This window comes from Panthera tigris, chromosome E1, assembly GCF_018350195.1.
Source record: "Panthera tigris isolate Pti1 chromosome E1, P.tigris_Pti1_mat1.1, whole genome shotgun sequence".
In the NCBI taxonomy this organism is placed as follows: domain Eukaryota; kingdom Metazoa; phylum Chordata; class Mammalia; order Carnivora; family Felidae; genus Panthera; species Panthera tigris.
In genome coordinates this window covers 2239738-2301477 of record NC_056673.1, presented here as the reverse complement: position 1 = coordinate 2301477, position 61740 = coordinate 2239738, and the positions used below count along the sequence as shown (strand labels likewise).

General features: G+C 62.0%; 8 protein-coding genes across 30 annotated transcripts; 2 read left to right on the top strand and 6 right to left on the bottom strand.

Annotated features, from left to right (window-relative positions):
* Positions 1-53: 53 nt before the first annotated feature.
* Positions 54-6825, bottom strand: TNK1 (tyrosine kinase non receptor 1). Of its 4 annotated transcripts, none has more exons than XM_042966981.1 (13): positions 6784-6825; positions 5281-5507; positions 5033-5103; positions 4724-4918; positions 4436-4591; positions 4060-4343; positions 3604-3877; positions 2400-2494; positions 1896-2060; positions 1597-1676; positions 994-1292; positions 817-912; positions 54-726 (listed from the first exon to the last, which is right to left on the bottom strand). In XM_042966981.1, the coding sequence occupies exons 2-13, from the start codon at positions 5441-5443 to the stop codon at positions 613-615; spliced, it is 1992 nt and encodes a 663-aa protein (XP_042822915.1). In that variant the 5' UTR covers positions 5444-5507; positions 6784-6825; the 3' UTR covers positions 54-612. The 4 variants fall into 4 exon arrangements, with proteins under 4 accessions (XP_042822915.1, XP_042822913.1, XP_042822914.1 ...); XM_042966979.1 differs by having other exon boundaries at positions 5281-5445; positions 6722-6813; XM_042966980.1 differs by having other exon boundaries at positions 6722-6810.
* A 10805-nt stretch (positions 6826-17630) lies between these two features.
* Positions 17631-19589, bottom strand: TMEM95 (transmembrane protein 95). 2 transcript variants are annotated; one of them, XM_042966778.1, is made up of 7 exons: positions 19326-19589; positions 19141-19197; positions 18856-18936; positions 18733-18753; positions 18513-18593; positions 18300-18387; positions 17631-18171 (listed from the first exon to the last, which is right to left on the bottom strand). In XM_042966778.1, the coding sequence occupies exons 1-7, from the start codon at positions 19531-19533 to the stop codon at positions 18138-18140; spliced, it is 570 nt and encodes a 189-aa protein (XP_042822712.1). In that variant the 5' UTR covers positions 19534-19589; the 3' UTR covers positions 17631-18137. The 2 variants fall into 2 exon arrangements, with proteins under 2 accessions (XP_042822712.1, XP_042822713.1); XM_042966779.1 differs by lacking the exon at positions 18513-18593.
* Positions 19590-19972: 383 nt separating this feature from the next.
* On the bottom strand, positions 19973-21992 carry KCTD11 (potassium channel tetramerization domain containing 11). Its single transcript, XM_007091623.3, has one exon. The coding sequence runs from the start codon at positions 21808-21810 to the stop codon at positions 21112-21114; it is 699 nt and encodes a 232-aa protein (XP_007091685.2). The 5' UTR covers positions 21811-21992; the 3' UTR covers positions 19973-21111.
* Positions 21993-23304: 1312 nt separating this feature from the next.
* On the bottom strand, positions 23305-35270 carry ACAP1 (ArfGAP with coiled-coil, ankyrin repeat and PH domains 1). 3 transcript variants are annotated; one of them, XM_042965779.1, is made up of 23 exons: positions 35253-35270; positions 35023-35084; positions 34406-34463; positions 30138-30257; positions 29893-29946; positions 29737-29795; positions 29289-29472; positions 29124-29168; positions 28914-29009; positions 28724-28798; positions 28524-28633; positions 27596-27647; positions 27404-27504; positions 26922-27045; positions 26611-26822; positions 25987-26056; positions 25739-25833; positions 25485-25654; positions 24875-25050; positions 24333-24442; positions 24140-24250; positions 23774-23823; positions 23305-23488 (listed from the first exon to the last, which is right to left on the bottom strand). In XM_042965779.1, the coding sequence occupies exons 2-23, from the start codon at positions 35073-35075 to the stop codon at positions 23388-23390; spliced, it is 2226 nt and encodes a 741-aa protein (XP_042821713.1). In that variant the 5' UTR covers positions 35076-35084; positions 35253-35270; the 3' UTR covers positions 23305-23387. The 3 variants fall into 3 exon arrangements, with proteins under 3 accessions (XP_042821713.1, XP_042821712.1, XP_042821714.1); XM_042965778.1 differs by lacking the exon at positions 35253-35270 and having other exon boundaries at positions 35023-35162; XM_042965780.1 differs by lacking the exon at positions 35253-35270 and having other exon boundaries at positions 24875-25047; positions 35023-35162.
* A 525-nt stretch (positions 35271-35795) lies between these two features.
* On the bottom strand, positions 35796-39412 carry LOC122233478. 11 transcript variants are annotated; one of them, XM_042965786.1, is made up of 10 exons: positions 39245-39412; positions 38596-38769; positions 38124-38231; positions 37917-37988; positions 37600-37688; positions 37248-37502; positions 36711-36917; positions 36477-36614; positions 36084-36236; positions 35796-35932 (listed from the first exon to the last, which is right to left on the bottom strand). In XM_042965786.1, the coding sequence occupies exons 2-10, from the start codon at positions 38619-38621 to the stop codon at positions 35874-35876; spliced, it is 1107 nt and encodes a 368-aa protein (XP_042821720.1). In that variant the 5' UTR covers positions 38622-38769; positions 39245-39412; the 3' UTR covers positions 35796-35873. The 11 variants fall into 11 exon arrangements, with proteins under 11 accessions (XP_042821720.1, XP_042821721.1, XP_042821723.1 ...); XM_042965787.1 differs by having other exon boundaries at positions 38596-38751; XM_042965789.1 differs by lacking the exon at positions 38596-38769 and having other exon boundaries at positions 38124-38235; positions 39245-39411.
* Positions 39413-40267: 855 nt separating this feature from the next.
* On the top strand, positions 40268-51976 carry NEURL4 (neuralized E3 ubiquitin protein ligase 4). 3 transcript variants are annotated; one of them, XM_042965776.1, is made up of 29 exons: positions 40268-40549; positions 41482-41926; positions 42162-42227; positions 42379-42677; positions 42845-42956; positions 43041-43129; positions 43920-43992; positions 44098-44362; positions 44622-44803; positions 45137-45222; positions 45344-45506; positions 45602-45800; positions 45891-45967; positions 46075-46153; positions 46459-46628; positions 46722-46853; positions 47245-47390; positions 47494-47718; positions 47814-47912; positions 47996-48175; positions 48370-48534; positions 49083-49241; positions 49645-49824; positions 49930-50017; positions 50103-50210; positions 50299-50443; positions 50604-50716; positions 50795-50960; positions 51338-51976. In XM_042965776.1, the coding sequence occupies exons 1-29, from the start codon at positions 40268-40270 to the stop codon at positions 51540-51542; spliced, it is 4698 nt and encodes a 1565-aa protein (XP_042821710.1). In that variant the 3' UTR covers positions 51543-51976. The 3 variants fall into 3 exon arrangements, with proteins under 3 accessions (XP_042821710.1, XP_042821709.1, XP_042821711.1); XM_042965775.1 differs by having other exon boundaries at positions 46459-46634; XM_042965777.1 differs by lacking the exon at positions 42162-42227.
* Positions 51977-52128: 152 nt separating this feature from the next.
* On the top strand, positions 52129-54784 carry GPS2 (G protein pathway suppressor 2). The gene is made up of 11 exons (XM_042966271.1): positions 52129-52228; positions 52389-52551; positions 52909-53018; positions 53097-53209; positions 53336-53415; positions 53507-53589; positions 53792-53945; positions 54029-54118; positions 54207-54286; positions 54383-54478; positions 54610-54784. Exons 2-11 carry the CDS (start codon positions 52458-52460, stop codon positions 54691-54693), a joined length of 984 nt encoding a protein of 327 aa, XP_042822205.1. The 5' UTR covers positions 52129-52228; positions 52389-52457; the 3' UTR covers positions 54694-54784.
* A 184-nt stretch (positions 54785-54968) lies between these two features.
* EIF5A (eukaryotic translation initiation factor 5A) lies at positions 54969-59740 on the bottom strand. Of its 5 annotated transcripts, none has more exons than XM_042966273.1 (6): positions 59558-59740; positions 57473-57658; positions 56259-56363; positions 55956-56087; positions 55792-55865; positions 54969-55632 (listed from the first exon to the last, which is right to left on the bottom strand). In XM_042966273.1, exons 2-5 carry the CDS (start codon positions 57635-57637, stop codon positions 55803-55805), a joined length of 465 nt encoding a protein of 154 aa, XP_042822207.1. In that variant the 5' UTR covers positions 57638-57658; positions 59558-59740; the 3' UTR covers positions 54969-55632; positions 55792-55802. The 5 variants fall into 5 exon arrangements, with proteins under 5 accessions (XP_042822207.1, XP_042822209.1, XP_042822208.1 ...); XM_042966275.1 differs by lacking the exon at positions 59558-59740 and adding an exon at positions 59237-59333; XM_042966274.1 differs by lacking the exon at positions 59558-59740 and adding an exon at positions 59194-59280.
* Positions 59741-61740: the final 2000 nt, after the last annotated feature.

Here is a 61740-nt window from a genome sequence, read left to right as displayed (position 1 = left end):
GAGGAGAAGGGAGTTGGTATGGGAAGACACGACGGGCAATAGGACGGCCGGGCTGGGTGGGGGCCGGCCCGTTTCACGATCCGTGCTGCCAAGATCCAGCGTCTCTGAGTTCAAGAGGGCGACTTCATCGTCCATTATGGCCCCGGACCAAGCCAAGGCAGTCTGGGCCACGTAGCCCAAGTCAGCGGGATCGCTTCCGTCGTCCGAGATGACTGCTCCCACAGAGACCCGTGTGGCAGCTGACGGCAGTTCGGGATGGCTGTTCCCGAGGCCCAGGATGGCCACTGGATCGCTCTCTGTAGCAAGTGGAAGCTTCCTGTGGGTGCGACGTGTGGCAGCTGTGTCCCTCCAAGTTCTCCTCGTGGTTGGCGATGTGGGAGGCAGAGCGGAGGAGATCCTTCTATGAACCAGCCGAGGGAGCGCGAGCCCTCAGAGGCCAAGGGGCAGGGCGGGAGGAGACGTTCAGCGGTGCCCGACCCCGGGCTCCTCCCGTACCTGGGTGATCTCCCCGGGTGGGAAGTTCTGCCCTGATGGGACCTGTCCGGGTTCTGCCTGGTCCCACGTGGCCAGGCCCTCGATCCAGGCTAGCATCCGCACCCAAGGGAGCGGAGCTCAGGGCCGGGCCAGGACGTAGCGGCTGGCGGCCGAGAGGTCCCACTGGTGATGCTCCAGGATGCGTCGGCAGTCGGCCCTGGACCGGCTGCTCAGATGAAAGAGCTGGTCCACCTGCGGAGGCAGGAGGCAGGAGGGAGGGCGGTGGCTGCCGCAGGGCAGGCGCGGGAGGGGTGGGAACCCGAGAGAAGGGTCTGGCTTTACCTTGAGATTCCGGATGGCAGAAACCACGTCTCCCCCGGTGGCCCTCAGCGCCGCCTGGCACTCCTGGTGGGTGACTCCGTGAACGCTCAGCTCCACCTACGGGGCACGAAGTCCGGCTTGGGCCACGGTCCCACCTGTAGCCCCTCGGGACGCTGGGACGCCTCAGGGAGTTCTCACCTCCATAACCCTCCTCTGCAACTCGGGGTCGGGCAAGAGGCCTCCGGAGGGAACGGTGGCTTTGCCGGCTCCAGGTTTTCCCGGGGGGTGGCTGGGGAGGGGTTCTCTTCTGGGCCACGGAGGCCGCTCCCTGGGGGGCTGGCTGGGCTGCGAAGGACTGGAGGCAAAGGGAGGGCAGGATGGCAGGCCAGGGGGTCCCCGGGTCACGGCTCCGGCATGGCGAAGTTCGGGGGGGCTGGAACCACCCCCTGTGGGGCGGGGGCCCAGGGACAGAACAGACTCCAGGCTCTTGGAAATGACTGCACAGTTGAGAAATAATCGACCTGAGAGGAGGCCCAGATGCTGGGCCCCGCCTTCTCCCCGTTGTGTCTGTGCCGTGCTCGTGGGGGGCCCTTGGTTAGGGGGACAGGAAGACAGGTGTGCGAAACAGACACCCCAGCCCAGGCAGCTGAGGCCCCAGAGAACAGAGAGGGCGGGTGCTGCAGGGGGAGACGCACGGCGCTAGAGAGGGCAGATGGGGGGCCGTCACGTCGCCGACACCAAGGTCAGGACTCAGAGCGGGGGCAGGATTGCGAGAAGCCGGGTCCCCGGCACCACACCCACCTCTCGCCCTCTGCAGGGGCACGTTCCTTCTCTGGCCCCGTGCCGGAGGCAAATCCCGAAGCTTGGCCTTCCCTCTGTCCCTGTTGGAGAGCAATCCGGTTCATTCTCCCCACCGGGCACATCAGTGTGCACCCCCCCACCGGAAACTCTGGGGGGGGCGCTCCCAGGCAGGCTGAGCCCCAGAGTGGAAGCCCCGGCTGGGAGGCAAGTCCAGCCTTCCCTCCAGCTGCCCCCCCCCCAAAACCCTCTTCCCAAGCTTCCCTTCCAGAGGCATTGCTGGGCTTGTGTCCCCCACTCACCCATCTGTGCTTCCCTGGTGCAGCTCGCCCCGGGCAGGGGACACTCTGTGGACCGGACGGGTGGCTGGCGAGCCCCCCGAGTCTGCCAGTGTCACTGCTGAGGCTGGGAAGCTGCCCACTTTGAATGTGCGGCCATTCTGGCCCTTCCAGGTCGTGGAGTCCGGGCTGTGGGAAGAGGCACTGTTAGAGGGGACGGAGGGGGAGGGGGAGGGGGGGCTGGGCTCCGGCCCACATTCAGCTCGCAAGCTGTGTGCCTGCAGCGGCAGCTGCCTGGAAGAAGGGAGGCTCTTTTCTCCCTAACACAAAAGGGCTCTACGGGCTTGGTGGCTCCAGTGGGAGCCACGACTTTAGTGGCGCTCCCGGGGCCCAGCGGGGAAGGGAGGAGGCAGAGGGTCAGGGTTCAGGGAGCTGGGCGGGGGGGGGGCAGCAGATTGGGACCAGGGTCAGGCAGGTCGGGTGGGAGTCCTCCTCCTTGGGGACGTTCGGGAGGCCCGAGGCTGTCACCTGCCCTCGATGATGGTGATGGGGTCACCAGTCTCCATCCTTAGGGCGCCTGGCTCTGTGACCTCCCTCACACAATGTGCCTCAGGAGGCCACGCCTGCAGAGACAGGAAGAAAGGGTGGCAGGGCTTGTGGCCTGAGTCAGAAGGGCAAGATCACGTGAGCAGGAGAGCGAAGGAGACTCCTGTTTACGTACCCACCCATCAAACCCATACCAGGTATGTTCTCTGTCCCGGGCCCAGGGGGGACTGTCCCTATCCCCCAGTAGGGGGTGGCAGATCTGGGTTCCACACCAAGCCGGACGTACCCCAGGGGCCAGGAAGCAACAAAGGCGGGGGGGGGGGGCTGTCTCTGCCCAGGAGAACCAAGGGAGGGTCCTCCCACGCACTGCTTTTACTCCACGCACCGCTCTGCCTCCCAGCGTCTCTGGAAATATTTTCCTTTTCTTCCCAGCCCCGCTGCCTTGACCCTGACCGCAGACATCCTTTCATTTCTGCTTCATGACCCCTGTCAGCCACCTGCTCTTCCCTTGTTCAGTCTCCTTCCTCTCATCCCTCCTTGCTCCAAGCCAGAGTGAGAAGAACATGCAAAGTGACTGGGAACTCCCCTGCTCAAAATCCCTCCATGGCTCCCAGGTGCCTTCAGGGTAAAGACAGAGTCTTCAACAACGCAGTGTACCGATTTAGGGGACGCCGCTCTTGGGTCGATTGACTGCTTCAAATCCCAACTCCTCCACTTAAACTGTCACTGCCTTAACTGCCTTAAGTGCCCCCATCTGTAAACTCCAGATAATAATGGCCTCACGGGGTTGTTGTGAGGATGAAGCGGGCCAACGTGCAAGAAGGAGACCTGTGAAGCACTTAGCCCGGTATCTCCCAGGGCCCAGGGCTGGCCCTGGTTACGTATCATTCCTCACATAGCCGTCCACGGGGCACCTGAGATGCTGGGGCCGCCTTAGCTGTATTTCCCAGTCGCACGCAGACCTTTCTTCCCTCTGCCTGTCAAACCTACTGCTCTCTGTTCTGTGCTCCGTCCCCCAGCCCTCAGCTGTCTCCCCAGGGCTCCGGGCCCCGCTGCAGGTAGACACTGAATCCGGGTTATCCAGAGCCGGTCCCCGACCCCAGCCCAGGAGTATCTGTCACTCCTGTGCGCGGAGCTCTGGGAGAAACCAGAGACTGGGTGCATCTGGGGAGGTGGGGGCTCCCACCTCTTGGAGCAGCCCCTCCAGGTGGGGAAAGCTGGGCCGGTCGGCCGGGTGGGGGGCCCAGCAGCGCAAGGCGAGGGCGTAGAGAGCCCTGGGGCAGAGGGGAGGCCGAGGCAGCCGGGCTCGGTCCTTCTCCAGCCGCTGCAGGATGAGGTACGGCGGGACGCCGGCCCAGGGCTCCTCGCCCCCAGAGAACATCTCCCACAGCGTCACCCCAAACATCCACACGTCAGACGCAGAAGAGAAGGCCCCGTGGCGCAGGCTCTCTGGGGCGCACCTGTGGAAATGCAGCTGAACGGGCCGCACGGGTCCCTCCCGGAGGAGCTGGGTGATCTTCTCGAGGACTTCCGGGGGCCCTCCCAGAATCCTCGTCCCAGCCTCCCCCGGAGGGAGCCGTCCACACCGCCCCCGCCCTCTAGAGCCCTCTAGTGCCCGGGGATCCCGGCTCCGCGCCCTCACCAGGCGTAGGGGATGGGGCGGGGTCCGCCCATGACGTAGCGGCCCCGGGCGCCGCGCAGCGGCCGCACCAGCCCGAAGTCGGCCACCTTGATCGTGCGCGGGGAGGCCAGCAGCAGGTTGCGCGTGGCGAGGTCTCGGTGCACCAGCCCCCGGGCCCCCAGATACGCCATGGCCCCCGCCAGCTGCCGCAGGAAGAGGCAGAGCAGGGCCACGGGCAGCGGGGGCGTGGGGGCCGGGGCGGCCAGGCGCGCGTGCAGGGAGCCCAGTGGCGCCAGCTCCATCACCTGCGGGAGCACGGCCCCGCGTGAGCAGAGGTCCGGCCCCAGGGGACCCTGCCGCCCACCTGCCCTGGGAGCCGCTGTCCGGGTCTGCTCACCATCTGCAGAGGCTGGCCCAGGACGAGGCCGTGCAGACGCAGCACGTGTGGGTGCTCCAGGTTCATCATGATGGACACCTCTCGAAGGAAGTCCCCCAGCTCGGTGCCCACGGGGCCTTCAGGACCCACGCGGAGGGACTTGACAGCCACTGGGACCTGGGAGGAGTGGGGGGGGGGGGAGGACGCTTAGGGAACAGCTACGGTGGGGGCCAGAGCACAGAGGGCACGCGGAAGAGACGGGCGGCCGGCCCCAGCAACCAGAATGCACTGGGTTCCCCGGGTACTCACACTCTGACCGCTGGGCAGTGTCCATAACCCTCGGTGCACCACTCCAAAGCAGCCAGAGCCCAGCAGCTCCCCTCTGCACACAGCACCATCCGGGATCAGACACTTGAGTCCCCCCTCGGGCTCAGGGAGGGACAACAGGGGGCTGTCTGAAGGGGGGGTGGTCTCCTTCTGCTCAGGTACAAAGCCCCCAAGGATCTGAAGCAGGGGTGGGAAATTAAGTGGGTGCCCTCCCCCCTGACACTCAACCCACCCCATTCCCGGGCCTAAGCTGGCCCTTTAAGTCCACGGCCCCCACCGGGAAATGCACACCTTGTAGACCCAGTTCTTAGACTTAAGCCCGGAACGGTGTCTCTTCAGGGCTTCGGCCAGTCTGCGCTGGGCTGGGGAAGGTCAGAATCAGAGGACTTGGTGGTACGTGGGGGTGGGGGTGGAGGTTGCAGAAGGATTTACAGGCAAAGAAGAGGGCTGGTGTGTCGGGAGGGGTGGGGGGCAGAGGGGGTTCGAAACTACGAGGCTGGGGACCAAGAGAGCAGGCCCTCTGCGCAGGGGCCCCTTACCGGGCCGGCCCATGCCGATGCCGTCCAGGTCCTCAGGCTTTACAAAGTCGAAATGCTCCGGCCGAGTAACATTAAGTTCCTCGAGGATGGGTCGGTAGAACTGGGCCAGCTGGATGTCCCGGAGCAGGCGCAGCAGCCACAGCGAGCTGGCCTCAGGGAGCATGTCTGGAGAAGGAACCCCTCAGGGTGATGCAGTCACCTCCAGACACATAGCCCAAGGAAGGCACCTGAGACCGAGACCCCGGAAACACGCTCGCCAGCCGCCTCCACCCTCCACCCATCAGAAACGCTCCGGGGGGGGGGGGGCCGAGGGAGGGACACACCCGCAGCAGCCAGGAATCCCGCGGCTCCCACAAACCCCAGGGAGAGCGCCCCCCATGCCTGAGATCCACTACCCTACCCCCCTCAGCAGTGAGAAACCCGCCCTCCTCACACCTGAGAGCTGAGCACCCTGGAGACCCCAGGCACGTTCCTCTGCTCACTCCTGAGCTGTGAAGGCACGCAGCCTGCGTATGCTCAGTGCACCCAGACCAGACGCCCAGGGACCAGGGACCTACCAGACATGCCCAGATATGCTAACCACACACACACAGGTACAATGCCTCCCACGCTCAAAACACTGCCACACGCACAGAGATCTACAACATGCTGCAGAGGGTGTCTGAGCCACCCAGGTAGGTGGCCTCGCGGATCTGAGACACTTCGGGACGCTGCCATGAAACGCAGCTCATACTGCCACATACCCTCCCTCCTGTGCCTACTTGTGACCCGGCAGCTCACCGCCTGGGAGATACGGCCGTCCACGTGTCCGAGACGTGAAGGTCCCCGTAAAGCCACAACCCACGGGGACGCCAGGGCACGCTGGGCGCGCAGGCCTGAATCATTCGGGCATCCCGCCCCTCCGCCCACAGAAGCCCAGGGTCACTGCCTTTCCTACACCGGAGGCGGCAACGCTTGAAATCGCGCTGGGCGTCTGTGATTGGCGGTCAGGTGCAGGCCCGCTGAGCTCGGGCGCTGCCTTCAGAGGCAGGTGCTGCCAGGTGCACAGTCCCTTCCACACCCACCTGAGCTCAGCTCCAGGTAGCGCCCGGCCCGCACCCCTGAGTCACTCAAGCCACCTTGAGCGTCACCAACCCAACTCCACCAATCTTTGCTCGCTAAGGCCCGGTGCTCCGGGCGCCCGCTGCCTGCACAGCGCTCTCCCTGACACACGCCGGGACCTCTCCGTCCCCCCACGCGAGGGAGACCTGGAGGAAGGGTTGAACGAGGAACTGGGCGCGAGGAGGGGCGGGGGGGGGACAGGCCACGACACTGAGAGACCCGGGACCACCTGCCAGGTGAGAGGGAGAAAGCACGGGAAGGGGGACCGGGGGAAACGAGGCCGCGGTGGGGGGAAGGAGAGGGGGAGGAGGGAAGGCGAACAGGGCACCCGCGGACGCACCCCAAGTGACGGCGGCTCCGCCAGCCCCTGCGCGGGGCGTCCCGGCTCCTCCGGACCCTCACCTGGAGAAAGCGGAAACGGCGGCTGCGGAGCCGCCCAGGCCGCCAGCGCTAAATCCCGGGGAGGGCGGGGCCGAGGCGGCGGGGCGGGGCCTGTGGGGCGGGGCCTGGGACCGAGGGGGCGGGGCCTGGCGCGGGTCCCGGAGAGAGGTGTTGATGGTGCAGGAAGTCAACCCCCAGCCTAGACAGAGTCTAAAATTGGAGGGATTGTCCGTTTCCCAGCTCTGAACCTGGGTCCAGTGTGCTGCCCCTGAAAGGGACCTTCTGGGGAGCATGTGGAAGGTCTTGTGTGGGTGCAGGGTGGGGAGAAGTTGGGAGTGGGCTCCTAAGCCCCATCCCATGGGACACCCCTCCCCATCACTGGCATTTAAGTGGCCTCATTCTGGCATAACCCTCCTTCCCCCCACGTAGCCTCTGCGCGCTGCTACCTGGACTGTGGCCACAGGAGAAAGTCTAGGACTTTGAAGAAGGGTCTGAAGAGGACCAGCCCTCTCCCTTTCCTCCAGGGGTCCAGGGAGGAAGTCACCAAGTCTTCGGAAGGATGTGGGAGCTGCCCCGAGAGTCCCGTGGAGGAAAAAAACCTACCCCATCTCGGTAAACACACAGGGTATTGTGGCACCGATGAGAAATTTTTTCCCAGTTCACAGACCTACCTGTTTCATGTTTTTGCCAATTCTCGTGCCCTCCAGCCAGGCCAGCTCATCACGCTGTAATTGCTTCCTCCACGTCTGTTGTTCCTGATGTGCCGTGGGCTCCGCGTGGTAGGGGCCGGGGCTGTCTTGTTCACCCTAGCGTTCTTAGCACCTGGGACAGTGTGGGCATATAACAGGTGCATATTGTTGGGGAAGACGTCTGCTCAGTCACCTTGTCATTCCTTTGCGGGTGATCTGCCTTCTTCTCCCTGCTTTCGAGATACCATTGGTGGGGCACCTGGGTGTCTCAGGGAGTTAAGCGTCCGACTCTTGGTTTGGGCTCCGGTCATGATCTCACAGCTCGTGAGTTCGAGCCCCACGTCAGGCTCCACACTGTGCAGAGCCTGCTTGGGGATTCTCTCTCTCTCCCTCTCTCTGCCCCTACCCTGCTTGTGCTCGCTCTCTCTCTCTCGAAATAAATAAATAAACTTTTTTTTTAAAAAGTGTCAACATTTCTAAAAAAAAAAAAAAAGAAAAAAAAAGAGCTATCGTTGGTATTTTGTAGTTCTTTACAAAGTATCCAGGAAGAGATTCTTTTTTAATTTATTCTCTTAGTATTTTGTATTTCCTGTATCTGTGAATTCATACCTTTCATCAGTTTGGAGAAATTCTCAGCTAGTATCTCCTCAAATATTCTTTTTCGTCCATTCTTTGGTCCTTTGGGGACTATGGCTAGAAGTATGCTAGACCCTTTAGGGGCGCCTGGGTGACTCTCGGGTAAGCGGCCACCTCTTGATTTCGGTTCAGGTCATGATCTCATAGTTTGTGAGTTCAAGCCCCATGCTGGGCTCCGTGCTGACAGCATGGAGTCTGCTTGGGATTCTCTCTCTCCCTCTCTCTCTCTCTCTCTCTCTGCCCCTCCTCCACTCGCTCTCTGTCTCTCTCTCTCTCTAAATAAATTTAAAAAAAAAGTATGCTAGACCTTTTCAACCCGTCCTCCATGTAATCTGCCTCCCTTCTGTATCTTTCAATCTTTGTGTCACTGTGTTGCCATCTAGATAATCTCCTTGGGTCCATCTTCCAGCTCATTGTTCTCTCTTTGCTTACATCTGATGTGCTCTTTAATCCGGACACGGAGGGTCTTTCGTTATTGTTATATTCGTGCGAACGTTACCGTACTTTGTATACTGACAGTCCTTTATTGAGGTATAACTCACATTCAGTAACATGCCCAGATTTAACCACGTGGCGCAATGCACGTCAGCCAATGTACAAAAAGACTCGGAACATTCCAACGATCCCAGAAACTTGCCTCGTGCCCGTTTTTTGTCAATTGCACTTCCCAGAGGCAACTACTATTCTGATTTCTAATAGAGCGAAGATCACTGTTGCTTGCTCCCAACCTTCTTATCAACGGAGTCACACACTGTTTATAATTGCACTTGGCTTCTTTGACTCAACGCGCTTTTGAGATTCGTCTTGATGTCGCCCAAGTTCTTGGTGGGAAACACGTGGCTCCGTGAGCTTCTTCGAGGAAGAGCGTGTAACGCCTGAGTTTTCTCTGAGTCCAGTGCCTTGGGGTCCTCTGGGAGTTGAACGTGTGCGTGAAGCGCGCTTGGGGGTATATGAAGGCAGGTGCAGCCAGAGAGGTTGGTGGGAGCCAGACCGGGCATCAGTTCACCCCCCTCAGCAAGCTTGCACCATGCCAGGTTTTGGGGACCCGAGTGGACAAGCAGCCACGGCCATGGCCCTGGTTGGATTTCCGCAACGCTTTGGAGAACGCTTTGGAGAACATGGTCAGGAGCTTGGGCCTCGCCTGAGGGCCCTGATGACCACTGAAAGGTTTGAACAGAGGAGTGACAGAACCAGCCTAGCGCAGGAAGGGGCTGGGCAAAGGTGAGGGAGAAGGAGCAGGGAGTTCAGGGAAGGGGCTCTTCCCATTGGTTCCGGAGACAGAGACTGGCCCTGCTTCGGCCTTGGCGACGGGATGGAGAGGCGGTGAAGAGAGGGGGCATTATTGACTGGACTCCGGGCCCAGGTCCTCTGCCCCAGCAGGAAACCAGACACAGAGGCTCAGCCCCACCTTCATCTTGGGCTTGGACAAAACCCAGGGAATCAGAGAGGCCTCTTTATTCCTCCCCTTGTCCCTATTCATCTCTTACTTTTGGAGTTAAGCTTCTGTCATCCCCACCTGTGTGGGGAAGCACTGTCCGACCACCCTCAGGGGCGCCCCTTCTAAGCCACGATGGGGGGTCCCGCTCACCCTTAAACCTGGAGGCCCAGATCTGGCATCACTCCCGCTTCGTCTGCTTTTCCCCAACCTCTGCCCTGCCCCGCGGGCTCTGTATCCGGGAAGGATGAGCACATTGGCACCACCGGCCAAGTCTTTCCCCACAGGCCAGGGAACCAGAAGGGGAAGCAGAGAGGCCTGCTGGGGTCCTCCCCATCTACGGCCTTGGGTTCGGGTCGGGGGTAGGGCCCATCGCTCTGCGGAAAACTCCCCTCTCCTTTGGGGAACCACGTTCGTTCCCCCTTAGCTCCCACTTTCCTGCCCTGATCTCTGAAGTCTCTGGGCTCTCCCCTGTCGCCTTACCCACGCCAACCTCTCAACGAGGGAAATCACCTCTCTTCAGAGCCTTTGTGTGGCTCTTGCCTCTGCTTGGAAGTCCTCCCACCCTTATCCCAATCTGGCTGAGCGCAGGAAGCCTGTCCCTCCCTGATCTGCTCCCTTCCCCCAAACCCCAAGATCCCTGCGCCTTCCCATCATCGCACTCGTTGTTCTTGTAGAATTTGCCGGTAACTTGTCTGTCTCCCTTGCTAGATTCCAAGCTCCAGGTAGAAAAGGACTTTACCTCGCCTGGGTCTTGCTGCGTCCCTCTTGCCCAGTCCTGTGCCTGGCTCGTACGATAAGCGCTCAGTAACCTTTGTTGAACAAGTGGGTGAGACAATGCCATCTGGGTAGGGTGAGGCCAAGGAGACTTTTTGACGCCAAGAGCTCCTTTGCTGGTAGTGATGGGGACAGGAGTGCCCAGACCTCACCGTAAGCATTCTCTGGTCAACCCGTCCCTGCTTCCTCACTGTTTGGGCCCCCAAGTTTGGCTCTCCCTAGACCCTTGGGTGAAACCCTCCCGTCCCATCACCCCATCCCCAGGTCCCATCCTTCCCAGGCTGCATTTGTCTTGCTAGTTTTTGGAGTCACCAGCCCACCACCCTGTACGCGTCTGTCGGTTGGCTTTCCGGAGTGGAAGCGGTCCTGAATCCACCCTGTGCCTTCCGGGCCACAGAGGAGCTGAAGGTCTGTCTTCAGGGTCATGGTAGCTTAGACCCCACCTTGGGAGCCTGACCACCTGAGTTGGCATCCTGTGACTCTGTCACTTACCCCCCTGTGAATCTGAGCAAGTCACTTCCCATTTCTGGGCCTCTGTGCCCTCCTCTTCGAGCTGCATCTGTTAGCAGTACGTACCTTCGGTGTCATTGGAGAATTAGCTGTGTCTACACAGCTGGGTGGTCGCCAGCCGGTAGCCAAGTGGCTGCCGATGAAACTCCTTCCCGGCACCAGCACTGTTGAATACGGTGCCTTCCCACAGTGACGAGGGCTCCTCTGTGTCATCAGAGGGATGTCGCAGAAAGGATGGTGTGTGACTTCCGAGTGAGCTCGTACGAGACCGCGAGGATTCTGCCCCACTCTCTTGGACCCCTCGCTCTGGGGGAACCGAGGCACCAGGTCACGAGGACGCTCAAGGAGCCCTGTGGAGGGGCTCCGCGAGTCAAAGGACCGAGGCCTCTTGCCAACAAGCCAACGCCAACCTGCCAGGCACGTGAGTGAGACATCTTGAGAGATGATCCTCCGGCCCCGGTCAAACCCTAGACTTCCGCAACCCTGATGGACGTCTTGAAGCACCCTCATGGGAAACCATGAGCCAGAACCACCCGGGGAAGCTTCTCCCGAATTTCTGACCCACAGAAACTATGAGATGATGTTTATTGCCTTAGACAATTAACCTTTGGCATCATTTGTTACACAGCTTTAGCTAACTGGCTGTGTCTGACACATCGTCTCCATACATTAGCCACCATTAACATTGACTTTGCAGGTAGGGGGGCGCCCAGGTGGCTCAAGAGTTAAGCAGCCGACTCTTGGTTTCCACTCGGGTCATGAACTCACAGTTCATGAGTTCAAGCCCTGCATCGGGCTCCGCACTGGTAGGAAGACTAAGGCTGAAGCTGGTGAGTGATGTTTCTCCTGCACGTAGCTAGATGGTGACACAGCCAGTTGTGTCGTGAGGCCCTTAGGTGCCCAGTCCCAGGCTCCTTTCTTCTGTCCCCACTGTCCTCGACTGCTGAGTAGTGATATCTAGTGGCCTAAACCAACCACTTGATCATGCTCCTGGGCTCTGAGAGTCTGGAACTCCAAGAGGACAAGGTGGGGACAAGTTCTCTGCCCTACTGGGTCTGGGGCCATCGTTGGAAAAACGCGAAGTCTGCAGGTGGCCTGACAGCTGGGGGCTGTATTATCGCTCCCGTGGTAGCAGAAGATATTGCTTTTGACTGAAACCCGCCCCCCCCGTCCGCCGCAGGGTGGACTCTCCCTGTAGCCTGCACATCGTCACAGCATGGTCACTGGGTTTCAGAGTGAATGTCCTCAGAGGCAGAGGGCGGAAGTTGCCAGTTTCTCAAGGCCTTGGCCCAGGGAGTGGCCCAGTTCACTTTGCCTCATTCGGTTGGTCAACCCGTCGTAGAGCCCACGTTCAAGGGAAGGCTACAGAGACCCTACCTCTTGATGGAGGAGGCATGTCAAAGGCTTTAGGGTCCGTGGTTTAAAACTGCCAGAGCCCTCGTGGCCCCTCTTATTTTGTGAGGGGCTCAGAAGAACCAGCCTTGCCCTGGCAGGCCGTCGGCCTTCCCTGCACAGAAAACACCAGCCCCGCCGGCGTCCTGTGTCACAAGTTCATGAAAAACTCATGTGCGGGGGGTGGGGGGGTGTCACCAAGGTTCAGAAGAGGAGGGATCAAGATGGCCAGAGATGCTTCCTGCTGTCACCGCGGGCCCGGTTCTGGGGAAGCAGAGACAAAACCTCAGGTAGCGGCTTTATAGGGTAGCGCATGGTCGAGAGGGAAGATTTTTAAGGAACCCCCCCCCCCCGCCACCTGACGTTGGCGCCCATGACAGATGTCTGGAGAAGGGACATTCTACTCTGCCTCAGGAGCTCCGAGAAGGCTTCTCAGAAGAGGTGATGTCGGAGCCAAAGGAGAAGGGCATCCCGGGTACAGGAACAAGCCTGGGCAGAGGCAAGGAGCCATGAGAAAACAAAGTGTTTGGGCAAGTGATTCAGCGGGGCTGCGGGGCGGGCAGAGCTGAGATAAAGCTCCGGGGACACATGGGGGCCAGATTCCAAAAAGGATTACGAAGGTGGACGGCTTACTGATGAGAAGCAGGCATGTGGCGGGGAGAGGAGGGGGATGTCCCTTCCTCCTGGCACCGCCATTAGCCCAGAGGGAGATCACGAGGAGGAGGCGGGGTCGGGGAGGAAGGTGGGTTTGGACTCGTGGACTCCGACAGGCTTGTGGGGCGTTCGGGTGGAGATTCCACTTAGAGCCAAGATCGGTGAGCTCTGGCACGAGGACCAAGTAAGACGTGGGGAGCTGCTGATGGAGAGTCTTGAAAGTCAGGGTCAAGGCCAGGCCTACTGTATTCCACAGGCAAGAAGGACTAGGGAAGGGCTGCTGCAGACCAGAGGGGGCCGTGGTGCCCGGGCGGTGGGCAGTCGTGGCTTCTCACCCCAGGCTGGGCAGTGACGCTGCCTGGCGCCCGACGCGTACTCGCTAAGCGTCCGTCAGGTGAACGGACGTGACTTGTTGTATGATCTTGGGCAGGTTGTAAGAACTTGGCATATGATCTTCGGGTCTTTTTCCTTGCTTCCTTCCTTCCTCCTTCCTTCGTCCTTCCTTCCTTCTTTCCTTCCTTCGTCCTTCCTTCCTTCCCCCTTCCTTCCTTCCTCCTTCCTTCCTTTGCCCTTCCTTCCTTCCTTCCTTCCTTCCTTCTTCCTTCCTTCCTTCCTTTCCCCTTCCTTCCTTCCTCCCTCCTTCCTTCCCCCTTCCTTCCTCCTTCCTTCCTTCCTTCCTTCTTCCTTCCTTCCTTCCTTCCTTCCCCCTTCCTTCCTTCCTCCCTCCTTCCTTCCCCCTTCCTTCCTCCTTCCTTCCTTCCTTCCTTCTTCCTTCCTTCCTTCCTTCCTTCCTTCCCCCTTCCTTCCTTCCTCCCTCCTTCCTTCCCCCTTCCTTCCTCCTTCCTTCCTTTGTCCTTCCTTCCTCCTTCTTTCCTTTGTCCTTCCTTCCTTCCTTCCTTCCTTCTTCCTTCCTTCCTTCCTTCCTTCTTCCTTCCTTCCCCCTTCCTTCCTTCCTCCCTCCTTCCTTCCCCCTTCCTTCCTCCTTCCTTCCTTTGTCCTTCCTTCCTTCCTTCCTTCTTCCTTCCTTCCTTCCTTCCTTCCCCCTTCCTTCCTTCCTCCCTCCTTCCTTCCCCCTTCCTTCCTCCTTCCTTCCTTCCTTCTTCCTTCCTTCCTTCCTTCCTTCCTTCCTTCCTTCCTTCCCCCTTCCTTCCTTCCTCCCTCCTTCCTTCCCCCTTCCTTCCTCCTTCCTTCCTTTGTCCTTCCTTCCTCCTTCTTTCCTTTGTCCTTCCTTCCTTCCTTCCTTCCTTCCTTCCTTCCTTCCTTCTTCCTTCCTCCCTTCCTTCTTCCTTCCTTCCTTCCTTCCTTCCTTCCTTCCTTCCCCCTTCCTTCCTTCCTCCCTCCTTCCTTCCCCCTTCCTTCCTCCTTCCTTCCTTTGTCCTTCCTTCCTTCCTTCCTTCTTCCTTCCTTCCTTCCTTCCTTCCTTCCTTCCTTCCTTCCTTCCCCCTTCCTTCCTTCCTCCCTCCTTCCTTCCCCCTTCCTTCCTCCTTCCTTCCTTTGTCCTTCCTTCCTTCTTCCTTCCTTCCTTCCTTCCTTCCTTCCTTCCCCCTTCCTTCCTTCCTCCCTCCTTCCTTCCCCCTTCCCCTTCCTTCCTTCCTTCCTTTGTCCTTCCTTCCTTCCTTCCTTCCTTCCTTCCTTCTTCCTTCCTTCCTTCCTTCCTTCCTTCCTTCCTTCCTTCCTTCCTTCCTCCTTCCTTCCCCCTTCCTTCCTTCCTTCCTTCCTTCCTTCCTTCCTTCCTCCTTCCTTCCTCCTTCCTTCCTTTGTCCTTCTTTCCTTCCTCTTTCCTTCCCTCCTTCCTTCCTCCCTCCCTCCTTCCTTCCTCCCTCCTTCCTTCCCCCTTCCTTCCTTCCTCCTTCCTTCCTTTGTCCTTCCTTCCTTCCTTCCTTCTTCCTTCCTTCCTTCCTTCCTTCCTCCTTCCTTCCTTCCTCCTTCCTTCCTTCCTTCCTCTTTCCTTCCCTCCTTCCTTCCTCCCTCCTTCCTTCCTCCCTCCTTCCTTCCTTCCTCCTTCCTTCGTCCTTCCTTCCTTCTTTCCTTCCTTCGTCCTTCCTTCCTTCCTTCCTTCCTTCCTTCCTCCTTTCTTCCTTTGTCCTTCCTTCCTTCCTTCCTTCCTTCCTCCCTCCTTCCTTCCTCCCTCCTTCCTTCCCCCTTCCTTCCTTCCTTCCTCCTTCCTTCCTTTGTCCTTCCTTCCTTCCTTCTTCCTTCCTTCCTTCCTTCCCCCTTCCTTCCTTCCTCCTTCCTTCCTTCCTCCTTCCTTCCTTCCTCCTTCCTTCCTTCCTCCTTCCTTCCTCCTTCCTTCCTTTGTCCTTCTTTCCTTCCTCTTTCCTTCCCTCCTTCCTTCCTCCCTCCCTCCTTCCTTCCTCCCTCCTTCCTTCCTTCCTTCCTCCTTCCTTCCTTCCTCCTTCCTTCCTTCCTCCTTCCTTCCTCCTTCCTTCCTTCCTCCTTCCTTCGTCTTTCCTTCCTTCCTTCCTTCCTTCCTTCCTTCCTTCCTTCCATCCTCTTTCCTTCCCTCCTTCCTTCCTTCCTCCTTCCTTCCTCCTTCCTTCCTTCCTTCCTTCCTTCCTTCCTTCCCCCTTCCTTCCTTCCTCCTTTCTTCCTTTGTCCTTCCTTCCTTCCTCCCTCCTTCCTTCCTCCCTCCTTCCTTCCCCCTTCCTTCCTTCCTCCTTCCTTCCTTTGTCCTTCCTTCCTTCCTTCTTCCTTCCTTCCTTCCTTCCTTCCTTCCTTCCTTCCCCCTTCCTTCCTTCCTCCCTCCTTCCTTCCCCCTTCCTTCCTTCCTCCTTCCTTCCTTTGTCCTTCCTTCCTTCCTTCCTTCTTCCTTCCTTCCTTCCTTCCCCCTTCCTTCCTTCCTCCCTCCTTCCTTCCCCCTTCCTTCCTTCCTCCTTCCTTCCTTCCTTTGTCCTTCCTTCCTTTGTCCTTCCTTCCTTCCTTCCTCTTTCCTTCCTTTGTCCTTCCTTCCTTCCTTCCTTCCTTCCCCCTTCCTTCCTTCCTCCCTCCTTCCTTCCTCCTTCCTTCCTTCCTCCTTCCTTCCTTCCTCCTTCCTTCGTCTTTCCTTCCTTCCTTCCTTCCTTCCTTCCTTCCTTCCTTCCTTCCTCTTTCCTTCCCTCCTTCCTTCCTTCCTCCTTCCTTCCTTCCTCCTTCCTTCCTTCCTTCCTTCCTTCCTTCCTTCCTTCCTTCCCCCTTCCTTCCTTCCTCCTTTCTTCCTTTGTCCTTCCTTCCTTCCTCCCTCCTTCCTTCCTCCCTCCTTCCTTCCCCCTTCCTTCCTTCCTCCTTCCTTCCTTTGTCCTTCCTTCCTTCCTTCCTTCTTCCTTCCTTCCTTCCTTCCTTCCCCCTTCCTTCCTTCCTCCCTCCTTCCTTCCCCCTTCCTTCCTTCCTTCCTTCCCCCTTCCTTCCTTCCTCCCTCCTTCCTTCCCCCTTCCTTCCTTCCTCCTTCCTTCCTTCCTTTGTCCTTCCTTCCTTTGTCCTTCCTTCCTTCCTTCCTCTTTCCTTCCTTTGTCCTTCCTTCCTTCCTTCCTTCCTTCCTTCCCCCTTCCTTCCTTCCTCCCTCCTTCCTTCCCCCTTCCTTCCTTCCTCCTTCCTTCCTTTGTCCTTCCTTCCTTCCTTCCTTCCCCCTTCCTTCCTTCCTCCTTCCTTCCTTCCTCCTTCCTTCCTTCCTCCTTCCTTCCTTCCTCCTTCCTTCGTCCTTCCTTCCTTCCTTCCTTCCTCCTTCCTTCGTCCTTCCTTCCTTCCTTCCTTCCTTCCTCCTTCCTTCCTTTGTCCTTCCTTCCTTCCTTCCTTCCTTCCTTCCTTCCTTCTTATTTCCTTCCCTCCTTCCTTCCTCCCTCCTTCCTTCCTTCCTCCTTCCTTTGTCCTTCCTTCCTTCCTTCCTCTTTCCTTCCCTCCTTCCTTCCTCCCTCCTTCCTTCCTTCCTTCATCCTTCCTTCCTTCTTTCCTTCCTTCATCCTTCCTTCCTTCCTTCCCCCTTCCTTCCTTCCTCCTTCCTTCCTTTGTCCTTCCTTCCTTCCTTCCTTCCTTCCTTCCTTCTTTCCTTCCCTCCTTCCTTCCTCCCTCCTTCCGTCCTCCCTCCTTCTTTTCTTCCCTCCTTTTGGTATAAAATGAAAGGATTGGACGAGAATGTGTAAAATAATATCGAACGTACTTTCCTAGAAGGAGTAGGCACCCTCCCCATCCCCAAGACCCTTATGGACACCCCAAAAACAATGGTTCTAGCCCTGGCTGGTTGGAAGTTAGATTCACTGAGGCCCCCCTTCACACCACTAAATTCACAATCTCTGGACCTAAGGCCCAGGTGACTTCGATGTGCAGCCGGATGAGAACCTTTGCCCTGGAGCCTCTAGATACCCAGTGTGAAAACCACCGGGCTAGGTGTGTGTCAGGATCCCTTCCAGGCCCAGCCCCTCCGACGGAGACTTGGGGTTGGCGACAGGCCTCTCTTTATGTTTCCTCGTCCATCTACCCAACCCCAAGCTCCTGATAGCCAGCGGACTAAGCGCCAGGGTCTCTGAACCACACACGACGGAGGTGTCGGGCAGATCAACTCTGTGTCGCAGAGGACGCCCACGTTCATCATAAGGTGCCGGCGGCATCATAAGGTGCTCGTGTGTACCCACTAAATGTCAGTAGCACATCCCCCGATCGAAGCAATAGAAAATGTCTCCAGATGTTGCCGAACGTCTCTTGGGGTGTGACATCCACCCCCCAGCCAGTTGAGAACTGTTGTGCTACACCCAGTCTCCCGTGCCCCCTCCGCCCAGTTGTAGACAGAGGCCAGGCCCGGGCGGAGGCCACTGAAAAGCAGGTTTACTTGATCTTGGCAGGAGGGAGGCCTCTGTGGGAGGCCAAGGCTTCACAATGTTAAATGGAGGGATAGCATGCCAGCAGGCTGACTGATGTGGTCGCCACTCTAAAGGGAGGGAGTTTTCCAGAACCCTCCTTCCCGGATTCCCAATCAGTCAGAGGAGGGCCAAGAGCAGCTTCTGGGGCAAACAGCCCCCGCTTTCCGAGAACAGGCAGAAGGGGGTGTGGGGGAGGCGGTGTGTGTGTGTGTGTGTGTGTAAGGGGTTCTTTCCTCCTATAGCCATTTTCCTGGAATCAGTGACTGCTTCTGGCTGATTAGTTGAGGGCCGGAGGGGAGGAACTTTCCAGCTGTGGGTGCCTGGGCCCCTGGAGGCCATCTGACACTGGGATCACGGAGGCGGCTGGGTTTAGGGTCTGGAAGGCTGAGCCTTTGGGATTGGAAGTGAGGGGCTGGCGGGTCCCTTCCAAAGGACGTGGGGGCTGGGAGGCTGTCTTCACATGTCACTTTTTGCTTTGAAATGTCTGGACCTGAGGGGACACAGAGAATGGGGGGCCTGAGAGGGGCAGGCAGCCGGGAGGAGAGGGCACAGGGACGGTGGTAGAAGGTGCTGGGGGGTCAAGGGTGGCGAGGCCACACCCGCCATCTGCCCACTCACTCCACCACGAGGCTCAGAACGCCCAGGAGCAGGACAGTTGTGAACACAGAGAGGAGCAGAATCCTGGCTTCCCGAAGATCGTGACTTCCTGCAGGGAACCCAGGAAGCAGTGAGTGATCCTGGGGACCTCGCTTGTCCTTGTGGCGGGGCGGGGCGGGGGGAGCCCGAGCTCAGAGATCTGAGCAGGGGTGAGGCGAGGGCGGGGAGCGGAACCTGGGAGGCAGCGCTTTAGAGGCCAGCAGTGCACGGCAAAGCTCTGGCAGGTGGAACAGTTGTACAGGACGGTGCTGCCCCCTGCAGGAGACAGCCGGGCCAGAGCTGGGGCGGGGGAGTCCCGGCTCCCACCTTCCAGAGTACCCCACTCCCTCTGGGACCACCGCCAGGCTCTCCTCGGGTCCCCCGTCCTCACCTACCCCTTCCCTTTTCTACTCACGGCAGGCGGGAGCACAGAAAGCTGAAACCAGAGACAAGGAGGGGTGGGGGGAGAGGAGACACTCAGCCACACACCCCTTCACCGGACAGCCCGGGTGTACCTGGTCCCTGCCCGCGTCAGTACCTTCCCTGGTGTATTCGGGAAACTTGACCTTTTGCAGCCATTGCCAATATAAAGGGAGTGAGGAGGGAGACCCTTTGATCTCTGGGGAGACAGAGGGCAGCTGTATTGCCCAGGGCCTCCCCAGGGCAGGCGCACCTCCCACGCTTCACCCAGCACCTCCCCGCTACACCTTCCCGTCGTCTCGACCTGCCTTGCACCCTTCCCTGCCTCCCCAGGCCCCTCCTCCCATCCCCCTCCCTGGTGCCCATCCAAGCCCCTAGGTCATGCCTTCGCCCTTGATCTCACCCATGACCCTCAGGACTCTGTGAGTCTTCTCTATGACTTTGTTCGTGGACACCTCATCTGTGGAGACAGGCAAGGACCTGTGACTCTTTCCTGACTTTCCCAGGGCTGGGGACTCAGGTGGTGGCCGAGGGGCTCAGCTGGGAAGCCACATGCTGCCGGGCCGGGCCCTGGATGTCTGATCCTACCTAAGGCAAAGGCCGGGAAGGTCCAGGAGGCCTCACAGGTCTCCCACCGAGCCTCCACCTGGTTGCAGAGTCGAGCCAGGCGGCCCGACAGGTCACGGTCTGAGAGGTGACAGAGGACACAGGCCTGGGCGGTTGCCAGGAAGACCCCACCTAGTGCCAGCATCCACATGAGGCCCGCTAGCGGGTGGCACAGGGAGGCTGGCCCCATGTAGGCTGGGAAGGCCTGGAATGCTTCGATCCTGGATCCAACCCTTTGCCCGGAGGTTCTAGACTGTTCCGGAACAGCCGGGGTTCGGGGTTCTAGAGCATTCTGGAACAGCACCACCGCTCCATCTCTGGCTAGGGCAAAGCAGGGGCCCAAGGAACTGGGGGCCAGAAGAAGACTGGGCAGAGAACGCAGGGCTTCTGCTGCAAAGGGGGCAGTGCCCCCCACCCCCACCCTGGCCCTCAGCAGCAGCCTTTACAAGTTTGAGGTTCCAAAAAGCAATTTTATTTTTCTTCTTGTAAGTTCGTGACCCGCGATAAACAGCGAGTGAGTCCGCGCCCCTCCCCCCCCCCCCCGCCTCCCGCCATGAAGAACTCGTGCGTGAGGATCCCATCCCTCGGGGACCCAGAAACCACATCCTCCCCCACCCAACCCTCCCGGCCTCCTCTGTTCATCTCCCCTCTGCCCTGGGCCGCCTTGGGCCTTCCCAGCTCTCTCCTAGCAACCTGCCCACGGTTGCCTTAGCAACCAAGAGTTCTACACAGGCCTCCAAGGGCCGGCGGGGCCCAGTGACTTCTCTTACCTTTCACCAGGAAGCCCCTGGCGACCCAGGCCTCCACAGGCCCCTCGTGCCTACGCGGGGAGGCGAACACACATGTGTGCACGCACACACACACCCCCCCTCGTGATTCAACTACTAATTCTCAATCTACTCACACCCATGTGGCAGACGTACCCAGCGCCAAAGCAGTTGCTGGGCAACCCCAAACAGGCCTGCACAGGCAGAGACCACGGAGAGACTGTCACACGGACGGGAGCCTGGATGTGAGAGGCCCAGACGTCGCTCAGACACTCTGGCTGACACGCGTGCACACATGAAGGCAGTAAGGCCAAGGCCCAAGAAGATGCCACCCTCTTCCCAAAGGCCAGCTCCACCATCAATGGAGGGTCCTCTAAAAACTTGGCTTTCTAGAGTGTGGGGCTCCAGCCCCATAGCAAATGGGGATTCTCCTAGCTCCCTTAGGCCACCGTGGGGTGGGGTGTGGCCTTTCTGTCTCCCTCAGGAGGTGACCTGAGACAGAGCAAAGGATCCCCCTTCCCATATTCCAGAATGTTCCGGTCTGTCTTCGGTCAGGCCTGGCCAGGCCATCCAGCCGCAGGAGAAGCCACGGTCCAGGAGACCACATCAGAGCAGTTCAAAGTCCTCCTTTCTCCCACTCTTCAGTCCCCCCCAGGGTTCTGCGAGGCCTAGCCTGGGCAGAGAGGTGTCCCTATTTCTCTAGACCCTTGAATCCTGAGCTCCAACGGGGAGACACTGCAGGCCCCCAGCCTCGGGCAAGAGCAAGCCAGGGGATCTTCCCCGCCCCTCCCAGGATTAGCACCAAGCCAGACCCTTTGCACGGCTCAGGTTCGGGAGCTCCTGCCCACATCTGGGCTCCAGTCAAGGTGCAGCCCTGACCCTCACAGCTCCAGAGGCAGAGCTAAGAAGAGGCTTCGGAGGTGGTGGGGGGGGGGGGGAGTCTCTCATTCTCTTTGCTGTCCGTTCTCTCCCCCTCCCAGGCAGACGGGAGGGCCGCGTTTTCAGTGCCTCACAAAGCGCAGAGATCGGGAGTTGAGCAGGTCCTCGGGGTCAGGGAAGACGGAGTCTAGACGGAAGCCGTGCTCCAGAGCCACCCGCAGCACCTCCTCCAGGAAGCCCGGCGTGCCCACCACCTCCCGCAGCTCCCCCGGCCCCCCAGTCCACAGAGGCCGTAGCCCCAGTCTCCTATACTCCACCTCAGGGAGCTCTGCGGGACAGGGGGCCCACTCCAGACGAAAGTGAGGGCCTCCCTCTGCCCTGTCCTCACCGGCCACACCAAATCGGGCCCGCATGGCGCCCAGGCACTCGGGGTCGGTGCAGAAGATGTTGGCTCGGAACGTATCCACCTGCACAGAGCTCAGCTCATAGTGGTGTGGGCCGCGGCGAGCGGAGAAGTGCACCAGGCGGGGGCTGGCGTCTACATCGGCATGGAGCAGGGCAGCTGTGGGCACGGGGGTCCCCCGAGAGGCCTCCAGTTCCCGCAGGGCATCCAGGAGGGGCTGGATCTGGTAGAAGTCCGCCTCTGCCCTGAGCAGGGCCGTCTCCCCATAGCCACGGGGCAGGTCCAGGCGGCCCAGCCGCAGGAAATTGAGGATGTGCCGGAAGGCCTTGCCATCTCTGTCGATGAAGTAGTGGCCACCTCCCTGGGGGTTGAGGTTGGGGGGGATGGGGGTGCCCGCCCTAAACATGGCCCCCAGCATGGAGTCTGGGAAGCGAGTCAGGGTCTCCAAAGTGGTGGAATAGAGTGTGCCCCCCACATTCAGGGTCACAGGGCCCCCAAAAGAGGGGGGCGAAGAGGGCACAGGAGGAGGCGAAATTTTGGGGAGTACAGGAGACACCGACAGAGAAGAAAACGCAAACACCGCGGGCGTGGGCAGAACTGGGTCCTAAGGTTCGTTCAGACTCTCTCGGGGTTGGATGCACGGGTCGGAACACAAGGCAGGAAGATTTAGGGCTCACCCCAGCTACGTTGGTAGTGGGGGATGGTTTCCGGGCACAGACACGGCCGGCCGAAAGGAACAGAAGCCAGAGAGGGAAGGGAGCTTTCGGCCCAGACGCATTCGATGCAGGGCGGTGGGTCGGCAAATCTCTTCTGCGGTCTTCAGACAGCGGGTTTCCGGAGTCCAGCCAGCAGGTGACGGTGGCGAGCACGGGCCGACCCTCGGAAGGACCCAGCCTCCGAGTTCTCGGGTCGATGGCTGTCGCCGCGGGCGAGTCCGCGCACGGCGCCGGGGGCCAGTCGGAGGCCCGGCAGGGCCTGGCTTCGGCGCGGGTCTCTGGCGACGGAGGCGGGGCTGAGCGCAGCTGGCGGCGGAGCGGCTCCGGATCCGCTGGGGAGCGAGGGCGCACGCTCAGAGCGAGCCGGGCGCGCCGGAGGACTCTGAGGGAAGCCGCCCGGTGCTCTCGGGACCCGGGCGCCGCCGCCTGCACGGGTGTCGCCGCAGCCGCCGAAGTCCTCTCCGCCCCCAGGAAGTGGCCTAAGGGCAGCGGCTGGGAGCCCTTTAAGAGACAGCCCCGCCCCCTTGGCGCCCCGCCCCCCGCCCCCGCCCGGCTCGCGCGGCCCGGGCGGAGGTGGGAGCCCAGAGTCTGGAACCGGAGAGACGGGGCGGACGGGCTGGACGAGCGGACACGGGCGGACACGGGCGGACGCGGGCGGGGGTGGGGTCCGCAGGGTGACTCAGGTGCGTCGCTCCGGATGCGGCCGCGGCCGCCCCGCAGGCCCCGCAGATGTGCCGGGCCTCACGTCCGCAGCTCGCCGAGGGCCCCCAGGCCCGGCGGTCCCCGGCTTGGAGGCGGTGCCCTCCCCGCTCGCTCCCGCAGGGAATTCCCGAGGGGGCGGGTGCTGAGCCGCCGCATTCCGGGGATGCCTCCTGGCCGGGGTGGCCGAGGCCAGCCTCTCCGTCCCGGCCCGACGCCAGCTACCCCCCCCCCCTACGGAAGGCCGGCTCCCAGCCCACGCGGGCGGCCTCTCCCCGGCCGGACTCGTCTGGCCACGTCGCCCGAGCCCGAGAGCCCCGCCTCGGGGCCGCCCGGCGCCAGGGCTGCGGCCGAAGCTACCACTGGTTTGTCCGGAAGGCGCCCCTCGCGTGACTCGAGCTCGCAAACCCCAACCGCCCGCGCACCCTGGCAGCCGCGGCGCCCAGTCCCCGGCCCGGCCCGAAGGCGGCGCCCTGCCAAAGAACCACGACGGGAAGCGCAAAGCACGGCGGCTTTATTGACCGAGGGGCCGGCGGCCGGGGAGAGGGGACTGGGGGCGCGGGCCCACGAAGGCCTGGGATCAAAGAGTGTGGAGGTCGTGGCTACGCCGGCTCAGCTTCTCCGGGTCGTCCGACGCCATGAGGGAGAAGTCGCGGAAGATGTCCAGATACGTCTCGTCTCCTGGGTGGGGGGAGGGAGGGCTGGGCGGGCGCGGCCGAGCGCGTGGTGGGGGTGAGGGGACCCGCGGGCGCGCTGGCGGCGTGGCCGGAGGGACAGCAGCGCCGAAGCGCAGCGCCCTCGCGGGTTCTCCGTTTTGTTCCGAGGACCCGGCGCACCAGCTGCGCCCCCCACAGATTTGTTGCAAAAGTATGACATTAATCAGTGCAGCTGGGCGCGACGGGGACCGGGCTTCGGGGGCCAGAAGCCCAGAATTACAGTGTGGGGCGGGGGCGGGGGGCACGTTACCTGCCTGGCCCTGAGCCGCTTCGGCCTCCCTCATCTTTGCCAATCGTAGCCTGAAGGGGAAGCAATGAACGTATAAATGACTTTTGCTTCGCTCCCCCCACTGGGACTTCCCATCTTGTAAGCTGGGTGGTTTAATTCATCTGCTGCCCCAGGGTCCAGTGCTTAAAGGCGTTCAACAACATCGACGTCCCTCACTCAGGACGAACTCACCATCCCTGGACCCTACCCGGCCCCCTTCCTACTCCACGCCCCGATCTACGCTGGGGACGGCACTTCTCCAGCAGAGTCCCAGCTGGCCCAGGCCCGCTGGGCGTTAGCCCCGAGTGGGCAGGGCAAGCTCCAGCCCCACCCCGCAGGCCTCCTCACAGGGTGACGATGTCAGCGTTGGCTGTTTCCATGGCGATGGTCAGCGGGTCCTTGCCTTCTGAGTCCAGGGCTCCCAGGTCGGCCCCCCGTTTCAGGAACAGGCAGGCCAGCCTAGAAAGGACAGCGAGGGTCAGCCGGCCGCTCTGCCTACCCGAGCCTTCTTTGCCACAGCCGTCATCCCCGCGGCCCCTACCCCGTGTGGCCGAGAATGGTCGCATGGTGAAGCGGCCCCCGGCCGTGGTTGTCCGTTTGGTTCACGTTCGCCCCGTTCTGGAGGAGAAACTCACAGGCCAGAAGAGAATTCTGCAGCGAGAAGTCGCAAGCGGGGAGAGAAGGTGGCATCTTCAGAAGCAGGCCAAAGATACTTCAGGATGGGATCAGCTGAGAGGGTGGGGTAGGGGAGCCAGGAGTGTAAGGGTTCAGGCTCTGCCCTAGCTTTTTACAGTAGGTCATGCGTTAAAGCCGCAGTCCAGCCTCACATGAGGTATGCTATCCCTATTTCGTAGGTGGGCAAACTGAGGCGCAGAGAGGTTCACAACTGTAAGCGGTGGGAGCTTGGATTCAAACCCAGGTTGTCTGCCCCCAAATCACACACCCTTCGCAACCCAGTGTCTGTGGGTTATCATTATCACTCTCTCCAGGGTGGGAGGAGGGGTAGGAGCAGGGCTCAGACTCCCCATGGGAATGGGAGAGAAGGAGCCTAACGGTGGGGGCGGGGCAGTGGGCAGGACTCACAGCAGCCGTGGCCTGGATCAGCGGAGTGGCATTCTCCTGACCCCCGTTGACCCAGTTGACGTCAGCTCCGTGGGCAAGGGCATCAGCCATGGTGGGCAGGGAGGGAGGATGCCCAGCAGCTCGAAACAGCAGGGCCCCAGGGTGGAGGGCGCCCAGGTCATCAGAGGGGGGCTCTGCTAGGGGGTGGGAAGAGACCCTCAGCACAGTTCGCAGATGCTCTAATGGGACAGGTCCTTTCTCAGTTCTGGGAGGGCCTTCAGGACGCTGGGGACTTCGGTAGGAGGTGCAGGCGGGATGGTGCGGGGTGGGAGGTGCACGTGTGTGTGGGGTCCCTAGGGCAGGGGGGGATCGACAGCGTCCCTCGCCTCTCCCTGTCCAACCACCTTCTCCAGCTCAAGCGTCACTCACCCTCGGCAGCCTATTCCCAGCCCTACACTCCTTCCCATTCTTCCCTTAACCCCCAAACTCTTGCCTGGTAAAACCAGTGCTGCTGTGGTCTGCCCCCTCCCCCACCCCCCAGTACTGGCGGGGGGAAGGCTCGGGCCTCCGTACTCTGCCCTCCTCACGGGGCACACGGCCGGGCTCAGTCGATGCCCCAGCAGCCCTCTACCTGGCCTGGATCTGAAGCTCCCGGGCTGGGGCCGGACGGAAGGCTTTGGGGGCACGGGAGGCTGCCCCCTGGGGGGCCCCCGGCCACCTCTCCGCCCTCGAATCTCCGGAAGCTTGGTCAGGAACTTCTTTTCCACGTATTTGGCATGAATCCAGGCCTCCTTCTCCTGCCTGTGAGAGTGTGGTGGGGAAGGAGGGGACCGTCTTCCCTCCTTCCCCACAGCGGGCAGCCCCCCACACACACCCCAACCTCACCGGGAGCAGCTGGGCCCGGGTTTCTTCACGGCCATGGCCTCCACCCGGGCCTCATAGATCCGGTTGATGACCACGTTCCCCAGCTCGCACATGAGCTTCGGGTGGGCCCAGGCAGAGGCGGAGACAGACAGGTGGAGGGGAGGGGTGAGTGTCTGAGTCCTCAGGGCTCTGCAGCCCCTGGACTCAGCCCCCCCCAGTCCCCCTTCCCATCAGGAGCCCCCCCCTTCCCCCCCCCCCCGCCCAGTCACCTTCACCAGCTCTGGTTCCCACGAGTCAAGGGTCAGGGACCGGACTTTGGAGAAATGAACTCCAAGGCTCCTGGAGGGCCAGAGCGGGGGTCAGGCCCCTTGTGGGGTGGCAGCAGCCGCGGCTCCCCAGGAGGACTTGGAGGCAGGGCCCCCCTGCAGCAGAGGTGCTGGCCAGGTGGGGGCAGGGCAGCGGGCCACGTGGCCTTGTTCTGCTCACCGTCCCGCTTCGCCCTCCTACATTTCACGTTCAGGGCCTTCAGTTTCCCTCCTCTCGCCCTGCCGCTCCCCTCCTTCCGCCAGGCTGACCCGGGCGGAGGGCCTCATAGACTTGCTGGGGCCTAGTGACCTCTTCTCTCTCTGCTCTCCAGCGGCTCCCCTACCCTCAAGACCTCTGACCCCACGGTCAAGCCACTAAGCATCTCTGGCCAGACCAGGACCCTGTGCCCAGGGCCGGCCAGGATCTAAGAAAGGAAGCCGGGACAGGGTGAGGGGGAGGGGTCTGTGTGATGGGCTCAATCCCGCCCCCTCCCAACCCCCCCCTTCCAACCCCCCCCCCTTCCAACCCCCCCACCACCCGCAGCCAGAAGGAGAGCAGCCCCCGGCGCTCGGGTCATGGGTAGTGACCTGTGGATGCCAGAGCACTGGATGCAGAGGGTGACACCAAGGTTGATGCTGGCCCACTCGGGGGCTGGCTCTCGGCAGTCACAGCACTGGGCGTTGCCGTCCACGCTCTGCACCTGGGCTGCCACGTGCCCAGCACCGCCAGATTCCCGTCCCCTGGCGGTTCCTCCACAGCCCAGCGTGGCGGAGGAGCCCACGGCCAGGGGTCCTGAGCCCTGGGGGAGACGGGGGGAGACAGAGTGGCCATGGGGCCTGGGGAAGGGGTGCCTCGTCTCCCTGGGCAGCCGGGCCCCCGCACCCTCCTGTTAAGGCACCTGGCCTGGCCCCCAGGGGCCGTCGTCGAGGCGGGCCTGGCTGAAGGCCGTGGCTATACTGCTCTGCACGGCGTTGACCCACAGCTGCAGGAGGCGCTCCGAGTCGGCCTGCAGGAAGCAGGACCTGGGCAAGAGGGGAGAGTGGGGCGGGGAGGCTTCTGAGGCCGGGGGAGCCGCGTGGGGGGACAGGCGGGCTGACGTTCACCTGCCATTCAACTGGTACCCGCCGTAAAGAGATACGAGATACCAGCCGGATAGAAATTGGGCACCAGTTGGTCCCATCTTTCTAAATATCCCCGGTCACCCCATCCCCTGCCCCTAAAGGCACCCTCCCCCCCCCCAGGCTGCCCCCCAATCCAGCCACCGAAGCGTTAATGCCTGGTGCTACACAGGGGCCCCCAAGACGCCCCTGCGATTGGCCTGCCTTCCTGTCGGTAAAGGTTTAGCTGCATCAGGGCATCGCCCCCCACGTCTGCACTCACTTGCTCGGGGACACCACCTCAAAGCAAAACCGCCTTTCCGAGTCAGGGCAGAGCTTCACGGTGCAGAGACGAAGGTCATCAACCACCACAGTCACAGGGTCCTGGAACGGGACGGTGGTGAGGGCCAGCCAGCCGGCTGTAGCCAGGGCAGAGCGTCCCTGGGCCCGGGGCAGCCAGGACGCGTCTCCCTACCTTGTACTTCTTCTGATAAACCAGTTGGTTGCTCTGAATAGTGAACCAGCGTCTGAAGGAGGTGGAAAGAGAGTTGTGGACACGGGCAGCCCTGGGACGAGCTCGAGACAGAAACAGCACAGAGGCTGCGCCCTCTGCCCCGTAAGGATCTGGCTGGGAGGGTTGGGCTGACCGTCCCATCCAGTCAGATGCTCCAGAACAGGGCCGCGGAGCCGTGCAGGTCAGGACCCGGAAGGCGGGGCTGTTCACGTCTCCAACAACCCAGATTGGATACATTCGGGAAGACAACTTTCCAGCAGATGGCAGTAAAATGCTTTTCCAATAAAACTGGTCTACGGCTCCAATTTTTAAAATGTGTACGGTATATATATTTCTATATATTTTTAAGCTTATTTATTTTGAGAGAGAGAAAGAGAGAGAGCAGGGGAGGGGCAGAGAGAGAGGGAGACACGGAATCCAAAGCAGGCTCCAGGCTCCGAGCCGTCAGCACAGAGCCTGACATGGGGCTTGAACCCCTGAACCGTGAGATCATGACCTGAGCTGAACCCGGATGCTTAAACGACTGAGCCCCCCCAGGCTCCTCTGCAACATATTTTTAAATAGTCGCTACACCCAGCATGGGGCTGGAACTCACAACCCCAGAGACCAAGGGTTGCGTGCTCTACTGACTGAGCCGGCCAGGCGCCCCAAGTCTATTGCCACAACTTTTTGACAGATGGAAGTTTCTTACGGAAGGGGTTCAACTTTCTACTTTGCACAAATATCCTGCATGGGCTGGCAGTGGCCCTGGAAGGGGAAGGAGCGGAGTCAGAGCAGGTGACACCCCTGCCCCACACCTGTCGCGGCTCCTGAGTCCCTACGGAAGCCGGAAACCACTCAGGAAACATTTACCTGAGCGGGTGTGGGTGACTGGGGGTCCTCTCCTCACCTGCTCCACGTCTTAAATGCGTTGCTGGCCCGTTTGAAGAGGTGTCCTTCCATGACCAGGCCGCCAGGCCCCTCCTTTAGGCTGGGTTCTGGCTCCTCCCCGCCCAGCTCCTGGGGGCACAGGAGGGTCCCGGGCAGCTGACAGGCAGAGGCTGGGGCGCAGGGCCCCGCGCACCCTCCTGCGGGCGGGGGGACCCTCACCTTCTGCTTCAGCAGCACGTGCCTCTGTTCCATGTCCCTCCTCTCGCGAGCCGAATTCAGGACCAGCTGGTGCAACTGGGCACGGGAGGGGCATTTCAGATGTCCCCAGCCCCCTCTCCTGAACCGGGCCAGGAGAGGCATCTTGGAGCGCCCCCCTCCCTCCGCTACCGCCCGCTCTCCGCAGCCCCACCTGGGCACCCAGGTCCCTGCGATACTGGGCCAGCCTGCCCAGCTCCTCGTGGCCCTGCTGGAAATGGGTAGCCTGGGCCTCCACCAGACGCAGCACCTGGGCGACAGGGTGGGCAGGGGGCAGAGGTGACGAGGGACCCTCCTGTCTTTCCCTCTTCCCTCCGCCCCGCAGGCTCCTCGTCACGTGGCACTTGCCGCCCCCCCAACTCACAAACTCCATGATGTCAAACTTCCTCTTGTCCTCGATCACGTTGATCTGAGGGCCCCCGAAAGACGTCAGGTGAGTCTCGAAAACACAGCGCCCCCGCCCACCGCCCACCGCCCACCGGGGCCTCTCCAGCCCCGAGGGGTCCTGGGGGACAGGCCGGGCGGTCACCTGCAGGGCGTAGTCCAGTGCTCGTCCCCGGTACCCGGCCCGCGCAGTCTTCAAAGCGGCTCCGGCCTCTTCGGCCTCCTGGGCCCGGCGCCGGGGGACCTCGGCATTGTGGATGAGAGCAGCCTCCAGGCTCTCAGCCCCCTTCCAGAAATCCCGGCGAGCCTCTCGGAAAGCCCGGAGACCCCTGCGGGATGGAAGGACAACACACAACCATGGGTACCCCTCCTGGACCCCCCCCCCAACCCCGGCCCAGCAGAATGGTCCCCGGCGGAGTAGTTCCCGGTGGAGGCCCGCTCGCGGCCTTCCGGACGGGCCTCCGAGGAGGTGTCGGGATGGGGGACAGCTGTCAGGCCACCCGAAACCCCCAACCGCACGGCTCCTGCCTCGAAGGAGGCCCCCGTGGTAACGGGACGAGGGACGGAGGACCGGGTCCCCCCCCCACACTCACTCCTTGACCAGGGTTTGGATTTGCTGCTGCAGGGTGTGCTGGGTAGCGTCCAACAGCTCCTGCGGGGAGGGGAGCAGACACTGGCAGGTGAGGGTCAGGCCGCAGACAGCCCAGGGCTCCCCCAGCCCAGCCCCAGCCCCACCCGCTTCCGCTCACCGCATGGCTGTCCAGCTTGTGGCTGAGGCTCTCGGTGAATTTGTCCAGACACTCCTGGGCACGGAGAGTCAGAGAGAGAGCAGGCGTGGGGCAGCTGGGCCGCCATCTCCGGACGAGCCCCGCTCTGGCCCAGGCCCCGCAGACCCCAGGCCGACCCTCCCCTCCCCTCCCCTCCCAGAGGATCTCTGCATTCCAGGCCCCCCACCCAGCCTGCTCCGGGGGGCGGGAGGGGGCCCCCTACATACCGCCATCATGGGCTCGGGAGGACCCAGACGGGCCAGGTCACAAATGCCAGCAATGAAGGTGCGGCCGGCCGCAAGGTAATGGCGGCCACTTTCCAGGAGGCCGTTACCCAGCTTGAGGAGCTAAGAAGCAACAGGGGGGAGCAGGGAGTTGTGTGACCCCCTCACAGCAGCCCCCCCTCCCTCTCCCTTCCTTCCCAGCCTCGCCCAAGCAACTCTGCGGCCCAGCCCAGTACTCCCAGTTGCGAACACACAGCTGCCGCTTTCTCACCTCTGCTGCTTTGCTCGCACTGCTCTGTGCCTGGAAGAAAAGTCCTCCCGGCCTGTCACTGAAGCCAGTGTCAGCTGGCTCCAACCCGTCTTTCTGCGTCCACTTCCACATATCCCTCCCTGCCCTGACCTGGCTGCCTGGATCCAGAGCTTTCCAGAAACTCCAGTTGCTCACGCAACTGTCTGCCTCACAGGGTGAACGTGCTGCCTGGGTGGCCTTAAGTTCTAGCAGTCTTGGGGCGCCTGGGTGGCTCAGTCGGTTAAGCGTCCGACTTCGGCTCAGGTCACGATCTCGCGGTCCGTGAGTTCGAGCCCCGCGTCGGGCTCTGGGCTGATGGCTCGGAGCCTGGAGCCTGCTTCCGATTCTGTGTCTCCCTCTCTCTCTGCCCTTCCCCCGTTCATGCTCTGTCTCTCTCTCTCTCTGTCTCAAAAATAAACGTTAAAAAAAAAAAAAAAAAAATTCTAGCAGTCTAAGGGCGCCTGGGTGGCTCGGTCGGTTAAGCGTCCGACTTCGGCTCAGGCCATGATCTTGCGGTTTGTGGGTCCGGGCCCCGCGTCGGGCTCTGTGCCGACAGCTCGGAGCCTGGAGCCTGCTTCGGATTCTGTGTCTCCCTCTCTCTCTGCCCCTCCCCAGCTCATGCTCTGTCTCTCTGTCTGTCAAAAATAAGTAATCATTAAAAAAAATTTTTTTTTAAATAAATAAATAAATTCTAGCAGTCTTTACTGTCAGGAGTTTTCCCATTCTGGGCTCACTGAGCAATTTCCTCACGAACAGGAACAGACCAGGACAAGGATAGCACGTTGGGGTGTTCCCAGGGCCCATTTTGTCTGGCGCCTTCGACTGACAACTGAGGAGGCTTGAGAAACAAGGGACAGTTGGGGCGCCTGGGGGGGGGCTCAGTCGGTTGAGCCTCCGACTTCCGCTCAGGTCATGATCTCATGGTTCACAAGTTTGAGCATCGGCCTCTGTGCTGGTGGCTCAGAGCCCGGAGCCTGCTTCAGAGTCTGTGTCTCTGTCCCTCTCTGCCCCTCCCCCGCTCATGCTCTGTCTCCCCAAAATAAACAAATGTTAAAATTAATCAATTAATTAAATACATAAATAAAAGAAACAAGGGGACAGCTGACAGGCCTGAGCAGGGTCCCTCTGGTAGGGCCAGGTGGCTGAGTCAGAAACCAAAGTGAGATCTCCTGACCTCTGGCCCTTGTTATCTTCGGTCACCAGTCACCGCATTACATCCTGAGGTGACACGACTTGGCTCTGGCCTGAGTCACCCCAGCAGGGATGGAACAAGCGTCTGTGGAGCCCCTCAGGTCAGGCCCCGGGGACAGGAGACCACGAGGGAACCTCTGTGGAAAAATCCTGGGCAGAGGGGGCTCAAGAGAACTTGGGCCGCGTGGGTTCTCAGTGGGTTTTTGAAAACTGGAAAACACTTCCTAGGGCTCGCGAAGGCTGCAGGGAGGTATGGCTTCACCTGAAGGTGACTGACAGGGTCAGCCACCATCAGGAAACTAACCACAACTCAGCCTCATCAGGGGTCCATGCAATGGAGTAGCACTGAGCCACGCAAGGGAAGGAACTATCCACACGTGAACTACTTGTACTAACGTGTAGCAAACCGAACGAACTTCAGGGGCGTTATTCCGAGAGAGAACAAGGACAAAAAAGGCTAATCTTGAGAGGTCACACAGCGTATGGCTTCAAGTAACATTGTAGCAATGACAAACGTCCGGAGAAGGAGAACGGATGAGCGGATCAGAGCAGGCAGGGGAGGGAATCTCAAGAGCTCCTTGCGGTGAGTTTAAGGGCTTGAACGAGATGCTGGCATGTGACAGAGCGCCGTTGAATGGCACACACAGACTTTGTTTTGTTTTGTTTTGAAAAAAAAGGACAGTCGACCCTCGCACAGCAGGGGTTTGAACCGCGCTGGTCCATGAAGAAGTGGACTTTTTGTGATAAATACAGTATAGTAAATGTTATCTTCTCTCGCTTGTGCTTTTTTTCTTTCTTTTAGACACAGAGAGTGCGTGCGTGTCCGGGTGTGTGAGGGAGGGAGGGAGGGGCGGAGACGGTGAGAGAGAATCTCAAGCAGGCTCCACACTTAGGTCTGAGCCCGGCATGGGGGCTCGATCCCATGACCCTGGGATCATGACCTGAGCCAAATTCAGGGTTGGACACTTACCTAACTGAGCCATCCAGGCACCCCTGATTTTTTAAAAATTTAATTATGTACGTATGTACGTATTTAACTCTACACCCAACGTGGAGCTTGAACTCATGACCCTGAGATTAAGAGTCACGCACTCCAATGACTGAGCCAGCCAGGTGTCCCTCTTCCTTATGAGTATTTTTTTTTAATGTTTATTTATTTTTGAGAGAAAGAGAGAGACAGAGTGTGAGTGGAGGAGGGGCAGAGAGAGAGAGGGAGAGAGAGAGAGGGAGGGAGGGAGACACAGAATCTGAAGCAGGCTCCAGGCTCTGAGCTGTCAGCACAGGGCCCGACGTGGGGATCGAACTCATGAACTGTGAGATCATGACCTGAGCCCAAGTCAGACGCTTAACCGACTGAGCCACCCAGGAGCCCCCTTATGATTTTCCTAATAACACTTTCTTTCTTTTAGCTCCCTTTATTGTATAGACAGCATACGATACACATATCACATAAAATATGTGTGAATTAACCGTTTACGTTATCGGTAAGGCTTCTGGTCAGTGGCAGGCTATCAGTGAAGTCTTTGGGGATTTAAGAATTATATGTAAATTTTCGACTGTGCTGGGGGGGGGGTCAGTGCCCCTAATGTTCATGTTGTTCAAAAGTCAACTGTATATGCAAAACAGGTAAAATCCAGGTAAGGTCCACAGACAGTCATTGTACCATGACGACGTCAATTTCCTGCTTTTTGGTAAAGTACCAGCATTACCCCAAATGCCACCATTGGGGGAAGCTGGGCGATGGGTACATGGGACCTCTAACATCTTGTGACTTCTTGTGAGTCTGCAATTAACTCAAAGGACAACAGTTCAATTAAAAAATATATGTTAATTTGTCATTGGGGTGCCTGGGTGGCTCAGTCGGTTAAGCTTCTGACTCTTTGATTTCAGCTCAGGTCATGATCCCAGTGTCACGGGATCAAGCCCCTCCACGGGCTCTGGACTGAGTGTGGAGCCTGCTTGAGTTTGTCTCTCTCCCTCCCTCTGCCCCTCTCTCCCACTTGTGCTCTCTCTCTCTCTCTCTGTCAAATAAATAAAATGAAAAAAAAAGTTAGAAAGCTCCTCCAGCTGGCCTTGAGGAAGCAAGCTGTCTAGGGGCAGGGCCACATGACAGGGCACCGGGCAGCTTCGAGGAGGTGAAGGTCTCAGTCCCGCAGCAGCAAGGAGCTGACGTCAGCCAACAACCACTCGAGCTTGGAAGGAAACCCTGAGCCTCAGATGGGACTGCAGCCCGTGGGACCCTGAGCCGCGCCCAACTCCTGACCTACAGAAACTACGCCAACAAACGTGTGTTGTTTTAAGTCGCTAAATTCGGCATAACTTGTTACGCAGGCGGTAGAAAGCTCACGCACCAATACGTATGTAACACGTGAGACTGGGGTAAATGCTACAGAGAAAAACCAAACCCGCTAAGGGGGCGGGGAGTGTTCACACGTGCGTGTGCACATTTTATCAAGAGTAGCCACGGAGGGCCCTACTGTCCCGTGTTTAAGTGTCTCACTGCTTTGTCTCCCAAAAGCTGCTGTGAGCTCCCTGGGGGCAGAGCGGTCTTGCGGTCCTGAGGCCCCGGGCTCACAGCTGACCCGGCAAAGCCCCCAAGTGAGTCTTGTCTTCCAGGACCTCGAGCTCTTTGAGGGTGCGGAACTTCCATCTGCTTCTCTATAGCCCCCAAAGTATTGACCCCGCACGGTTAGCATTCACAAATCCCTGGAACTCCTTCGTGGTCTCCAATTTTCTCCCTGGCCTCGCCCCTCTCATATTTACCCCATCCTGGGTCCCCTGCCCATGTCACCTTTTCCAGCCGGGTCTCCAGTTCTGACACCTCGGCTTCCACCAGCTCGATAGAGGCTCTGGGAAAAGAGGGGTCACGGGAACAGAGCTTGGGCCCATCTGGTCTGTGCGCCCCCGGAGGGCTGGGGCTGGGGTGAGGGGGTAAGGGCGTAGACAGGAAAGGCTGATGGGGTCGGGGACCTGTCCGCAAGCCCTGGCCGCCTCCCTCACTCCGCGCAGTCTGAAAGCTAGTAGGGCCCAGGCCAGAGCAGGAAGGGCAGAAGGAGGGTGGATGTGGCGAGGGCAGGAAGTTGCTAACCGCCCCAGCAGGTGCTGGGGGAGGGGCGGGGGTACCAGGAGCCGAGGAGGTAGTGTCCGCTCTGGGGGTAAGAGGGGCTAGAGAGGCCCCCTCTGCATGTGAAGGGGGCAGAGAGCATCAGAGTCTGGGGGGTTCATAGGAAAGGTGCTACTATGTCCTCCGAATGGCCTAGAAGCTCCATCTTGTCCCGTTGAGACTCATTCCCTGGAAGGACATCTGGCCTGGGGAAGGGCGTGTGCGTGTGTGTGTGTGTGCGTGTGTCCATTGGGGATGGGGGTCGGACCTCACCCCCTCTGCCACCCAGACCTGCGCACACTTACCGGAAGCGGGGTGAGTCTTTGAGACACTCCTCGAAATCCAGCTTGACCGTCATCTTGCTGCGCTGCACGGGGGGGTCAGACGGGCGGGGGCTGCAGGGGGAAGCGCTCCCTGCCCCAGGAGGGGTTGGTGAGGAGGAGGGGGGGGTCCTCTCCTGGGGAGAGCCGGGGGGTGGGGGAGGGGGCTCAATCCCTTCCCTAAGGGTTAGGGATGTGCAAGGAGGAGCTCTCACCTCACACTTGCAGGCAGTACTGGGAGGGGCAGAGGCGGGGCCAGGCGGAAAAGCCACAGCCCCACCCACACAGACTATCTGCAGTCCCCTTCTTACCAGAGTCCCCTTCCCCGCTTTTTTCTCCTTTAGCGGGGCTGGGGGCTGGGGGTGACTGGCAGATACAGGCTCCAGTCCTGATTCTGTCACTCAGAGACTGTGTGACCCTGGGCAAGCTCTCTGATTCCTCAGTTTCCTCATCTGGAAGATGGGCATGACAACCTCCCCCCCCCCCCAACCCGCCCCGCCCAGAGATGTCGTAGGAATTAAAGAGGACATTGGTACATTCGTGGTTTTGGGGTCCCACCAACCACCGTCCCCCTGCTGCAGTGGGGGGGCCTTCTGGGCCTCCCAGGCCCTCCCTGAGTCCAGTGCCCCAGGCTGTTCCAAGCTTTCTTCTCCGCTCCTCTGCCTGCTGTGGTTTCCTGTATGCAGACGTCCTTCCCTCCGCCCCTCTCCTCTGTGGCTGAGCAGGCCCATGCAGGGCCACAGACTCGGAGCACCCAGACTCCTGCACTTTTCTTTATTGTCCACCTTGAGGACGGTGGGCAGGGGGAGGCGGGGACCCACCCCATCCCCAGCTGGCTACGTTTTCCATTGTTTGGCTTCCCCCTCTTGTGTCCATTGAAGACGCAGGGTTTCATCTGGGGAGAAATGACTGGGTTACTGGCTTCCTTGCAGGAGGCAGGAGATCCGGCCCGCGTGACCCTGAAACTCCCTAGAACCCACCCATTCGGGCCCTCTCTCCGGGGCCGGTTCAGGCCGCCCCCTTGCCCCCCACCCGCCCAGGCTCACGTCTGCTTTGGTTTTGGTTTGGGGACTTCCGGTGGCTGCCAGGCTTCCTCTCCAAGCTTTCTGGCCTTTGCCAGGTGAGCCCCTTGGGTGCCAGGCACTGACACCAGCCTGACTCTGATCTGGACCCATTGTCTTTGGAGGACAGGACGGTACCTGGAGGGGGGTGGGGGCAAAGGGGAATCAGGGGGAGGCGCGGGACCAACAGCTAGTGCCAAGCTGGAGGGGGTCCCAACCCCTTCTGAGCCTCCCTCGTTCCTCTCTGTACGTGGGCCTGCACGCCAGGATGCCCGAGGCCGCTCTTAGCATCTGTTGAAGGTACACTGGTATGCAAAGAAGGGGGGTGGGGGGAGGGGAGCTTGTCAAGAGCCAGCTATTGGGGCCTGGTGCCCTCACCAGGTTGCGATTTTGTCACTGTCACTTTCAGGCGGTCCTTGGTGGCCTTGTGATCCTGAATGGGGCTTCCTGGGTGGCCCAGCAGACGGACCTCAGTGCTTATGGGATTCTCCATCACCCAGCTCAAGTTTGCAGAGCCTGGAAACACCACAGGGTCAAGGCCGGGGCACCCATCGGTCTGGGGTTGTCAGCATCCCCCCCCCCCTCCCCAGGCTGACCCGGCCCAGCTCTCACTGTCCTGCTCCTCACGCTCATCTTCTGTGTCCTCCTCGAGCTCGGGGTGGGGGGAGCTCCTCAGGTATCTTCCTTTGATGTAATACTCCTTTCGTTGTTGCAGACCACTTTCCTGGCCTGACCTGACGGTGGCTGAAGCTCGGCACTGATTTCTGAAGGCAGGGGAATCTGCCGAATCGTCCAGGTCCACCTGGGTCTTATGGCCACCTAGGGTATCCAGGACCCCCAGGTGTCCATTATGGCCCCCTCCACAGGGGAGAAGTTCCAGCCCTGGGTTTTCATCTCACTTCTCCGGCCTCTTCCCGTATTAGAAAATCCCAGTGACCTCTCCATCCCCCATGGTTCTCTTGGGCTTCCTGAGGACTATTCTGATGAGGCCCCCACCCCACCCGCCTTCCGTCTTCCCTGGGGGTCACCTGCCATTACCTCCCTCCCAGGTAGCAAGGCCCTGGGCCAATGGCCACTGAGAAAGATAGGGTATGGCAAAGACTCTGGACTACAATTCCCACAAATCCCTGGGGCTCCACCATAGCTAACCCTTGGCTTCTCGGATGTGGTTCCTGGTGACCAGGCCAATCTCATCGTTGACTCCTCTGGCCAGTCCTCCTGTCCAGCCTCTCTCCACAGGCCTGGGCTCTGGGTCCAGCATCATGCCTCGACTGTCACTGCCTGTATTGGCACGGCCTCCTTTGTTGTTGTGCTTATTATCGTCGAAGGAAAAACTTTGCTGAGTCTCGAAGACCTTTCCTTCATCGTAATGTGTCTTTCGGCGGTTTACGAAGTCACTGGAGTCTGTGGGCCATTGTAAACAGCTTGGCTTTCCGGCCAGGCTCTCGCTGACGGTTCACTCTGCCTCCCCTTTCCGCTCAATCCCGACCCCTCATCTCACGTGTCTTGGAAAAGTGGTCTGGAGCTCCCAAGCTTCTGGTATCACCATACTGGAGGACCTTGGGATAGAGATTGTCCATTTTTGCCAACCTGAAGAGGAGGGAGACTGGTTGCGGGCACCAAACAGAGAGAACGAGGAGGGGCAGGTGGTAGATGTAGCTGGCTAATTCCCCCACCTTGGCCTTGGTCAGTCCAGATGGGAATTGTAGTGCCTCCCATTTTGGTGGCCAAAAAGCAGGCCTGGCTCAGACCTCAGAGCTCAGGGGTGGAGGGAGGAAGAGGCCCCACATCCCTACTGACCTCTGGCAGGACTCTCACCTCTTGGCCAGCACTTCCGGAGTCACCGAGGGAGAGGATGCCCCAGGCAGGTCCTCATCACTGTCCTGCAGCCTGCAGAAGAGGGAGTAAGCAGTGGTGAGGGGCAAGCATCTGGAAGTATCCAATCCCTGGGGCCTCTCTGCCTCCCCCACCGCCTTTGAATAAGGAAGGGTCTGGGCTAAAAGGTTAGGGCTGAGGGCTCAGCACCTGTGGTAGGGAGTGCTGGGTTCATCCACCTTCATAAATCCATAGTCCTTGTCAGCAGGGTGGTAGGTGACTAGGATATTCATTTCGTCCCACCGCTGAGACTTGTTCCTGGCTTAGGAGGACACAGAAAGGTGTAGGAAAACTTCCAGCGACCTCCTCCTCACAGCCCTCCCACTTTCTTTCATTCAGAAACTTCTTGTACCCGCTCGTAGTCTCAGAGGCGTAGCAGTGAGGACGGGGGGTCACGCCTAATGATAATCACACACGGTGTAGCCAGCGTTTACCCTGTACCTGCTCTCCCGAAGGCCTGGAAGCTCAGATTCCCCCCCCCCCCGCCCCCCCCATAGCCCTCAGCTACTCTCTCTTCTAGTTCTCAGGACCCCGCCCCTTCCTCCTAGCCCCGCCCCCTCCAGTGCCCGAAACCCCTCCCTCCGGGCTCCGAGCCGGGTGCCAGCCGAGCTGAACTCTTTACTTCTCCGCAATGGGGGATTTCTGCATCAAGACGGAGCCGTTGCTTTTTAGGATGCTCCGGGGCCGGTCCTCACAAGGTTTGTGGGAGTGCAAGCAAGTTGACTTGGAGCGCGGACTGCGTCCGGAGTTGTACGCCCCAGACCCCTCGGACCCGAGCCTGTAGGTCCCGGATACTCTAGTTTCAGGGAAGGGGCCATGTAATCCGCTTGGGTACGGGCCGGACCCAGTGCCGAGGTGCGCAACCTCCCCAGGGTGCTGGTTGGGTCCGGAACCGAGGACTGCTACGCCCCCGGAGGGCCGGCTAGATTCAGGACTGCGAGTTACGATTCCCCCGGGGTGCAGGGAGGGCCCAGAACCGTGAAACGGGACTACGCTGGAGGGCGGCCCGGCGTCTGCCTCGACCGTGATTCCTCCGGACACACCCATGGTCGCCTCTCCCGGGGATTCCCCACTGCGGCCGCCGGCAGCCCCCAGAGCCTCGGGCTTCTCCATGGCCCCATCCGGGGACCTCTCTCAGCTGCCCCGCCCCGCCCCGCCTCCTTGTTCCTCATAGCCCCGCCCTGAGGCCCCGCCCCCACCGTGGCGTTGGGCGGAGGGGCGTGGAGGTCGGGGGCTCGGACTGAGGCCCGGGTCCCCTCCCGCTCAGCTACCTGGAGCCGCGGCCCCGGCTTCGAGACTTTATATGGGGACCTCGGGCTAGGGGCCCCTCCGGCTGCCCCACCCAAAGGCCTTCTTTCTTTGTCTCTGGGATTTGTTCCCGCCCTTCTTCCCCATCACCGCCTGCATCCGAATTATCCAATCATAGTCAGGGGTCCCGGTCATGGGGCGGAAGCCTTAATTGTGACGTCACAGTCCTCCAACCTCAGCGCGAGCTCGGACAGCTGGGCTGGGGGGCTTGATATAGCTCGGGGTTTTGGGGGCAGCACCGTCAGTGCCATTGCTTGAATCTGCCTGCCAGGGTTTCATTGGACTCTTCATCCGTGGCTTTAAAATTTAAGGGTTTGGCTAGATTGGAGTTCAAGTGGGCTTGTTTAGGAATATCACGAGCCCCTTCCCTGCCCCCCCCCCCAGTCGACGCGCTTTGCCTCTCACGAGAAGTGCGCTACACAGTGGAGGGACTGCGACAGTGTCGCAAAATATATCCGGTCTCGGTGCGAGGGCAGAGGTTTTTATTTATAAAGCTACCGGTTCCCTTCTCTGGATGCTCCAGACGCCGCTCTTACGGCGACGAAGGGTGTAGCGCGAAGGGAAGACACCTCCTCCTGTTGCCGTAAAGCGAAAACTTCAAGGCGTCGCCTGCCTCGGCGGGGGCGGGGTCGTTGGGGCCGCTGTCGCAAAGCTGAAGGTGGGGGGCCAGCACCCCCTGCGTCGTAAAGATGCCTGAGGCGGTCGTTTCTTCTACTGTCGCAAAAGCTCGCCGCCCAAGTCTGCACCCCACTCCGAGCCACTCCGTCACCCGGCCGTGCCGTAAAGCAAGCCTGCCCGACCCCGTCGTCCTTCTGTTCCCACCGCGGTGGTCATTAGTTCCCCAGCCCGGGATGCTTCGTTGCCCGGCAGTGCCGTAAAGCATACCCGGCCCCAGCCCCGAGCCCTATTCCCTCCGGGTGTGTGTGCACCGCGGTTGCCACGGTGCCGCCAAGCGCGGCTGTCGCGCGGCCCGGGTGTCAGCGGCGATGGCGGCGGGGTCGGGTGGGAGCGGGGGCTCTGGGGGAGGCCCCGGGCCGGGGCCGGGTGGGGGTGGGGGCCCCGGCGGGAGCGGCCCAGGGCCGGGGTCCGGCGGGGGTCTGGGCAGCGGCGGGGAGCTGCACCCGCGCACCGGGCGCTTGGTGAGCCTGTCGGCCTGTGGGCGTACAGCGCGGCGGCAGCAGCCGGGCCAGGAGTTTAACCACGGGCTGGTGTTGAGCCGGGAGCCTTTGCGCGACGGCCGCGTCTTCACCGTCCGCATCGACCGCAAGGTGCGGGGCTGGGTCCGCGGAACCGAGACGTGGAGGGTGGTGGGAGGGGGAGAGCGAGAGGCGGGATGGGGGACAATCGGGGCAGCCCCATCGCCGGGCACCGAGAGGGAACCGACGGACCTTATGGGCACCCGGTGACGGGCAGGGGGGGGGAGCGGGAAGTAGAAACATTGAGTCTGAAGGGGAAACGGGTAAGGAGAGCTTGATTTCCTCCGGACCCAGGAGCAGGGAAGGGACACGGGCTTCAGCCGCTAGAATGGCTAGGGAACAGGTCTCCTGGAATGGCTTGTGGCAGGCGGAGGACGGAGAGATGTCAGGGACCTGACAGGAGGAGAGAGAACCAGGGGAAGTACAACCATCGGAGGATAAACTCAGGCCGGAACGATGGGTGGGGAGGGACTCTCAGGGAGAGGGAGGTGTGCCTCTTGTGTGTCGTTCGGTGACGAGGCCAGGGGCACAGAGGTGGAATTTGGGAAGTGAGTGAATCTGAGTGGAGCCAGGGCCCAGGAGAGAAATGGGCCAGGGGAGGAGGAGAGCGGTGTACAAGAGCAGGGACAAGCGACTTGGAGAGCTGTGCATCTGGGTGGTTGAGAAGTCACAGAGACCAGGCACTTAGAGGCGGCAGGGGGCTGCAGCCAGGGAATTTAGCCCAGACGGTGGGGACAGGCATGGTGTCAGAGACACCGAGCCGCCAGAGTAGGGAGCAGAGTTGCTAGGGGACAGCGGTGCCCACGGTCCCTGAGACAGAGTGCAGGAAGTTGCTTGTGGGACCGCACCTCTGGGTTAGTGTCCCGCGTCTCAAGAGAGAAGAGCCAGCTGGCTGAGACGTGGCAAGGGGGGGGGGGGCACGGTGGTCTGTGAAGTGTGGTTTCCTAGTGGTGGGAGACCCGTGGGGGCCCTTCCTGAGTCCCTGTCCACCGCTCTCATCGCAGGTCAACTCCTGGAGTGGCTCCATTGAGATTGGGGTGACGGCACTGGACCCCAGTGTGCTGGACTTCCCAAGCAGCGCCACGGGGCTGAAGGGGGGCTCATGGGTGGTGTCGGGCTGCTCAGTGCTGAGGGACGGACGTTCTGTGCTGGAGGAGTATGGTCAGGACCTGGACCAGCTCGGTGAAGGGGACCGTGTGGGCGTGGAGCGCACAGTTGCCGGGGAGCTGCGGCTCTGGGTGAACGGGCGGGACTGCGGGGTGGCCGCCACGGGCCTCCCCGCGCGTGTCTGGGCCGTCGTGGACCTTTACGGCAAGTGCACGCAGATCACCGTGCTACCCCCTGAGCCAGGTTTCAGCCCCCCTGCTCCCATCCCTACACCCCCCCTCGAGCCCTCCGCGCCCCCTGAAGATTCTGCCTTGACTGAACAGGGGACCCCGGGGGACGAAGGTGAGAATACAGCTCGGGCAGCGGTGGAGGGGCGGGGCAGGGGGACCGGCTGAAGGAGTGGGTGACGTGTAGTGACAAATGAGGCTGGGTGTGGGCAGGGCCTCTCCGACCCCTTTCCCCCCCACCCGAGTCTGTTGAAGGGGAAAGCAGGGGCTAGAGGAGGGGGTCTCCTGGCTGTGGGCCCCTGCAGCAGGGGCCGAACCCTCATTCCCCTCCCATCCCGCCTGGTCCCCAGCCTTCATGGTGTCCCCAGCGCAGGCCCGGCCGGAGACGTTTCCTAACAGCCTTGAGTCGCATAATGGTGAGGGCTTCCGGGAGGCTCTGGGAAGGGCAGCGGGAAGTGAGGTGGCCCAGGCGAGGGGAGGGACCTCAGGAGAGGGCCAGGGGGCGAGTGGCGAGCCAGAGGGGGTACGGCCTCATTCCAGCTTCCCTCCCCCGCCCCGCCGCCGCAGATTTTGCCAGCATGGAGCTCTCGGAGGTGGTGGGCAACGCCATCCTGTCTGCCTACAACGGGGGGCTCCTAAATGTGAACCTGAGCTCCCCCCCGGCCGGGGAAGGACCGGGGCCCAGCGGCGCGGCCACCTCGCCTGTCCTCACTTCCAACGACGCCCTGCTCTTTCACGAGAAGTGCGGAACCCTCATCAAACTCAGCAACAATAACAAGACGGCCGAGCGCCGCCGGCCCCTGGATGAGTTCAACAACGGCGTGGTCATGACCAACCGTCCGCTCCGGGACAACGAGATGTTTGAGGTGTGCGAGATCCCGGGCTCTGGTTGGCACGTCACTCTCCGGGGGCTCGAGACGGGGCTTGACCCTTGACGTTAGAAGAGTGGGGCCCAAGGAAGAGCCGGGGACCGAGGGGCCCTGTTCTATGCTCACGTTCCCCGTCTGTCCCTTCTGTCGTCACCCCTCCCAAGATCCGCATCGACAAGCTCGTGGATAAGTGGTCTGGCTCCATTGAGATCGGTGTCACCACCCACAACCCCAACAGCCTGGAGTACCCAGCCACCATGACCAACCTGCAGTCAGGTACCAGCCCCGGGCAGGGCGGGGGGCACCTTCCTAAGGCGGAGGAAGCCCGTGTCCTGAGCGGGGTGTCCGCTGCCCCCCCAGGCACCATCATGATGAGTGGCTGTGGGATCCTGACCAACGGCAAGGGCACCCGCCGGGAGTACTGTGAGTTCAGTCTGGATGAGCTACAGGTGAGGGTGGGGCGTGGAGCCTGGGCCCCTCTGTGGGGCAGCCCCGTTTCCCTGCGCCCCTGCCCGTGCACCACGGTCTCCCCTGTGACCCAGAGCAAGGCCTGTTAGCTTTTTTTAAAGTCTTTTTTTTTTTTAACGCTTATTTACTTTAAACGTTAGAGAGAGGCAGAGCGTGAGTGGGTAAGGGGCAGAGAGAGGGAGACACAACTCGAGGCAGGCTCCAGGCTCTGAGCTGTCAGCACAGAGCCTGATGTGGGGCTCGAACTCACGAACCGTGAGATCGTGACCTGAGCCGAAGTCAGACGCTCCACTGACTGAGCCACCCAGGCGCCCCAAGGCCTGTTAGCTTTTGCCTAGAGGTTCCTTCTGAGAAGGCAGGGCTGCCCAGTAGTTAGGCACTCGGGTTTCCGAGTCAGAGTTTTACTTTTTCTTAATCGTTTGGCCATTTGTGGTGGTGACCAGAGGCAACAAACTCGTTCTCTTTGGTAGTTTGGTGGGTTGTTTTTTTTTTTTCTTCTCTTCTAACGTTTAAAGCGAGCCTGTTAGTATTTTCTAGACTCCTTTGGGAGGTAGATGGGGTGATGTTTATGAGATGGCTTAACGCAGCGCTGGCCTCGGAGTGAGCGTTCGGGGGGGGGCGGCTCTGGGACTCCGGCACCTTGGGAGCAGTTCCCCTGCGGCCTGGGCTGGCGGGCAGGCTTTAGGACCGCGTTGTTCCAGGGTCCCCAGGACAAGTCTGGAGCCTGAGCAGGGATAGAGTCCAGACTTTCGTCTTTTCTGCTTTGACCAGGAGGGCGACCACATCGGTCTCACGAGGAAGTCCAACTCTGCCCTGCATTTCTTCATCAACGGCATCGATCAGGGTAGGGGCCGCGCGGCCAGGGCGCTCGGTGCAGGGGTCTGGGCCTCACACTGCTGCCTCTCTTTGAGGCTGGTCTGACCCCTTCCTTCGCCTTCCACCCGCACAGGCGTGGCCACCCCGCTGACGCCCCCGGTCGTGTATGGAGTGGTGGACTTGTACGGGATGGCGGTGAAGGTGACCATCGTGCATAATAACAACCACAGCGACCGTCTGCGCCGCAACAATGCCATCCTGCGGGCCCTGTCTCCCGAGGGCGCCCTCCGCCGCGCCGCCCCCGCCGCTCAGGCCGAGCCCGAGCGCCTGCTCTTCCACCCGAACTGCGGGCAGAAGGCGGCTATCACCCACGAGGGACGCACCGCCCTGCGGCCCCAGTATGGCCCGGGGGGTGGGGAGAAGCCCGCAGAAGGGGCTCTGACGGGCTTGCGGGAGGGGCGCGGACGCGGGGGGTGGGGGGGGCGGCGGGATTCTGAGCGGGGCCGTCGTGGCAGGGAAGGGGGGAGCCTCCGGGACAGCGAAGGTCAGCAGGCGGATTGGGGGCAGCAGGAGTCAGGCAGGCACCGACCGGGCCGGGGCGCGGCGTGCTCAGCGCGCGCGCGCTCGTGCCTGAGGCCCCGCGTGCTGTGCCCTCAGTGCCACCGATGACTTCAATCACGGCGTGGTGCTGAGCAGCAGAGCCCTGCGGGACGGAGAAGTGTTCCAGGTGCGCATCGACAAGATGGTGGACAAGTGGGCTGGCTCCATCGAGATCGGTGTCACCACCCACAACCCTGCCTACCTCCAGTTGCCCTCCACCATGACCAACCTGCGCTCGGGTGAGCCCCCCCAGCGGGGCGGGGCCGGGGCAGGGTCCTCGGGAGGAAGCCACCCCCCGGAGCCCGGATGGGATGCTCGTGCTCCGGCCCTTTTCTCCGCTTGTCACACTTGTGACGACTCATCCGGTGGCTGAGGCCTGCCCGCCACGTGGACGGGGCTCGTGGCTGGCTTGGGACGTGCAGGGTTTTCTTGTTCAGCTCTGGGAAGAGAGCCGACCGTCAGAAAAGGCAGGCCGGGCCAGCGGCTTTGGGGGGCGGACGCGGGCACTGCCGCACGACAGGAGCCCTGGTCCCCGCTCACGTCCTCTGTCCCCCCCCCCCTCGTCCCCCTAGGGACCTGGATGATGACCGGGAACGGGGTGATGCACAACGGGACGACCATCCTGGACGAGTACGGGCACAACCTGGACCGCCTCAAGGTGGGAGAGCGTGCGTCCGGCCGGGGCCCGGCGGCGGGAGGCGGGCAAGGCGGGGCTGCCGTAGGACCAGCCCAGGCGGGAGCTCTGCCTGACTCCTCACTCCAGCCCCCCTTCTTCCAAGGCAGGGGACACGGTGGGCGTGGTGCGGCGGGAGGACGGGACCCTGCACTTCTTTGTCAACGGGATGACTCAGGGCCCCGCGGCCTGGAACGTGCCCCCGGGTGTCTACGCAGTCGTGGACCTCTACGGCCAGGCGGCCCAGGCCACCATTGTGGACGACGTGGGTGAGGGCCGGACCGGGCAGGGGCAGGGGGTCGGGGTGGCCTTGGGGGGCCTCAGAGACCCCTGTGAGCCTAATGGGCGATGACCACTCATGCAGAGGTGCCCCCAGTCCCCGAGCCACTCCCCGAAGGGAACAACCAGGTGTCCCCGAGCTCCCCGTCATCGGGGGCCGGGGGCTCCGACCTGCGTTTCCACCAGCTACACGGCAGTAACGCAGTGATCACCAACGGGGGCCGCACCGCGCTCCGCCATAACTGCCGCAGCGAGTTCAACGACGCCATCGTCATCTCCAATCGGTCAGTGCCCGGGCCTTCGTGCCCCCAGCTTCCCGCTGCCCGGCCTCGGCCACCGAGCAGGGCCTGTCTGATTGCCGCTGTCCCTGGCAGGGCCCTGCGCGACGGGGAGCTGTTTGAAATCGTCATTCAGAAGATGGTGGACCGCTGGTCAGGCTCCATCGAGGCCGGTGAGGGCACCCGTGTGTGCGTGCGTGCGCGCGCACCGGGGGCGGGGGTGGTGGCCGCTGGCCGCCCACTGCTGGGGGCTTGGCTCTGACCTACCCCTGCCTCCTAGGAGTGACCGCTATTCGGCCAGAAGACCTTGAGTTCCCCAACACCATGACGGATATCGACTATGACACGTGGATGCTGAGGTCAGATTGCCTGCTTTGCGGGCCGTGTGGCCGGCTAGGATGAGGGAAGCGAGGCTTGGGGCCCGCGGTGGCCCTGGGCAGCCTTCCCACGTCGCCCCGCACCCTGCAGCGGCTCGGCCCCCTCTCCTCTCGGGGAAGCTCCCGCTTTTCTCTGTCCCGGAGGCATAGGGAACGGGATTGGGTCCCAGACCCCAGATCGAGATCCCGATCCAAGGCGCTGGGAGGTTCTGACGAGCAGAGACCGAGCAGGGGCCTGTGTGGGGAAGAGCCGGGAGACTCACCGGCCCCTTCTGTCGCCCCTCCAGTGGCACGGCCATCATGCAAGATGGAAACACGATGCGCAACAACTACGGGTGCGACCTCGATGCGCTGGGCACAGGCGCGCGCATCGGCATGATGCGAACGGCCAAGGGCGACCTGCACTACTTTATCAACGGCCAGGACCAAGGCGCCGCCTGCTCAGGCTTGCCTCCGGGTAAAGGTGACTGCGCTGTGGCTTTCGGCCCGCCCGCCTCGTGCCGGTGCCCCGCGGGCTCTCGGGCTTCTGACCCCTTCCTTTCCCACCCAGAAGTGTACGCGGTCGTGGATCTCTACGGCCAGTGTGTCCAAGTGTCCATCACCAACGCCACCGGCCCCATGGACAACAGCCTGGCGACCAGCAACACGGCCACTGAGAAGTCCTTCCCCCTGCACTCCCCAGGTGCGGCCGGCGGGGCGGGCTCTGCTTCCTCACCGTGGGCCTGAGGGGGCCGCTGGCAGCTCAGGGAGCTGGGTCAGGACGGGCTCGCCCCTGAAGGGAGGGATGAGCCCAGGGTAGGCGGCGGCCAAGAGGAGGGGAGGAGGTCACGGCTGGCTGGAACGCCCGAGGCGCGCTTCCCGGCCACCAGGAGGCCGGGAGCCGGGCACGCCCGCTTTGGGAACGGGTCTCTCGTGGGGAAAGAGGCGCGGGAGGCTCTCCGATGGCAGACAGAGGACTGGTGGCAAACGGGGGCCTTTCCGGCAACCTCCCGCTTCCCCCGAGAGCTCTGCTCCGTGTCCTTTCTGAAGCTCGCTGTCCCACTGTCCCCTCCCGCTGCGCCTGTTCCCCGCAGTGGCTGGCGTGGCTCACCGCTTTCACAGCACGTGTGGCAAGAACGTCACTCTGGAGGAGGACGGCACGAGGGCGGTACGCGCGGCCGGCTACGCTCACGGCCTGGTCTTCAGCACCAAGGAGCTCAAGACGGAGGAGGTGTTCGAGGTGGGCGGCGGGCCCCTCGCAGCGAGGCGGGCGGCCCCCCCCCCCCCCCCCGCTGTCCCCCTGCCCCTGGCTAGCGCCGGCCGCCGCCTTTTGTCTCCCTCAGGTCAAAGTGGACGAACTGGACGAGAAGTGGGCGGGCTCCCTGCGCCTGGGACTGACCACGCTGGCGCCCGGGGACATGGGGCCCGGCACGGGCGGGGGCCCGGCGCTGCCGCCCTCCCTGCCGGAGCTCCGGACCAAGACCACCTGGATGGTGTCCAGCTGCGAAGTGAGGCGCGACGGCCAGCTCCAGAGGATGAACTACGGCCGGAACCTGGAGAGGCTGGGGGTGAGGCCGCCGGCTCCGGGGTCGGGGCGGAGGTGGAGCGGGGGCGGCGGGGGGAGGGAGGCCAGGCACTCGAGCCCGTCTCACCTTGGCGCCAGGTGGGCAGCCGCGTGGGCATCCGCCGGGGGGCGGACGACACGATGCACATCTTGGTAGACGGAGAGGACATGGGGCCTGCGGCCACCGGCGTTGCCAAGGTAGACCCGGGGAACCTTGGGCTTGGGGAGCGGGCTCGAGGCCTTCCGCGGACCCCCGACTCCTGTGTCGTGTGTGCCCACAGAACGTGTGGGCCGTGCTGGACCTGTACGGGCCCGTACGGAGCGTGTCTGTGGTCAGCTCCACGAGGCTGGAGGAGTCGGAAGGCACCCAGCCTCCCTCCCCCAGCTCGGACACCGGCAGCGAGGGCGAGGGCGAGGGCGAGGGCGAGGAAGACGACGACGGGGAGGAGCACAGCCCGAGGGTAAGAGGCCCCGCGGGGCAGGTGGGGCCCGTGAACGGGCGGCTGGGGTCGGTGGTCCGCGGGACACCAGGCTGTCCTGGGGCTCTCTGACCCAACCCCGGGTGGCCGGTCGCCTGTGCGCGAGCCCCGTGTAAACGCCCGCGGGGGGTGGCTCGTACTGGCAACCCAGCAGCTCGGTCTCTCCTCCACACCAGGGCCAGAATCAAGTGGCCATTATGCCCACAGCCCTCGAGTTCCTGGAGAACCACGGGAAGAACATCCTCTTGTCCAACGGGAACCGCACCGCCACGCGGGTGGCCAGCTACAACCAGGGCATCGTTGTCATCAACCAGCCCCTGGTGCCCCAGCTGCTGGTCCAGGTGGGCCTCGCCTTCTCCGCCGCTCCTCTGGCTCGGGGTGACCCAGGGCCAGCCCTCCTGGAGGAACCCCTTTCCAGCTGAGGACGAGGTAGAAGGCAAGCCCCTCGGATGAGCTTCCCGGGCTTGGGCTCGTGCCCGCGGTGGGGTTCGTAGGTCGCTTATCAGGAAGCCTTACTTGCCGGCCGGTGGGGGCGGCGGCAGCGGGCAGGGGCTGGGGGAGGCCAAGAGAGACGCCGGCCCTACGCGTGGGTGCGTGGACGGCTTTGCCGAGGAGGAGGCCTTTCCGCTGTTTGCCACAAACGGAGAGATTTAGTTAGGAACGCGGGGCATGGGGACCCTTACTGTCCCGACAGCGCCGAGGCTCACGTGGGGAAGGAAACAAGGGGTTTGTAGTTTGCGGTCCCTCCGGGCGAGGGAAGGGCAGCATCCCAGGCCGCGCTGTGGGAGGTGCTGTCGCTCCCCCCCTCCCACCCGGCGGGGGTGAGGAGCCTGGTTCTGCTGGGGGGCGGCCTCTTCCGTGACTGGGGAGTGGTTGCCCTTTTCCCCAGGTGCGGATAGACTTCCTGAACCGGCAGTGGACGTCCTCCCTGGTCCTGGGCGTCATCACCTGCCCGCCCGAGAGGCTCAACTTCCCCGCTTCTGCCTGTGCCCTCAAGCGGGCAGCCTGGCTGCTGCGGGGCCGTGGCATCTTCCACAACGGTCTCAAGGTGAGTAGGGGGCAGAGAGAAGAGGGAGGGCCGGGGCCTCGAGTCGGGACGGTCTGGCCAAAAGGGTCCCCGGCTCCGGCAGTAGGACTGCGGGCGTAAAGGGGCCCCATGGTGGGGTGGACCCCATGGTGGGTGAGCGAGAGTGTGGGGGGCCTTATCTGGACGCTCAGGCTGTCACGTTGTCCTGGGTCCCTGCCGCTGAGCATGTTGTGGGGGGGAGGGCAGTGGGGGGGTTGGCGGGGAGGTGGACTCCTGATGTTTGAGGAGGGGGGTGGAGCCCGGGCAGCAGGCCGGCGTGGAGGCCAAGCCTGGGGCCTGGCAACCGGAAGCAGAGCGAAGGGCGAGCCTGGCTGTTGCCTGTGGGCGTCTGATCTCTGGGAAGACAGTAGGTCTTTCCTCCTAGATCTGTGAGAAGTTTGGGCCAAACCTGGACACGTGTCCTGAAGGCACCGTCCTGGGACTGCGGCTGGACGGCTCTGGGGGGCTGCACCTCCACGTCAATGGGCTGGACCAGGGGGTGGCCGTACCGGACGTGCCCCAGCCCTGCCACGCGGTGGTGGACCTCTACGGCCAGTGCGAGCAGGTCGGCTGTAATGGAGGAAGCGTGGAGGGGGCGACCGGTGAGGGCACGGGCAGGCCCCGGGGGCTGGGGCACGCCCGGCTGATTTCCCGCCCCCCTCCCCTGCAGGTGACCATCGTGAGCCCTGAACCAGGGGCTGCCAGTGGCAAGAGTGCGGGAACCCAAGGGGACATGGAGAAGGCGGACATGGTAGATGGTGAGCCGGCCCGCAGAGCCCCGCCCCGCCCACCGTGCCGCGCCGCCCCGGCTCCTGTGACCCGTGCCCCCTCCTGCCCGCGCAGGTATGAAGGAGAGCGTGTGCTGGGGGCCGCTGCCTGCCGCCAGCCCTCTCAAGAGCTGCGAGTATCACGCCCTGTGCTCCCGCTTCCAAGAACTGCTGTTGCTTCCCGGTGAGTCCCCGGTCCCCCGGGACCCGCCTCGTTCCCCGGGGCAGTGCTGGGCACCTCGGCACCCAGCCTGCCCCTCGCTTTCCCGCAGAGGATTACTTTATGCCTCCGCCCAAGCGAAGCCTGTGCTACTGTGAGTCTTGCCGGAAGCTTCGAGGGGACGAGGCCCACAGGCGCCGGGGAGAGCCCCCTCGGGAGTATGCCCTGCCCTTCGGCTGGTGCAGGTTCAACCTCAGGTGTGCGCAGGGCAGGGTCACGCGGCTCCCTTACTGTTCTTTTCCCCTAGAGGAAGGAGGTTCCCAGGGGGTGCATGGAAGACGTGGCAGAACTTCCCGTAGAGGGGACACTGTTGGGGAGCCAGCGACCTTTGTCCGGTCTGCCCTGTCTACATCCTAGGGTGAATCCCCGTCTGGAAGCTGGGACGCTAACCAAGAAGTGGCACATGGCCTATCACGGGAGCCACGTGGCAGCGGTGCGGAGGGTGCTGGACCGAGGGGAGCTGGGAGCAGGTACCGGGGCGCCAGGGGCAGGGCAGGGCGGGTGGGCCCGGCCCCTGGAGGGCGGCCCTGACGCAGCTCTCGTCCTAGGCGCTGCCTCTATCCTGAGCTGCCGGCCGCTGAAGGGCGAGCCCGGGGTGGGGTTTGAGGAGCCCGGCGAGAACTGCGCCCCTCCCCGGGAGGAGCAGCCCCCTCCGGTGCTGCTCTCCCCGTCCCTGCAGTACGCTGGGGCCGAGACCCTGGCATCCAAAGTGCAGTGAGTACCCGGGGACACGCCCGGTGTCTCCACGTTTTGCCTTCCCTTCTCTCACCTGTGCCACTTGGGTCTTCTCTCGCTCTAGAACATTGTTATATAAGAAGCATTTACTATTTTTAAAGGTGACAAAAAGGGGGGTGCAGTGGGTCAGAAGTGCGGGTGGAGCGGGCGCGGGGAGCAGGGTGGGCAGCGGCCTGCACGCGGAAGCCGGGGAGCCTGCCCGGCAGTCGTTGGGGAAGGCGGTAGGGAGGGGAGTGGGGGGAGGGCCAGGCCCTGCAAGATGGGGGTGTCCCCTCAGGGCCTGTGTGGCCGTGCAGTTAACAAGGGGAGGAGAGGGGCCAGAGGCCTCACGGCCGGATTTCTTCTCCCCCCGACAGATTCCGGGACCCCAAATCCCAGCGGACGCACCAGGCCCAGGTGGCGTTCCAGGTGTGCGTGCGCCCCGGCTCCTACACCCCCGGGCCCCCCTCGGCCGCCCTCAGAGAACCTCTGGACCCTCACTTCAGCCCAGCCGAACTCGAGTGGGTGACCAAGGAGAAGGGGGCCACGCTCCTCTATGCCCTGCTGGTGCGGGTGGAATGAGGGGCGGCCTGGCGATGACAAGCACAGCGGGGCCCTGGGCCCGGGACTCCGAGTGACGACCGACGACGATCGCCCCGGCACGCGCGGGGCCCGGACAGGCAGGGGGCCCTGGAGCTCGAGTCCTGCCTCCCGCGCCCGCGGCAGCAGAGCCATCCCCGACCGCGCGGCGGGCGAGCGGGAGCCGGGCCCGACAGCCCCCCTTTCATGCACTGACTTGGGGAGCACGACTCCCCGGACTCCCTCCCCCGTACCACTTAATTTATTTCCGTTTTCGTTCCTGTTACTGTGAATCCCGAGCGGCCCGGATCCCCCTCCGGGCCGCCGCTTCCCGGGCCTCCGGGCGGTGGGAGGGCGCTCGCGGGGAAGGCGGGCCTCTGTACAGTTGTTACGGACGCGGGTTTCCAAGCAGCCAATAAACGCCGTCCCGGAGCGCGCGCCTCGGCCTCTTTCTCGCGCGCGCGCGCGCGCACCGCCCCCGCGAGCCCCGGGCCCACCCCGCCGGGGGCGCGGGCCGCGGCGACGGGGTTTGACCGCCGCCGGCACCCGTCGCGGCCGCTTCCGCCCTTCCCTGCGCCCGACCCGCGAGGCCGGCGGCCGCCCCGGCTCCGGAAGGAGTCGGCCCGGCGGCCGGATGTGACGCGCGGCCGAGGCGCGCAGGAGCCGCGGAGAAAGCGCAGAGCAGGCGGGTAGGGAGGGGCCGGGGGGCGGGCAGCGCCGAGGCTGGAGACCCCGGCCCGCCGGCGCACGCGGGGGCCCCCGGGGCCGGCCGGGCGGAGGGGGGCGGCGGGAGGGCTTCCGCCTCTGCCGGCCGGGCGCGATCCGCCCTGAGCGCCCGCCTCCCGGTAGGCCCGGTCCGAGGTCTGGCAGTCAGTGACAGAGCCGGGCGCCCACGGCCCGAGCGCCCCCGGCGGCACCATGCCCGCGCTCCTGGAGCGCCCCAAGCTTTCCAACGCCATGGCCCGGGCGTTGCACCGGCACATCATGATGGAGCGGGAGCGCAAGCGGCAAGGTGAGCCGGGCCCGAGCGGGAGGACACAGGGCCCCGGGGCGGCGCCGCTTCCCCGGAGCAGGCCTCCACCCCGGGCCGTGCAGCGCGCCGCCGCGGCCGCGCCGCAGGAAGGATGAGACAGCCCCGCGGGTGGTGGAAGCCGGAGGCCGGGTCTCCGCTCCAGAACCCTTGGGTCGGGAAGGACCTTGGAGAGCACCTACTGGACCCACCCGCCTGCCCCCTCCGCGGGGAAAGAGCCACTGCCGAGAGAGGCACGAGGGGCATCGTGGCGACCAGGCCTCGCCGGCCCGCGGTGCGCGACAGGCTGCTCTGTTAACCACCCTGCCGTTTTCCCTTTCTGCCCGACTCTCTCTCCAGAAGAGGAAGAGGTGGACAAGATGATGGAACAGAAGATGAAGGAGGAGCAGGAGAGGAGAAAGAAAAAGGAGATGGAAGAGAGAATGTCTCTGGAGGAGACCAAGGAGCAAGTGAGCAAGCCCCCTGATCTCTCACAGCGCTTTCCCTCTGGCCCTCTTGCCTTCATCTCTGCTCCCCTCGCTTCTCAGATCCTGAAATTGCAGGAGAAGCTTTTGGCCTTACAAGAGGAGAAGCACCAGCTTTTCCTGCAGCTCAAGAAAGTTTTACACGAGGAGGAGAAACGGAGGCGAAAGGAGCAGAGGTGGGACTGGAGAGCTAAAAATAAAGTCGGGGCAGGGTGTAACTGGGATCGGGTGACAACGACCGGCGTCTAGTGGCAAAAGGGGGCGCTTGTCCCCGACTCTGACGCGCCCGCCTTTCGCCCCAGTGACCTGACCACTCTGACATCAGCTGCGTACCAGCAGAGCCTGACCGTCCACACGGGAACGCACCTCCTCAGCATGCAGGGTGAGGAGTGGAGAGACCGCGTGTCCAAACGGGCCCTCCTGGGGGTCACAGCCACCCCTTCCGGCCTCACGAAGCCCCTGTCCCTCCCTAGGGAGCCCTGGAGGACACAATCGCCCGGGCACCCTCATGGCGGCTGACAGGGCCAAGCAGATGTTCGGGCCCCAAGTGCTTACAGTAAGGAGTAGGATGGGGCGTCCGGCCCTGTTCTCCCCCGACCGCTCCTACCCACACCCAGGCGCCCTTAGTGACCCGGCACTCAAGTGATGGGCGTCACTGGCGTCGGACCCTTCGCGGTGTGGGGGAAAGCCGGACACGGTGGGCCCCTGAGGTCCCGCCTCGGAGTTTACAGCGGCCAGCTCTCGTCCTCCCTCCTCAGACTCGGCACTACGTGGGCTCAGCGGCGGCTTTCGCAGGGACCCCAGAGCACGGTCAATTCCAAGGCAGCCCCGGCGGTGCCTATGGGACCGCTCAGCCCCCGCCGCACTATGGCCCCACGCAGCCGGCCTATAGCCCTAGCCAGCAGCTCAGAGGTGAGTGGTGGGCCCAGAGGGAGGGGACTCTGGCAAGACCCAGATGAGGAGGCTCTGATGGCCATGCGTCGTCCCTTCCTCAGCACCTTCGGCGTTCCCCGCAGTGCAGTACCTGTCGCAGCCACAGCCACAGCCCTACGCGGTGCACGGCCACTTCCAGCCCACCCAGACAGGTGACCGACACCCCTGTGCGAGCACCCTGCCCTCCCGGCCTCCCCCGCCCCTGGCGGCTGCGTCACACCCCCCTCCTTCCCTCCCCAGGATTCCTGCAGCCGGGTGGCGCCCTGTCCTTACAGAAGCCAATGGAGCATGCCAACCAGCAGACCGCCTTCTCGGACTCTGTGAGTATGGGGAGTATGGGGTCTTGGGAGTTCAGGGGAAGCGCTGTGCTCAGGGGAGCCCCCGGCTGCCTCTGGTCCTGACCCTCCTCTCCGCAGTCCTCCCTGCGCCCCATGCATCCCCAAGCTCTGCATCCAGCCCCTGGACTGCTGGCCTCTCCCCAGCTCCCTGTGCAGATGCAACCAGCGGGAAAGGTAAGGTCGGGAGCCAGGTGCGCCCAGACCCCCACCTTCCCACTCTCGGGGGGGGGGGGGGGGGACGGGCTCAAGGGCGTGGAGGGAGAGGGTGCTCGCTGACCGAGCCCCCCTCTCGTCACTGCCACCAGTCGGGCTTCGCGGCTACCAGCCAACCTGGCCCTCGGCTCCCCTTCATCCAGCACAGCCAGAACCCGCGATTCTACCACAAGTGACCGTCAGATTTTATCTTCAGCCTCCCCCCACCCCCTGCCGTGGGTGAGGGTCCCCGGTGTGTCCCGGTCCAATAAAATCTACCTGCCAGTGCCCCTGGCTGCTGCTGCTGTTTGTGTGGCCTCACTCGGAGGCGGCCAGGGCTCTCTGGAGGGGCGGGGTGGCCGGCAGATGCACAGCAAGTGAACGGATGGCCCAGTTTGGTGGACAGGATTTCTCATCTCCCCTCCAGTCCGCAAATGCCCATTCAATTCAAAGAAGCAACTGAATTGGGGCCTTCATATTAAACTTGTAGTTTTATTCAGGTTTGATTTTAACAAATGTGTCGGGGAGAGAGCCCACAGGAAAGGGTGAAGCCCGTGGGGGCAGGGCCCTCCCAGATGCCTGAGGAGGGGGCAGGTCCCCTCCCCTCTCCTCCTCTTCCCTCCCCAGCTAAAGGGATTTGGGGAGAGACATAGGCAGGAGAGGGGGCTGGTCCCCAGTCTGTGGGGTGGTGCTTGGGGTAAAGGGCCAAGGGGAACAAGGGACCAGAGCAGGGATGAGTGGGGGAAGGGCACAAGGACCATTTGCCAGAATCCACAGCTTTCTGATTCCAGATTGAATTTAAAAAAAAAAAAAAAGAAAAAAGAAAGAAAACAAAAACCAAACAAAACCCACTAAACCACAAGCAGCACCCGCCCCCTCTCCCCGACCAGGACTGTAGTGCGAGGGGAGAAGAGGAGGACAGTTTCGCCAAGGCCATGGGTCACTCACTCCTGGCCAAGGGAGCAGGATGAAGGGCAGGGGCTCCCCGACAGATTGAGGGGGTGTGGGGGAAACCAAAATAAAACGTCAAATAAATTGTGTAGGAGGAATCCAGCCCGGGGCCGGGCCGGAGCTGGGCCAGGCTGGGGAAGGGGGCCTCTGCAGGCTGGAGGATCACTGCTTCCGCCACCGCCACCCTGGGGAGGAGAGACACCTGGTGAGACTGGACTGTCCTGTCCATGGTGGGGGGCGACCCTGCTGGGGCAGGAAGGGAAACCTGGAACAGGACTGAGGCAGGTTTTGTCTGGGACGCGGAGCACGCGCAGGGGCTGGGGACGGGCAGCCGGCACACTCACCTGGGAGCCAGTTATTTCGCCATGGCCTTGATTGCAACTGCTGCCTCCTCTGTCATGGCAGACAGCACCGTGATCTGGGGGGGTGGGGAGGTCAGACATGAGGTCAGAGGAAGCAGTGCAAGGAGAGGGGCTGGGCATAAGGCGGGGGGGGGGGGAGGGCATACCAGGATCTCTTCTCCGCAGTCATACTTCTGCTCAATCTCCTTGCCGAGGTCTCCCTCGGGCAGACGAAGGTCCTCTCGCACCTCCCCGCTGTCCTGGAGCAGCGATAGATACCCATCCTGGATGCCAATCAGCTGGGGGCAGAGGAGGAAGGAAGCTGCAGGTTGGCCCCGGCAGGGGGGGGAGGATAAAGGGTCTGAGGACAAACTGGTGCCAAACCTCTAACACCAAACCCCTTCTCCGGCCGTTCCCCTCTCTCCCGCTCAGTCTATGGCCACCGACAAACCACTAACCCACCTACATACCTGGAAATCATTCCTTTTGATGTTGGGGACATCCATATTATGAGTCGACGGGCAGATATCTTCGTATTTCTTGCCAGTAAAGATGTCAATACCAACCAGGTGGACCTGTATGTGTGCATCACATGAAAGAGAAACCCGACCAAGCTCTAGGATGGAAAAGAGAAAGGCTCGAGGTGCTCCTGACTGGTGAGGGAAGTGCGACGAGGTTGTCAGGGAAAAGACCAGGGGAGGTGGAACCAAACCAATCGGCCCAAAGGAGCAGCACTAAAGCCTTTAACAACGGGAGGCAGAAAGACTGCCCTTGACTTTGGGGTTGACAGCACAAAGAAAACAGGAGGGCAGGCTCCAAGCAGCCAGTTACCCTGAGCTACCAGAACACTGACCGATGTGCCCAGGGGACTGGGAGGACTCTAGGCAGAACATCTGGAAAAGCATCTGGACATCAGCATAAAAGGTGAACTTGGGAAAACAGGAAGCAACAAGAAAGGAAGAGCGCTGAGAAGAAAAGGCTTTGGGGACAGAAAATTATGCAAAGGGAATAAACGCCACAAAAGAACACAGACAAGGACGCAGACGTTGGGGGTGACCCAGGGTGAACCCCGAGCCAACGGAAGACAAACCAACCAGGGAACAAAACCACAAGAACTCCAGCAAGGATGAGTCAGGTCGAGATTTGGGAGGGCAGGAAAAACTGACAAGCACTAGCAACAGTGTCCAGATCCAAGAGAGCGAGGCAGGGGCTCAGGAAACTCCGGGAGAGGGGCAGGTGGAAACACAGTGTGACCCTGCGTCGGAGATCGGGGGCGTGGGGCAGGAGGGGATCTGGAAGCTCAAGGTACGCTGGCCCCCTCCAGGGAAGGCTGCTCTGTAGTGGGACTAGAGAAAGCCTGGGAACTAGAACCCCAGGCAAGAAAAACCACAAGTGAAAGCCAAGAAGGAAGGAGCTGCTGACCAGACCACCTAGCAAAGTTAGACTCACACCAGTGGGGAAGAGGACCGGGCACAAGGCAATGACGGGGCACAGGAGGTAACGAAAGGCTGAAGGCCGGGGGAAGGTGGAAGGTAGCCAGGGCTGAGCACTACACAAGGAACTGGGGGGTAAAAAGAGAGCTCCGGGAACGGAGAGGGCTAGGACTGAGGGCACCTTGCTGCCGGGAGCCCCACGGATGAGGGAAGTGTGGGGAAGGCGAGAGATGGAGAGATCCAATTCTAACCTTGGCATGGCCGTGCTTGCCAGTCTTGGAGGTAGACATCTCCACGATCTTACAGGGCCGGCCTTTGAGCACCACAAAGCCATTCTTACGTAATGCTGAGCACTGCATCGGGAAGGTGGCTGAGGCCCCTGCATCTCCTGTCTCGAAGTCCAAATCATCTGCCATTTTAAGAGGCTTCGATTCCAACTAGAGTCAAAGAGAAGCGGAGTCAGTAGAGGTAGAGGTCGACAGAGCTCTCCATCCGCCCCACTGCTCTCTGGAAACGGGCTTCAGGTTTCCCCAGCCCTCCGTTCCATCACCCGCCTAAATGAAAGTCAAAGTGCCCAGGTTAAATACGGAGTTGGGACCACAAACCCTTAAGATGGGGCGTGTGTATGAAGTGGTGGGAACACAAGCCGGACCCCTAGCCCAACTGAAAGCTAAAGGGGCAGCCCGGGAACGGAAGGCTCTGGGGAGTTCGGATGCCGAATCTCCAAGACGGGCAAACGCCCAATTCCTGGGGGGCGGGGGGAGACTCAGGTGTTACTGGCCGCTGAAACCAACCACCCCTCTCCCCCACACAGAACAGGGCTATAATTAGGTGAGCAGCCGCGAGCCAGCAAAAGGGCGGGGCTACCATAGCGGGGAGAGGGGAGGGTGGAGACCGGAGGACAGGGCCCCACCCGTCTGTTACACCCCCCACCCGATCCACACGCGCCAGTCACTGGTACAGGAAACCACAAGGCCTCTTTGGGGGATTCCCGCCTCTCCAACAGGCCTTTTCCGACACAGCCGAGGGAGAGAAAGTAAAGCTGTTCTCTAACTTCTCCCCCTGCCAAACACCTCCATCTCGTTTCCCAAAGGGAACCCGGGAACCCGGCCTCTCCTCGAGGGCCCTCCCCCTTTTCCCAGGATGCACCGGTCCTGTCGGCTTTTCAGGCCGGGCCTGTGCGCTCAGTGGAAAGTGGAGGAGTGGGCAGCGTGAATGACAATAAAATGAAAGCAAAACGCTGGGAGTAGTGAGTAGCAGAAGTTCTGTTAGGCCGGCAGAGTTGGGGCTCTGAAAGCAGGAGCCCGCAAATCAGACACAAGGAGGAAGACCGTGACAAGGTGAAGAGCACCTATCACAGCGGGGAGCTCCTCTGCTCGGGACTTTAAGGCGCTGTCGGCGCGGCCGAAAAGAGCTGGGCTCCCGTCCAATCGCCCTCAGTCTCCCCGTCTCTCCGGCCACCCAGCACGGGAGAGCGCTGCTCGCACCTGGCTGGCCGCCTCACTTCCCAGGGGAGTCGGGGCGGGGGGGGGGGTAGCGCGCCAGGGGCCCATGGGGTGGGGGCACGCTAACATATGTCCGCAGCGGGCTCTCCGGGGAGATCAGGTGCGGGCCTCGGCCTTCGCCCCCTCCCCAAAATTCCAAGCTACCCTGGGCGCCCGCGAGGACCGACCACCCCTCTCCGCGCTGGGGGTTGCCGGCTCCCGCCCACCATGTGGCCTCCCGGGGCTTCCGGTGGCCGGGATCTGGGGGGAGGGGTCCCCGCGCTGCCATGCGGCCCCCGTCCACGTTCGGCCATGCGGCCTCCGACCCAGAGGGCAGCCTCCGGTAGGGGGGACACTTCCGGTGCCGCCGCCACCCCCTCCTCAAAGGCCGCGCCAGGCCGGAGCCACGCCGCCTCCCCTCCCCCCCCTCTCCGGCCGGCCGCCAGCCCCCCCCACATGCCCTCTCACCGAATAGCCCCCTCCCCCACCTCACGTGGCCGCGCGGCGCCCTGTTCTCAACGGCCCAGGTACCTTGGCCCTTCCGGGCCGATCTGGCCCCCGGCCCTCGCCCCGGCGTGGCCGCCCGGCGGCCTCTCCCGCGTGGCGGCCTCGCGGCTCGCCGTCCCCCGCCCTGCGTCGCTCCAACGTCACCCGGCCGGCCCCAACCGTCACCCCTCGCGCCAACCGGGGCGCGCTCCCGCGCCTCTCCGCACCTCGCGCCGCTCGCGGACCGAACCCTGTGCGGCGGCCGCCGCCGCTCCCCTTTGCCCCCTCCCCGACCCTCGAGCAGTTCCATCTCCGCTCCCAAGCCCCAGCCGAGGTTCCGCGCACGCGCGCCCTGCCCGCTCTCACCTCGCGCGAACGCACTGACTCGACCCGGTCCGCCCGCCGCGAGCCCAACCGCTGCCTCCGAGCCCGCTGCCGCCGCCGCCGCCGCCTCTACCGCCGCCGCCGCTGCTGCACACGGGTCTTAGTACGCAGGCGCCGACTCCCCACTGACCAACCAAGCAGCCCTGTGACAGCCGCGCAAGCGTGCTATCTATCCCCTCCGCCCTCCACCCCCGCACTGCGCAAGCGCACAGACCCTCCCCGATCTCCACCCTCCCTCCCACCTTCCCATCCAATGACGCGTACGCGTGACCCCGCCCCTCCCCAACCCAGAGCGCGTCCCACCAGTAGGCAGTGCGCAGGCGCACCCGGTTTTTTAAGCCCTTCAACCTCCTCTTCCCTTCCCGTGATAGACCACTACCCCTACCGGACGGGACTCGCGCCTGCGCAATAGGGAGCCCTGCACTCCACACCCTCCGAAGGGAACGCCTCGGCCTCAGAGCGCATGCGTGTTGGGAATCCTGACCGCCCCTTCCACCTCAGACGTCGTCTGTACGCCGGGCGTTGAAAAGACCACGCCACTGTAGCGCTGAGCTCGGCTAGGACGCATGCGTCTTGGGAACGCCCCACCTCGGCTTTAACTGGACTTAAACGACTCACACGTTTCAGAAAACTTGCATTGCGGGGTGGGCCCCTCGTCTCAAAGCCCATCCCCCCCGCCCCCGTCCACGCATGCGCGCAAGAGCTCTTTCCGCTCACGCTTCCTAGCGCGCTAGTGTGGTCGGGTTACCGCCCATCTCAGCTTCACCTCCCGGCCTCGGGCCTGCCATAGAGTTTCGCCCGGGAGCTAGAGCGCCCGGGTCGCGGCCACCATCTTGTCGATTCCCTGGGTGCGGGGCCGCCGGGGCGGCTGCCGTACCGCTGAGCTCTAGGGAGCTTCGGAAGGCATTTATTTCTCCCCGATCCCGGTCCCCCGGCTGCTCCACAGCAGATGTCTGCGAGCACCCTGGGAAAACTCTAAAACAGACTGGCGTGTTACGGTCCGCTGACGCTCTCCAGGTCGTGGAAGGCGACCACGAAGCAGGGGACAACCCGTCTCTCGCGGTTCATTTCTCTGGCCCTCCTCCTAGGGAAGAAAGCTGCCGCTTTTCCCGCAACTCTGTGGTCTTCTTCCAGTTTCCAGGTTTCCGGCACTACCCTCGTGGCCACCTGCTTTGCTTCCGCAAACCAGGCGGGCAGCAGTCCTGTAGAGAAGACGAGCAGCCACATACCTGGGCTGGGAGTCCCCAACCCTGGATCTGGCTCTTGTTTTGTTTTAGAATCCCGTGACCTGGTAGATGCGTACCGCAAACACCGGCTTGAATTAATACGTTTATGCGGCGTGGTCCACTATCACTCCCCGTTCCTTCCACTCAGCTTTCTGAAGTTTCCGCCTTTTCCTTTGTAAAACGCAAAACCACCACTCCCCTCCTCCCCCCGTAAGGGTCTGGGCGCATTGTTTAAAGCCCCAACCTGCTCTTCTCAAAGATGTATTTGTCCATATGATCCAACAACTCTCCTAGGTGTATGCCCCAAATCATTAAAAAAAAAAAAAAAAACAACAAAACAGCTACTTAAATCTTTGCAGGAAAATATTCACAACAGCGTTATTCACAGTAGTCAGAAGGTAGGAACAACCCAAGTATCCATCAAGAGAGGAATGGATAAGGGGGGGGGGGTGTACAATGGAATATTATTCAGTCACAAAACAGGAATGAAGTACTAATACCTGCTTCGACTAGATGAACTTCAAAAATATTATGCTAAGTAAAAGAAGTCAGACAAAAAAGGTCACATACCCTATGATTTGAATGGCAAGAACTATCCAGAATAGGTAAATCCCAGAAGGAGAAAGTAGATTGGGGGTTGCCAGGTGCTGGGGGATGAGGGGACCAGGGAGTGGGGTTAATGGGCAGGGGGTTTTATTTTGGAATGATGAAGCGTTTCAGAATTAGGTGAAGGTGGGGGTTGCACAACACCCGATGCTCTAACTGGCACTTCATTCATCTAAAAATGGTTAGTGTTGGGGCACCTGGGTGGCTCATTCAGTTAAGCAGCCGACATTGGCTCAGGTCATGATCTCGCGGTCCCTGCGTTCAAGCCCCGCGTGGGGCTCTGTGCTGACAGCTCAGAGCCTGGAGCCTGCTTCCGATTCTGTGTCTCCCTCT

What these genes read in the sequence shown, in the direction of transcription:
- ACAP1 (XM_042965779.1), bottom strand. Translation starts at nt 35,075, where the DNA reads ATGACGGTCAAGCTGGATTTCGAGGAGTGTCTCAAAGACTCACCCCGC. An exon ending in TGGAGACCCGGCTGGAAAAG is followed by an intron (nt 30,258 to 34,405) that starts GTGACATGGGCA and finishes GTTGCTTCTTAG; the next exon opens with CTCCTCAAGCTGGGTAACGG. An exon ending in ACCATTCTCGGCCACACGGG is followed by an intron (nt 24,251 to 24,332) that starts GTAGGGGCCGCG and finishes TGTCCTTTCTAG; the next exon opens with GCTGGCCTGCCTGTTCCTGA.
- EIF5A (XM_042966272.1), bottom strand. Translation starts at nt 59,019, where the DNA reads ATGGCCGAACGTGGACGGGGGCCGCATGGCAGCGCGGGGACCCCTCCC. An exon ending in AAGCCCCGGGAGGCCACATG is followed by an intron (nt 57,659 to 58,932) that starts GTGGGCGGGAGC and finishes CTTTGACTCTAG; the next exon opens with TTGGAATCGAAGCCTCTTAA. An exon ending in TCAAAAGGAATGATTTCCAG is followed by an intron (nt 56,088 to 56,258) that starts GTATGTAGGTGG and finishes CTCTGCCCCCAG; the next exon opens with CTGATTGGCATCCAGGATGG.
- NEURL4 (XM_042965775.1), top strand. Translation starts at nt 40,268, where the DNA reads ATGGCGGCGGGGTCGGGTGGGAGCGGGGGCTCTGGGGGAGGCCCCGGG. An exon ending in CATGACCAACCTGCGCTCGG is followed by an intron (nt 44,804 to 45,136) that starts GTGAGCCCCCCC and finishes TCGTCCCCCTAG; the next exon opens with GGACCTGGATGATGACCGGG. An exon ending in CACCATTGTGGACGACGTGG is followed by an intron (nt 45,507 to 45,601) that starts GTGAGGGCCGGA and finishes CCACTCATGCAG; the next exon opens with AGGTGCCCCCAGTCCCCGAG.
- KCTD11 (XM_007091623.3), bottom strand. Translation starts at nt 21,810, where the DNA reads ATGCTGGGGGCCATGTTTAGGGCGGGCACCCCCATCCCCCCCAACCTC.
- TNK1 (XM_042966981.1), bottom strand. Translation starts at nt 5,443, where the DNA reads ATGCTCCCTGAGGCCAGCTCGCTGTGGCTGCTGCGCCTGCTCCGGGAC. An exon ending in ATCACCATCATCGAGGGCAG is followed by an intron (nt 2,061 to 2,399) that starts GTGACAGCCTCG and finishes CTCTTCCCACAG; the next exon opens with CCCGGACTCCACGACCTGGA. An exon ending in CTGCCATCCGGAATCTCAAG is followed by an intron (nt 727 to 816) that starts GTAAAGCCAGAC and finishes CTGCCTCCGCAG; the next exon opens with GTGGACCAGCTCTTTCATCT.
- LOC122233478 (XM_042965781.1), bottom strand. Translation starts at nt 39,086, where the DNA reads ATGGAGAAGCCCGAGGCTCTGGGGGCTGCCGGCGGCCGCAGTGGGGAA. An exon ending in CCCAGCACTCCCTACCACAG is followed by an intron (nt 37,989 to 38,123) that starts GTGCTGAGCCCT and finishes CCTCTTCTGCAG; the next exon opens with GCTGCAGGACAGTGATGAGG. An exon ending in CCACATCCGAGAAGCCAAGG is followed by an intron (nt 36,918 to 37,247) that starts GTTAGCTATGGT and finishes TGGATACCCTAG; the next exon opens with GTGGCCATAAGACCCAGGTG.
- TMEM95 (XM_042966778.1), bottom strand. Translation starts at nt 19,533, where the DNA reads ATGGGGCCAGCCTCCCTGTGCCACCCGCTAGCGGGCCTCATGTGGATG. An exon ending in CAGAGTCCTGAGGGTCATGG is followed by an intron (nt 18,937 to 19,140) that starts GTGAGATCAAGG and finishes CTGTCTCCCCAG; the next exon opens with AGATCAAAGGGTCTCCCTCC. An exon ending in GTTCTGAGCCTCGTGGTGGA is followed by an intron (nt 18,172 to 18,299) that starts GTGAGTGGGCAG and finishes GTGTCCCCTCAG; the next exon opens with GTCCAGACATTTCAAAGCAA.
- GPS2 (XM_042966271.1), top strand. Translation starts at nt 52,458, where the DNA reads ATGCCCGCGCTCCTGGAGCGCCCCAAGCTTTCCAACGCCATGGCCCGG. An exon ending in CGGAGGCGAAAGGAGCAGAG is followed by an intron (nt 53,210 to 53,335) that starts GTGGGACTGGAG and finishes CTTTCGCCCCAG; the next exon opens with TGACCTGACCACTCTGACAT. An exon ending in GCACCTCCTCAGCATGCAGG is followed by an intron (nt 53,416 to 53,506) that starts GTGAGGAGTGGA and finishes GTCCCTCCCTAG; the next exon opens with GGAGCCCTGGAGGACACAAT.